The 72,089-nt window shown below is 33.2% G+C and overlaps 2 protein-coding genes across 4 annotated transcripts; both read right to left on the reverse strand.

The window, feature by feature from the left end:
* Nucleotides 1-1,715: 1,715 nt before the first annotated feature.
* On the reverse strand, nucleotides 1,716-28,332 carry LOC127716411 (fatty acid hydroxylase domain-containing protein 2-like). Of its 2 annotated transcripts, none has more exons than XM_052222611.1 (7): nucleotides 28,267-28,332; nucleotides 18,674-18,822; nucleotides 15,736-15,839; nucleotides 13,304-13,425; nucleotides 9,721-9,926; nucleotides 7,327-7,599; nucleotides 1,716-4,777 (listed from the first exon to the last, which is right to left on the reverse strand). In XM_052222611.1, the coding sequence occupies exons 2-7, from the start codon at nucleotides 18,817-18,819 to the stop codon at nucleotides 4,591-4,593; spliced, it is 1,038 nt and encodes a 345-aa protein (XP_052078571.1). In that variant the 5' UTR covers nucleotides 18,820-18,822; nucleotides 28,267-28,332; the 3' UTR covers nucleotides 1,716-4,590. The 2 variants fall into 2 exon arrangements, with proteins under 2 accessions (XP_052078571.1, XP_052078570.1); XM_052222610.1 differs by having other exon boundaries at nucleotides 28,248-28,326.
* Nucleotides 28,333-37,613: 9,281 nt separating this feature from the next.
* LOC127716412 (procollagen C-endopeptidase enhancer 1-like) lies at nucleotides 37,614-57,259 on the reverse strand. 2 transcript variants are annotated; one of them, XM_052222612.1, is made up of 6 exons: nucleotides 57,057-57,252; nucleotides 51,225-51,305; nucleotides 45,938-46,034; nucleotides 43,830-43,954; nucleotides 42,479-42,634; nucleotides 37,614-40,531 (listed from the first exon to the last, which is right to left on the reverse strand). In XM_052222612.1, the coding sequence occupies exons 2-6, from the start codon at nucleotides 51,298-51,300 to the stop codon at nucleotides 40,014-40,016; spliced, it is 972 nt and encodes a 323-aa protein (XP_052078572.1). In that variant the 5' UTR covers nucleotides 51,301-51,305; nucleotides 57,057-57,252; the 3' UTR covers nucleotides 37,614-40,013. The 2 variants fall into 2 exon arrangements, with proteins under 2 accessions (XP_052078572.1, XP_052078573.1); XM_052222613.1 differs by lacking the exon at nucleotides 37,614-40,531 and adding an exon at nucleotides 40,623-40,701 and having other exon boundaries at nucleotides 57,057-57,259.
* Nucleotides 57,260-72,089: the final 14,830 nt, after the last annotated feature.

A 72,089-nucleotide genomic window follows, 5' to 3' on the forward strand; every position in this document is an offset into this window, starting at 1 on the left:
ATGCTTCAGATGGGGGGAGGCATTGAAAAATATGTACAAGATTTGGGAAGTTTTGTATTTCAAACATGCAAATTTATAGCTAATTTAATGAATAAGTTTTGGCTTCAAACTTCATTTCAATGTTTTATTCGTGTGAGTCATGACCATCTTTTGTTTTGTTTGTTGGACATGAAGAATGACAATTATAGGAAATAATAGTTTTGAGGTTTTTTGCATATAATAAATACACTGATGATAATAATAATTATATCCTTACATGAATCGTAAAACTCGTGATTGAGCATATATTTCAATGGTTAAAGATGATATCTAGGAGTCAAGTGTTGAATTTTTGATATGTCTATATATGAATAATTTTCCATTTAATATGACCTTTAGATGTTGAGTCAGATGCCCCACACCCAATGCTTCCTCTTACAGGAAATTTTTTTTAAGGCACGAAAGACATCGATTTTTGTTTTGCCTCGTTCTGCTCCGCTAAATTGTTTAGATAAAAATCCTAAGTTTCAACATGTTCTTCCAGTAACTTATCAATTAGACAACACAATTCAAGTGGACAATATTGATTCAATGCTATGAATATTTGGTGATATTGCTATAAGTACAAATCTGGAAATTGAGCGAAGGTGTAATAAATGTCAATGAAACCATAACAGGCGTATCTATTAAAACAAACATTCTATATGTGCCTGTCCCAAGTCAGGAGCCTGTAATTGAGTGATTGTCATTTATTGCTGTTTCTCATATTTGTGTATTTTGTTTATTGTTTTGAATAGTTTGTTCTTGTGTTGTGCCGTTGCACCATAGTCCCAGGTCAAGAGATGGTTGGCGCCTTCAACCATGTTTAACTCCACCACTTTCTTTATGTGCCTGTCCCAAGTTAGAAGCTTGTATTTCAGTGGTTGTTGTTGGTTCATGTCTGTCATATTCGTTTTTCGTTATTTGTTTTGTTATAGAATATGCTGTTAGTTTTCTCAATTGAATAGTTTCACATTTTTCATGTCGACCATTTATAGAAGACTTTATGGTATGGGTTTTTCTCATTGTTTAGGCCGTATGGTTGACTATAATTGCTTACATCCACTTCATTTGAACTTTGGTGGATAGTTTTCTCATTGACAATCATACCACATCTCCTTATTTTTACATATCTAAATAAAGTTCCCTGAAGTCACAAACAACTTCCCAACTTGAAGCTATGTTTCCACTACTGATACTGTAAATTCAGAAATTATTGCGAGGTTTTTATTAATGCGAATAATGCGATTGCATGAGTATCGCAATAATAAGACCTCGCATTCTGATATCTAATACATATACATGTATTTCTATTCACTTTTTCCTGAAATCACAATAATTAATCTCGTATTTTTTCCAATTTTTAAAAAATCGCAATAATAAACGCATGCAATAATTTCTGAATTTACAGTACACTATTTTATTGAAAAATAATAAAAATATGCTGGAAAGGGGGGGGGGAGTTGAAATGTTCATGTCTTTGTGGTCTTGGATTTATTTTCCTTCATCAAGAAAGGGACTTGTAAAAATATAAGAGAAATTCAGATGTTTCCTCCCTTTGATTCGAGCGTCACTGATAAGTCTTTTGTAAATGAAACTTGTGTCTGGCAGCGTACAAAGTTTTAAATGTGCTATCTATGATGAGTTTAAACTCTTTTGACATTGAAATCCACGGTTTAACAAAATAAATTAAAAAATTTTCAGCAAAAAATAATATTTTATTTACATTGACAAATATCACAAAAAGAAAACTGCATTGATTGTTGCATTGAAAATAGCAAAACCAAGAATGTTACTAAAGTTATAATGAAATATTATTATTATTATATAATGTACTGTTGTTTTTTAAATGCAACAAAAGTTAATACAAAAATTACAATCTGGTATTTTTTTTACCAGGAAAAGCACAACAGTGATTAAGTGACATACTGTTGACCAACTTATAAATGGGAGTGATTTCATTTTAAGACTTCAGCAAGTAAAAAAAAAACCCAAATACAATGATGTCAAACTTGAAACATATGAGTATTAATCCAAGAACAAAAGAAATAGTGCAACTAAGTCAGCAAGAAATCTACTAGAAAGAGGTAAGCAAGAAAATAAGTTGGTTAACAGTATTTTATCTAAATGTTTAAACTAGATAGCATATTGTATTCTGGTTACACAGTTTAACAGTTTTCAAATGTTCAATGTTTTTTATCCCCACTCGTCAGACCCATAGTTCACAACATGTTTATCTTAAAAATTTGCAATTTCTTCATTTCTATTACATATTTGTGACAGGTAATCCATGTTCAAAACTACTATATACTAGAATTTACAGTCGTCACATAATGGGATAATTTGCTTGTGGATTAACTGTGGCGAGAGAAAAAAATCAAACATCATTGCAAGTGAAAAATCAAGAACAGTATTTTGTGATTTATCTGAAACTAATTATTACTGAACTTTTAACTGAAATTAATCAATATTTAAAAAGAGCCATAAGTACAACCATTTTGCCTGTTTTACACTCAAAAATATTTAATTCAACACCCTAAGGTTGATTGTGAGTGAGTATTGCGCCTTTGATTTCCAAAGATAGTTTTGAAATATTATAGACAGACGACAGTCACAATCACAACAACTATGTTGACAATGGAGGGAGACTTAAAGACAACAGACTATTAACAGTACAACTACTAGTGTATAACAGAACAAATATCAGAAAAAGGTATTGCAAATACAACATGGCAAGACTTGCAGATCTATGAAAGCATTGAAATGCAAGAAAAAACTAAATAATTATAACACAATCCAAATTATGCTAAAATATGTTAAAATGCCATCAGCTGCTTAACTTAACTCATAGCATCCTCTAGTCTTAATTGCATCACTTTTAAATCCTTATAAATAGTATAACAATTTCTGTACAAATTATATGACATTCAAAAATGTAGCACATAAAGACAAACAAACACAGGTGTTACTATTTCTGTGTTTGTGTCCATCAGTGTACCCTTCTTAGTTTTTACCTGTATTTTCACAGGTAACCAAATTAATAGTTTCTTGAATCCTCTGATAATGTAAATATAACTAATAAAAGTACTAACCATTATTTTTTGCATGGTAATTAAATATATGTAAAACATAAAACAGAATTTGCAGTCTACATGGTCTAGGCAGCAATTCCTTATACAATTTGTAAGTTACATTTTTAACTTACAAGGTACATTTATCCTTTAAGTACAATGTATCTTAACATTAGTGACCTATTTAGTCCAATATTCAATTTACTTTATTCAAAGGCATAATTAATAAAAGTAAATATAATTTCTATATATAACAAGAGGCAGAATATACCAACAGGACAATCAATAATTATAAGTCAAAGCAAAACATACACCATGAGCTAGCAATAAAAACTGCCTTGATATAGCTAAATGTGCCAAATATAGTGTGAAGCACCATCCATCATTCAATCAATGGATCTATTTATATAAGTTTATCTTATATTGAATGACAGTTTCTGCTCTAGTCATTTCTAAACTGATATAAACATATATTGAATATTTATTATTATAATACATTCTGGAAGTTAAGGATGTTCGCTCTTGTTTTTGAATTTTTGCCAGATATTTGGAATCCTCTGGTTTTATCCATGTAGTGCCATTACAAATGTTGCTTGCAAACCCATACTTTTCTTTTCATAATTTTATTACATATAGTTTAAAGGCCATATATTATGAAAATCTTATAAAATCCTTGTTATTTTTTTTATAGTTTATGAAAGAAAAAAGGTGCCAATGTTAAATGTATGAAAAATCTAGAGAGAATCAATTCCCATCAAATTTTCAATGGCTTATATCTCGAAAACAAACACACGAACCCTTTTTTCTGCTTGTTTAGTTCCTTTATTCTTATACTTTCAATTTATAAGAGTCTTTTAAAAAGCTTGTTATTTTGAAACAGAGTAGCAAACATCCTTAACTAATAAATTATACTGGGTGTCATTAATCTGTAAAAATAACCAAATTTAAAACAAGTGTGGAAACAGTAGACTGTCTCACCTAATGCATTATTTGATTTAAACTAAATGTAAATGAGCTCTGAGACTGAGATTAATTTTATATGAAACCTGTCAGATACAATAGCATCAAACACAAGGTATATCCATAAACAACTTCAATCAATACAGTAGAAACAAATGTATAAGATATAAAAGTCATTGAAACCTTAAGGCTGCCCTAAAAAGTAATACCAAAGTCTTAATTCTGAAATATTAGTATTAAGTTTGACATCGCAACAAATAATTATACTGACTCAAATTGACTAGCCGAATAATAACATATGGACATAAAAAAATAACAGCAAAGCTGTAAAACAGATCAAATAACTTTCACACATCAGATCACAACAGCAAATCTGGTCTAACAACCTATAATATATCTTTCAATGGCTACAGGTTAAAAGTCAGTCAATATGCTCTTCATTAACACAAGGGTAACAAAAAAATTGTTGACATAAAATAATCAAATATTAAACATTGTAAAATAGGTTGTTTCCCACAATTGTGTGTGGTATTAAAACCTTTTAATCACGTTTGTAATCAGATGTTTTCTCCAAACATTGTTTTGGTGGTGTATCTGGATACTGTTGAGACAGGGGTGTCAGACTTAGTAACATGATGTGTCTCTCATAGGCTTTACTGGACCTGAAGTTGTTGTCTGTTCCATGGAGACGATCCAGTACACCAAGAACTCCAAAACAGTTGGTAAACCTATAAAACAATCAAATCATCAGATACAGTATGCAATATATGTGTGTGTACTTTTGTGTATTAAGGTTCAAGCAAAAAAAAAAAGCAAAGTATGTCAGTTTAATGACATTTGTTTTGTGATTTGCTAGGGAGATTGAAAATCATTGAAATATTGAAAATGTCATGTTTATCTGAATCTACCTAGTTCTAGTTTTACATAATTTTAATTGGTTTTGTACCATTTGCATTAGTGAAATTGGGAAACCGATTTTAGTTTTCAGTGTTTTAGTAATTTCTATTGGGACAAGTATGCTTTCCTTAAAAAGAATTACTTAGCAAGCCTTAAGCCGCTGAGCTAGGGAAGTATTTCTTTAGCTCAGACTGTTAAGAGTACTGACTTCAAACACAGAGGTTCTGGGTTTGAGTCCTGGAGGTAACATTGTCATTTTCTAGTTAAAATCAAGCTCTTCCATTACAGAATCATAAATTTTGACAATGGAAGTCAGCAGTTATATTAATTTAAGACTGCATGAAATATTTATGGTAACTGTAGGAGCTAACTACCAAAAAGATAAGTAAATAAATGGAGAATGTATATATGGGCCACAGATGCCCCACTTGAAGAATATGCATGAGCCAACTTCCACATACAGATGCAGGATTTACATAGTTAACACTGTTTTGTGATTATAAGCATTGTGTATAAGTTTTATAACATTTGGTTGAGGCAAACTAAAGTTAGAGAACGTAAATGACAGATTTAGCAATTTTCCATTTATAAAGGGGCATAACGACACCACCCAATTTCAAACTTGATCTGTGCATTGTGTATAATTTTCATAACATTTGGTTGAGGCAAACTCCGTGTTGAAGGCAGTACTTTGACCTATTAATATAACGGCTGACTTCCATGGTCAAAATTTATGATTATATAACGGAAGAGCATGATTTTCACTAGTAAATGACATAAGTGTTTCTTGTTTTTTATATAGATACGACCGTTGGTGTTCCTGTTTGAATTGTTTTACACTAGTCATTTTGGGGCCCTTTATAGCTTGCTGTTCGGTGTGAGCCAAGGCTCTATGTTGAAGGCCGTACCTTGACCTATAATTGTTAACTTTTTACACATTGTGACTTTGATGGAGAGTTGTCTCATTGGCAATCATACCACATCTTCTTATTTCTATATAAAGTAGAGAACAGACATGCCAGATTTAGCAATTTTTCCATTTATAAAGGGGCATAACTCATAATTTTAATTGATTTTGTGCCATTTCCATTAGTCAAATTGGGAAACTGATTTTAGTTTTCAGTGTTATAGTAAATTCTATTGGGACAGGTATGCTTTCCTTAAAAAGTATTACTTAGCAAGCCTTAAGCTGCTGAGCTAGGGAAGTACTTCTTAACTCAGTCTGTTAAGAGTACTGACTTCAAACACAGAGGTCCTGGGTTTGAGTCCTGGAGGTAACAATGGGATTTTCTAGTTAAAATCATGCTCTTCCGTTACAGCATCATAAATTTTGACAATGGAAGTCAGCTGTTAACATTAATTTAAGACAGCATGAAATGTTTATGGAAACTGTAGGAGATAACTAATAAAAAGATGAGTAAAAAAAAATACAAAATCCAATTTTTTGCCTTTCACTATTTACCACAATCTATATCAGTTTGTTCAGCTCACAACACAACCAAAGACTAATCTCAAATTATCAACAATTGTTTTGGCCATTCTAACCCTAGTCTTGACCAAAATTAATATAAACTGTTTTATTTATTCTAACTTAAATAAAAAATATAAAAATAAGGAGATGTGGTATGATTGCCAATGAGAAAGACTGGATAGAAGGTAATACAGATTGTCTTGGCTATTCTTTCCTCCAGCTAGACCAACAGAAATATCAAATGATTTGGCTATTCTAACCCAAGGCTAGAATAAAAATAGTATAGATTCTTAAAAGTCATTCTTAAGATATTTTGTAAAACTATATATATAACATCTGATTATGACTGTGTGTGATTACACTGAGTTCACATATGACTTACTTCTGATGTGATTACACTGAGTTCACATATGACTTACTTCTGACTGTGATTACACTGAGTTCATATATGACTTAACTTCTGACTGTGATTACACTGAGTTCACATATGACTTACTTTTGATGTGATTTCACTGAGTTCACATATGACTTACTTCTGACTGTGATTACACTGAGTTCACATATGACTTACTTCTGATGTGATTCCACTGAGTTCACATATGACTTACTTCTGACTGTGATTACACTGAGTTCACATATGACTTACTTCTGACTGTGATTACACTGAGTTCACAAATGACTTACTTCTGACTGTGATTACACTGAGTTCACATATGACTTACTTCTGACTGTGATTACACTGAGTTCACATATGACTTACTTTTGATGTAATTTCACTGAGTTCACATATGACTTACTTTTGATGTGATTCCACTGAGTTCACATATGACTTACTTCTGACTGTGATTACACTGAGTTCACATATGACTTACTTTTGATGTGATTACACTGAGTTCACATATAACTTACTTCTGATGGTGGAAATCATGTGCCTCTGGTGATGGGAGGAACGGGAAATGATAACCACTGTGGGATATAGTCGTGGAAACCAGAGCAGCGAAGAACCACATCCAACCTGTAGCTAAGTGTGACCCCATTATTATTGGTCCCATCATGATGGGCATCAAGTTACTGATACAGTGCTCTAAGGGATGAGCATAGATACATATAATCCCTATTGGAGCTGTCCATTCATGGTGTAGCTTATGGAAGTGCTTATAAAGTCTGGGATGGTGCATCAGTCTGTAATATAAAACATAGATACATATAATCCCTATTGGAGCTGTCCATTCATGGTGTAGCTTATGGAAGTGCTTATAAAGTCTGGGATGGTGCATCAGTCTGTAATATAAAACATAGATACATATAATCCCTATTGGAGCTGTCCATTCATGGTGTAGCTTATGGAAGTGCTTATAAAGTCTGGGATGGTGCATCAGTCTGTAATATAAAACATAGATACATATAATCCCTATTGGAGCTGTCCATTCATGGTGTAGCTTATGGAAGTGCTTATAAAGTCTGGGATGGTGCATCAGTCTGTAATATAAAACATAGATACATATAATCCCTATTGGAGCTGTCCATTCATGGTGTAGCTTATGGAAGTGCTTATAAAGTCTGGGATGGTGCATCAGTCTGTAATATAAAACATAGATACATATAATCCCTATTGGAGCTGTCCATTCATGGTGTAGCTTATGGAAGTGCTTATAAAGTCTGGGATGGTGCATCAGTCTGTAATATAAAACATAGATACATATAATCCCTATTGGAGCTGTCCATTCATGGTGTAGCTTATGGAAGTGCTTATAAAGTCTGGGATGGTGCATCAGTCTGTAATATAAAACATAGATACATATAATCCCTATTGGAGCTGTCCATTCATGGTGTAGCTTATGGAAGTGCTTATAAAGTCTGGGATGGTGCATCAGTCTGTAATATAAAACATAGATACATATAATCCCTATTGGAGCCGTCCATTCATGGTGTAGCTTATGGAAGTGCTTATAAAGTCTGGGATGGTGCATCAGTCTGTAATATAAAACATAGATACATATAATCTCTATTGGAGCTGTCCATTCATGGTGTAGCTTATGGAAGTGCTTATAAAGTCTGGGATGGTGCATCAGTCTGTAATATAAAACATAGATACATATAATCCCTATTGGAGCTGTCCATTCATGGTGTAGCTTATGGAAGTGCTTATAAAGTCTGGGATGGTGCATCAGTCTGTAATATAAAACATAGATACATATAATCCCTATTGGAGCTGTCCATTCATGGTGTAGCTTATGGAAGTGCTTATAAAGTATGGGATGGTGCATCAGTCTGTAATATAAAACATAGATACATATAATCCCTATCGGAGCTGTCCATTCATGGTGTAGCTTATGGAAGTGCTTATAAAGTCTGGGATGGTGCATCAGTCTGTAATATAAAACATAGATACATATAATCCCTATTGGAGCTGTCCATTTGTGGTGTATCTTATGAAAGTACTTATAAAGTCTCGGATGATGCATCAGTCTGTAATATAAAAAAACATCAAATCTGAGGCTGTGTTTTAGTTTTAAATACCCGGTATACACAAAAATACAAATTCAGTTGTAAATTTATATAAATCAAATTTAAAGTCAAGGGCAGTGCAAAAGTTTGAAATATAAAAAAAATATGTTTAATGCTTCAGTCTGTGTTATAAAATAATCATGTAATTTCTGGGAAGGTGCTTGAGTCTGAATTATAAAAAGTTTAGTCTCAAATACTCCATTACTCTGAAATATAAACTTAAAATGAAGACAGTGCGTCAGTCTGAGACTCCAAGAAACCTGAAATACTTGTATTGGTTTACAAGTCTATTTAATGTATGCATAATTACTTTAAGAATGTATGTTGGTTGTGGGTTTGGTAATTTCTTTCCTTCCCAACCACCTCCATTTTACGTGTATATTTTATTTTCTTCCAAAATCTCATTCAATGTCAGTACCTTTTCGGTTACAATTTATGTTTTATAGTGACTGAGAAGGGTGAAATCCTTACGTTATTATTTCTGTATTGGTCTTGTATTTGGTCCCTGGCCATCAAGCCTCTAACCAATAAAAAGGCCAATACAGAAATAATCCTGTAATAATATCATATCATAACTGTGAGATATTTCCTGTATGGTGTATTATATATACCTGTGAGATATTTCCTGTATAATGTATTATACCTGTGAGATGTTCCCTGTATTGTGTATTATACCTGTGAGATGTTCCCTGTATTGTGTATTATACCTTTAGGATGTTCCCAGGATCTACAGAGCTTATATTACTTGTAATTTATGTGTATCAACTTTAAATAACTTGTCTATGTTTATTGTACCTGTGAGAGTAGTAAAATCCAATTTCTTCCACCAAACTAAACACAGTTAGCTCTAACAGAACCCAGGCAAATGAAGGCATCTCACCACTAATGGCACAGCCACGCCATTTCATCAAATAAAATCCAAACAATGTCATGGGAAAGGAAACAACAAATCCATTAAACAAAACAATTTTCACAGCCTTCTTTAACTTCTTTCTATCAACCTGTTTAATAAAAAGATCAAATATTTCTAAATGTGTAACATAAGACAAGAAAAGTTTCACAGTCTTCTACATTAATACATGTACAGTACAGCCTGGGACATACTCTGATAAATGGTGGCCCAAAAATTAATGCCCACTATGATGGTCCTTTCTGTCCACCATAAGACCACCTGCTATTTGATTAAAATACAAGGTATTACTATTAATCAAATCACCAGTTAATCACAATAATGGTAACAGGAACTACTGATTGCATTTTATTTAAACCATTTCTCTGTCAGAAGTCAGTTTATTGTTCTAACTGTAAATTATTTTTAAGAATCCATTATATATTGTCAGCTGAAATTAACTTTGATTCTACAATTGACTTACAAACTTTTTACCTCTCAAACACATACAACACATTCGGGGTTCGAAGTTGTCAGTGTTTTCTTCAATAATCACCCTTTGGTCCATGCATAAACAATTCTAGTACATGTATGACGTTCTTCAAACACTTGGAATACACACCCAACGGCCATGGTAAAATACTACCAAACATGCAAGAACTTTCTAGAGAGTCTATTAATAACTAAGAAATCTGCTACCAATAAGTTCTGGTAGAAAAAAAACTCAAAGAAACCAACAAAATAATATAACTTGATTTATAAAAAGGTTTGTTTACTGATACAGGTACCTGTGGCACCAAAAAGTTAAAAAACAAATGAAGTTCTTAGTTATTGGACAAGATAGTGAATACATCATTAAACCTCCTCATGACTTATAATTCATCATGAATAGATGTTTGAGGTTTTTTTTAAATCCAAATAAAGTTCAAAGCTATAAAATCATAATTTTGAATATGTCAGACAAAAGCAAAAGTTCTACATTTTTCTTGGTAAGAAAAATCATTAATGGTAATTAATGATCTTATCTTACAAAAATGGGAAATATGTAGTTTTACTATCAAAGTGAACATCAAAAACATCAATAAAATGTCAATTAAAAATCTCTAGATATGCAGCTAAAACTCCAGATGAAAATTTTCAAATCTCCAGTTATGACTTGGCAATTCAGTCACATGTCTGGAATTTAGGGGAAGATTAATTAACACATCAAAATATGGATAAAAGGAGATGTTCTGCAATTCAATGGCAAACATAACCAAAATATATCTAAAGAGTAACAAACAGTTTAAACAACAGATAGGTGTCTACACTGTTAAGCTCTAAAAGTTCTGAGTCTATAAGAGTCAACTTAAAAGTGATATGGGTGTATAATTAGAATGGTCAGATTTTAAAAGTTTTCTATACTGATGTGTGCATCCAGTTTGATTGTTATCCTCTACAAATAAAAGTATTCATTTCTTTTATTTTCTGAAATATTACTGATTGAATTCTTTCAAAATAGGTGAAAACTTGTATAGAATTGACTGCTTCGCTGAGCGCAGCTAGATACGCCCGCAGAGGTCCAACCCTGAACAGTTGGGGCAAAAATGGACATAATATTCAAGCTTGATTCAGGTCTGAATTGTAATTAAATATTTGACATATTATAGGTTTCTGAATAAATGTAGTCAAAGAACTTGAAATTGGTTATATGAATTGAATTTATATTCAATTAAACATTTCTTGCTGATGTGCAATACTTAATAAATCTGTTGTCAGACTATAAACAAATAAAGTTCAATTAATTCTCAATGTCATATTAGAAATTTATGAAAATAAAAAGGGAGCTTACATCAATAGATATAAACAATTCACCAAAGTTTCATGAGAATTGGTGACAGCATTTTTGAGTTAATGTCCGAAAACTGGAAAATCACCCCTTTTTTTAATAAATAAAACCCCACAACTCAGAAATGTAAAATGTAAAATTTATAAAATTCTAAAGGGAGTTTACATCAATACATACAAACAATTCACCAAAGTTTCATAAGAATTGCTGAAAGCATTTTTGAGTTTTTGTCTGAAAACTGGAGAATCCCCCCTTTTTTATGAATAAAACCCTGTAACTCGGAAACGTAAAATCTAAAATTTATAAAAATCGAAAGGGAGCTCATGTCAAGAGATATAATCAATTCACCACAATTTCTTGCAAGTTGGTGAAAGCATTCTTGACTTATTGTCAGAAAACTGGAAAATCCCCCTTTTTTTAATGAATAAAACCCCATAACTCGGAAACGTAAAATCTAAATTTTAAAAAAAACGAAAGGGAGCTCACGTCAATAGATATAACAATTCACCAAAGTTTTATGCAAATTGGTTAAAGCATTTTTGAGTTAATGTCCGACATGTTGATGACGGACAGACGGACAACGGTATACCATAAATGGGCATATAAAAATACATAAAATCGGCAAAAAACATTCTTACATTTGTCTTAAAAATCATCAAATCTCCAATTTCAAATCCATAGATTTATCTTAAATAAGTAAAGTTGTTAAATTATAAATTTCCATTTTAATGATATAAAATAATCATATGGTCACCGACAACATTTTTGGTGTATTAACCATTCTGTTATCTTGTTGGTAGTGAAAAACGTCGAAAATCAACGTTTAACGGCCTACAACGCAATGATGTAATGATTATTTCAACATTTTGTGGTATTTTTTCACCTAGAACAGCACTTAGAATGATGCATACTGTTAAAATGAAGTCACTGATCATATGTTATAATTTACATGATTAAAACGGAAATTTTAGTACCAACAATATAGTCTTTCAAGGAAAATCTACGGATTTGAAATTTGATGATTTAAGACAAATTTAAGAATTTTTTCACTGATTTTATGTGCTTTCTACACAAATGTTCACATATTTTGAAAGAAGTCAATCAGTTATATTTTAGAAAATAAACCAGATAAATGCATTATTATTTTGATTTTCAGTTCAAGTTCAACGAGCCAAATTAAAGTTGTATGCAAAATGGTAAGAAAATCTGTGACATAACCCATTAACTGTCAAATGACTGTTAACTTGACCTTAAATGAACATTAAGGCGGTACCAAACACCTTGACTAAAATTAATTTGGCTTGTTTACTTTTCATAAAATTTTGTCAAAATATCTTCTCTGACCCTTTGACAAAAATATAAAAATTTCAAAAAACTTGAACCACACACTATATCGGAAAAATTTCATTCAATATATACCAGTTTGACAAACACTAATTTTGATCATTGAGAAGCTTGATATCTCCTTAACAATAGAACGTGATTAAAACGTTCAGCTGATTTTTATAGAGTTATCTCCCTGTAGTGTTTTGTACCACCTTAACTGAATTCTTCCATATCACATGATTATAAACGTGTTACCCAATAGAATTGTTTATCACTTATGTAAGTTATAATAACAATAATTAATTGTTGTCAATGCATGAGTATTTACAACTTACTGGTACATTTTTGTCTTCTTGAACTTTATACTTTAGCAGAAAACCAGGTTTTCCTGTGGCATCTAAGATCAGTAATAAAGCATTGGCACCCCATATTACACCATTAGTGAATAGAATTGTTCCTGTAATGATAAATCACATGTAGTAACACTGAGGCTGATTTGTTCAGCAACTGCCACCACTTTGGCTGTTTTCTGCTCTTTGGTAGGGTTGTTGTCTCTTTGACACATTCTGCATTTCTATTCTCAATTTTATGTCATATTAGTTGTTTACTATGCCAAAGGCATATTTTTTGCATCATTTATTTTTGTTCACCAATCTTTTTTGGGTAACATATACGTAAAACGTTAAGTGTAAGGCACTTATTGCATGGGTTTAAATACATGCAAAATCGTTTGTTGGTGTGGTTCATAAGTGTTTCTTGTTTTTTTATATAGATTAGACCATTGGTTTTCCTGTTTGAATTGTTTTACACTTGTTAGTCGTTATTGGGCCCTATATAGCTTGCTGTTTCGGTGTGAGCCATGGCGCCTTGTTGAAAGTCGTACCTTTAACTTTAATTGTTTACTTTTTATACATTGTGGCTTGGATGGAGTGTTGTCTAATTGGCACTCATACCACATCTTCTTATTTATAAAAACATATTTATAAAATGTGTTATTTCATTTACTTTTTTAGCATTTCAGAACAACTGTTATGTTTAACACCCCTTTAAATTCACAAGTTTTGGGCAGTCAAAAGAGACCTTAACCAAATTTTTCTGGTTTGCTAATTATTTTTCAATTAGAGTTCAACCTTTCTTCTCAAAAACTAAACAAAGAAATCAAGTGTGCACAGTTCTAAAGTAAATGTGCAAGGCCTTCAAAAATTGCTCCCTGGAGGCTTGTAAATGTGCAGTATTTTGAAGATAACAGATAAAAGAGAGATTTTTATTGTCCATGAAATTATGCTTTTATGAATAATAAAGACAACTTTTAATTGCAGACAATAAAACACTCTATTAGAGCAATGAAGTCAAAAGAAAAGAAATTCAAAAAAAAGAAGAAAATAAGACTTTTTTACCTACCGGTATATAAGTAAAAAAAAAAATCTGAATGTCTAAGGGATATAACTCTACCTCCAACACAATTTAACTGTATCAGTAAATAAAAAACACTAGTATTACCCCTGACTGTAGGTGGGGAGGGTAGAGGGCATATGCCCCCTATGATTGAAAAAATATTTTAAGCTAACAAGTTAAAAGCCAAAAAAATCTATTTTTACCATTATTTTAAATTATGCTTCTACCCCTATCCTTGAACCCTAAATCCACCCCAGGGAACATTAACTCTTATGTGATGTCTATTTCTTATATATATGCCCTGCAAAAAAATCTGATGGGGCACAGTGAGAGATCTAATTCTAATAAAAGAACAGAGTTCTAATGTCCCCGTGCATTGCACATATTTGATCTATCCAACTTCCAAAGTACAAGGGCAATAACTAAAAAATACACTTTTCTTTGTTCTTTAAAACTGTTCATAAATATCTTAGAGAAATGAATGCTTCAGAGTAAATTCAATGTGATTTCCAATATAATTAATATTTCCAAGGGGCATAACTTGTTAAAAATATTTGATCAGCACTTATTTTCGAAGGTGTCAAAGATATTGTTTATATAAACCTATGATATAATTTTCATAAAATTCTGGCAAGAATTGTACCCATGAGAGCGCTAACAATGCAATTTTACATACAATTAATATTTCCAAGGGGCCTAACTCTTTTAAAAATAATTGATCGTCAATGATTTTCGAACTTGTCCGAGACATTGCTGATATAAACCTACAATGTATGATATAAGTTTGTTAAAAATCTGTCTAGAATTGTACATGTGAGAGCGCTAACAAGACCGAACAGACGGACGCCCGGTATTTCTATGTCCTCCTGCAACGCGTTGCGCGGGGGACAATAAGATTGGAAAATTCACTAGCAAGGTGATTTGTAACTGAAACACTGTGTGGGTACTGTACATGTAAATACATGTAATTCACAGATACAAATGTACAATTCTCTTCACCAAATACCCCTAAATATAAATCACAGGTACAAATGTACAATTCTCTTCACCAAATACCCCCAAAATATAAATCACAGGTACAAATGTACAATTCTCTTCACCAAATACCCCAAAAATATACAAACAGGTACAAATGTACAATTCTCTTCATCAAATTCCCCAAAATATAAAAATACATTGAATGTAACCTTTTCAACCAGGATTTGCTTTCTGAACAGTTAGACCTTACCTATAACTCCTACTGCCAGATCATTCCTTCCAAACAGTTAGACCTTACCTATAACTCCTACTGCCAGATCATTCCTTCCAAACAGTTAGACCTTACCTATAACTCCTACTGCCAGATCATTCCTTCCAAACAGTTAGACCTTACCTATAACTCCTACTGCCAGATCATTCCTTCCAAACAAGTCATACACACTGTCCCATAAATTCTGCCAGAAATTCCCAGATGCTCCCCAGAATTGTTGTAGATGCCTAAATATAGTAACATATTGACAGTTAAACAGTACAGAGGTCACAATATTCATACTTCTTTTCCACCAGTAACGTTTTATAAATTTATCATATAGTAGAAGAAGTATCAGTTTGAATCTCCATGTTGTGATGTCTACACAGCTGTAGCGTTCATACAGAGACATCTATTGAAATGAATATAACCTTTTGTTTAAGGTCAAAGCCGTTGAAAATGTTCAAAGAAATCTACGTTAAAATTTCAATATAAAAATTGTTCAAGATGATATGAACTCCGTTAAAAATTTCACTATTATAAAATCTTAGCTTAAAATGTTCAATATGATATATTCTCCAATGAAATATTCAATATGAAATACATGATATAATCTCCAATGAAATGTTCAATATGATATAATCTCCAATGAAATATTCAAAATGATATAATCTCCAATAAAATGTTCAAAATGATAAAATCTTGGTAGATCCATCCATTACAGAAATCTCATGTCATCATCTGATATAACATGTATTTGAGGCTCTTAATGAGAAAATGTACATAAAAAATAATTTATTAAGCTTTTTCTTTTAATAACTGGACCTCTCTCTGAGTTGTTCTACCTATCCTTATATTCGCTATAGTTGAAAGATTAGGCACATATATTTACTATATCAATAGATGTTAAGACATTGTTTTTTAACAGGCTAAAGTTATAAATGATTCCATGTATAACCCTGGTAGTCTGAAGACTTATTATTACTTACATATTAACATATATCTTCAGGTTATACATCTAAAAACTAAAGTACATTGCAGGAACTATCTAGTTCATTTAAAAATAAAATGCTTCGCTGAGTGCAGCCTGATACGACCGCAGAGGTCAAACCCTGAACAGTTGGTACAAATTTGGAAACAATATTCAAGCTTGATACTGTCTGAATTTGGATTGTGATCAAATTTTTGACATAATATAGATTTCTGACACAAAATAAATGTGGTCAAAGATCTTACAAATATATTGCGCAATACTGTGCAATTGAAGATTTCTTCTTGAAACTTTTCAAAAAATCTAAATTTGAAAATTTTGAAAAAAAAAATATGAATCCTCTGAAAAAATTGGAAAAAAAAATCCCCCGTCCCCCAACTTTTTTGAAACCCCCCTTGGAGCAATAACCCCAAAACTCGATCCTAGCCTTTCCTTTGTAGTAAGGAACCTTGTAGTACAATTTCAGAGAGATCCATACACGTAAACACAAGTTATTGTCTGGAAACTAGAAAAATGCTTGTTTTTGGCCCCTATTTCCTACATATTTGGGCAATTAACCCCAAACTCAATCCTAGCCTTCCCTTTGTGATATGGAACCTTGTGGTACAATGTCAGAATGATCCATACACTTACACACAAGTTATTGTCTGGAAACTAGAAAAATGCTTGTTTTTGGCCCTTAATTCCTATAAACTGTTGGCCCCATCACCCCTAAAATAAATCCCAACCTTCCACTTGTGGTATTAAACATTGTCTTACAATTTCAGAGCAATCGAAATACTTATACACAAGTTATTATCCTGAAACTAGAAAAATGCTTGTTTTGGGCCCTTTTTGGGCCCCTAATTCCTAAACGGTTGGGACCATCATCCCCATAATCAATCCAAAACTTCCTTTTGTGGTATTGAACCTTCTTAATACATTTCATAGAGATCCATTCACTTAAACTAAAGTTATTGTCCGGAAACCAATGTGTCTTCGGACGACGACATCATACCATTATACGATCCCAAAAAATGTTTTGCGGTCGTATAAAAATGGGGAATGTGTCCATCAGACACAGATGATGCCCCCGCTTGCATATCATATGAAGTTATAAAGGGACATAACTGAAGAACGGTAAAAGTGACGCTACCCAAATTTGTTCTTGATCTGAGTTTTGTGGTAATAAGTATTGTGTATAAGTCTCATAACATGAGGTTGAGGCTAACTTAAGTTAAAGAACAGAAACGAAAAATTCAGCAATTTTTCCATTTGTAAACTGGCATAACTCTAGAACAGTAAAAGTAATACAACCAATATTCAAATTTGATCTGTATTTTGTGGTAATAAGCATTGTGTATAAGTTTCATAACATTTGGTTAGGGCAAACTAAAGTTAGAGAACAGAATTGAAAAATTCAACAATTTTTATGTTTATAAAGGGGCATAACCCAAGAACGGTAAAAGTGACGCTACCCAATTACAAACTTGATCTGTATTATGTGGTAATAAGCATTGTGTATAAGTTTCATAACATTTGGTTGAGGCAAACTAAAGTTGGAGAATGGAAACGAAAAATTCAGCAATTTTTCAATTTGTAAAGGGGCATAACTCTAGAACTGTTATAGTGACGACACTAATTTTCAAACTTGATCTGTGTTTTGTGGTAATAAGCATTGTGGATAAGTTTCATAACTTTTGGTTGTGGCAAACTAAAGTTAGAAAACGGAAACCAACTTTGGGACGTAAATACGGACGGATGTACAAGGGTAAAACTTAATGCCCCCTCTGCTACGGCGGGGGCATAACTATCTAATTCTAATATCTGTAAAGGGAGCTTCTTTAGTTTTCACAAGATACGAAAATATTACATTTTATTGCTTCCTACAGTTTGTGGGTTTTTGGGGTTTTTTTTGGTGGGGGGAGGGCGTCCTTTATAGGTAAATGCTAAATTTATTCCCATATATATATCATTAGTAAGTGATTTAGAGTCAATAATATTCCATAAACTTGTCAACTGTTGAAGTCTACTTATTGACTGACAATTCTTGATATTACTGTCATGACTGTTGTCCCATAGTCTACAACTATGTTGCTACAAAATACTCACCATACAACAGAATTTCTGAATGCTATAAATATCAAAAGTGGTGATCCTATAACAAACAAGGCTTTCTTTACAGAGTCAACAAGCTGAACTCTTCTGTTTTGATCTGTAACCATGTTAACTGGTGGTGAAGGTTGTACTTCAGCCATCCTCTGTAAAAATAAACAAAAATAAACAATGAATCCATCAACTGTTTACATAAACATGAAACAGTGTTGACTCCAAAGAACTTTTGTATGGTGCCTTGATTAGTGTGTGATATTCAACTGATTCATCTTTTGTGTTATGAATTTGTGTTATGCTAGCTTGTAATGCAATGCTGGTTAACTTACTTTAAAACATATAACCTTTTAAATGTGTCAGTAAGACAAGTGTCAAGCCCCTGTCGCATCCTTATTGTTGCCTAATTGCTAAATGAACATTTTTCAGACTTCCTTTAAGTTAAAATGGTTAAGGGGGACATAGACTGGTAACACTTGTCTGATTTGATGGATTTATAGTGTGGCTATCAACACCGATAAATACATAATGTAGTATTTTGTACATGTATTTGTTGTATGGGGAGAGTCAGTCATGAAATTGTTCTAGCCAAATAGGTACATACTAGATCTATACTTAATTCTGTGAAAAGTTGGTCAACATGCCATGGAACGAAAAACAAACTCCATCTATAGGCCATCATCATACATTAAGGTACACATACCAAAAATCATATTTATATCTATACGCAGGTTTAGGGGGAGTTTAGATTCTGTGAAAGTTTCATAAAATTCTTTCAAATGGTTTAGGATCCCTGAGCAGTTGCTGATACATAAGTGGGACTTTTTATATAAAATATGTTACCGGGTAATTGCACACACACTTGTATGATAATCAAGTCCCAGAAGGTTGATACATGTACCCCTATGGAAAAACTTGGTTCATGCTGATTTGGTGAATTACTTATTGACCCTCAGACTGATCATTTGCTGATGAGATGCTTGAAGGTATAGTTTGTTGTGTCCTGCACAGAGAGTGGTCTTTAGGAAGCATCTTCATTCTACGGTACTTATACTACTATTACTCATAGTAAGGCCTTTTCATTGAAAAAAGGTTAAAATTCTGATTTTTTTTTTTTATGATTTATGACTTTAAAACACAATGGCAGGCCAAAAACTGAAAATACAACTCATGATCTAATAGCAATGAATATTTGGACCTGCATAGTCAAATTATGTTTTATAAAAATTAATTTACAATTTTGACTTGCCTATAAACTACACGTATTTAATGAAAATTTAATAAAGACTTGTTTATGTTTTATAAAATGGGATGAAAACACTTTATTTGATTTCTTAAGTAGATCTATATGGGGTCTTGAAGACTTTTTAAAAAAAATTCTCATATCATATGAAAGCTGCTGTCACTTTATATAATTCTACAATTGTTTGTGTTATTGTTTGTATTTGATCATCAGGTCATCATGTGATCATGTGATCATGCCGTAACCATTTTATGTTAACATGTTTGTGCAATTAATATTGTCTATTAATGTCTCAAATTTTGGTAACATATTAACTGCAACATTTTGATACAGGTCAAATATTTTTTGCTTAACATTAGTTGACTTGTTGAAGTCATGTTTTGTTTTCAGGTAGCTGCAGTGTCTAAATGTTCGACGATAAGATTTTTCTTAAACTTCTGTAAAAGACTTCTGGGTCAATGTGCTTTCAAATTTCAATATAAAAAGTGGGGGTCACAGACCTTGTTTCTTTGTTGAAATACATTGAAATGAACAAAATCACAGTTATTCATAAGGTTATATAGAAAAAATCTAATTATTCCTTATTGAGGAAAAATTAAACAATAGAATTAGTTAAAATTCAATGAGAGAATTGCTTTTCCTAATTCCTTCCGAAATACAAAATAATAAAATGCTCCACTGGGCGCAGCTTGATACGACCTCAGAGGTCGAACCCTGAACAGTTGGGGCAAGTATGGACACAACATTCAAGCTTGATACAGCTCTGAATTTGGATGGTGATTAAATATTTGACACAGCATAGGTTTCTGACACAGAATGAATGTGGTCTAAGAACTTATATTTTTTTAATTTACCTATTATGGTCCAATATCCAAAATCTAAATACATGGTTAGATTCAGCATATCAAAGAATCCAAAGAATTCAATTTTTGATGAAATCAAACAAAGTTTAATTTTGGACCCTTTTGACCTCAATGTGGACCAATTTGATAACGGGGCCCAAAAATCAAAATACATGGTTAGATTCAGAATATTAAAGAACCACATATATTCAATTTTTGTTGAAATCAAACAAAGTTTAATTTTGGACCCCAACTTGGACCAACTTGAAAACTGGGCCCATAATCAAAAATCTAAACACATGTTTAGATTCAGCATATCAAAGAACCCCAAGAATTCAATTTTTGTTAAAATCAAACTAAGTTTAATTTTGGACCCTTTGGACCTTAATGTAGACCAATTTAAAAAAGGGAACCCAAAATTAAAAATCTAAATAAACGGTTAGATTTGGCATATCAAAGAACCCCAATAATTCAATTTTTGATGAAATAAAACGTTTAATTTTGGACCCTTTTGACCTCAATATGAACCAATTTGATAGCGGGGCCCACAAATAAAAAATCTAAATACATGGTTAGTTTCAGCATATCAAAGAACCCCATATATTCAATTTTTGTTAAAATCAAACAAAGTTTAATTTTGGACCCCAATTTGGACCAACTTAAAAACTGGGCCCAAAATCAAAAATCTAAATACATGTTTAGATTCAGCATATCAAAGAACCCCATATATTCAATTTTTGTTAAAATCAAACTAAGTTTAATTTTGGACCCTTTGGACCTTAATGTAGACCAATTTTAAAAAGGGGACCCAAAATTAAAAATCTAAATAAACGGTTAGATTTGGCATATCAAAGAACCCAAATAATTCAATTTTTGATGAAATAAAACGTTTAATTTTGGACCCTTTTGACCTCAATATGAACCAATTTGATAGCGGGGCCCACAAATAAAAAATCTAAATACATGGTTAGATTCAGCATATCAAAGAACCCAATATATTCAATTTTTGTTAAAATCAAACTAAGTTTAATTTTGGACCCTTTTGACCTCAATGTGGACCAATTTGATAACGGGGCCCAAAAATCAAAATACATGGTTAGATTCAGAATATTAAAGAACCACATATATTCAATTTTTGTTGAAATCAAACAAAGTTTAATTTTGGACCCCAACTTGGACCAACTTGAAAACTGGGCCCATAATCAAAAATCTAAACACATGTTTAGATTCAGCATATCAAAGAACCCCAAGAATTCAATTTTTGTTAAAATCAAACTAAGTTTAATTTTGGACCCTTTGGACCTTAATGTAGACCAATTTAAAAAAGGGGACCCAAAATTAAAAATCTAAATAAACGGTTAGATTTGGCATATCAAAGAACCCCAATAATTCAATTTTTGATGAAATAAAACGTTTAATTTTGGACCCTTTTGACCTCAATATGAACCAATTTGATAGCGGGGCCCACAAATAAAAAATCTAAATACATGGTTAGTTTCAGCATATCAAAGAACCCCATATATTCAATTTTTGTTAAAATCAAACAAAGTTTAATTTTGGACCCCAATTTGGACCAACTTAAAAACTGGGCCCAAAATCAAAAATCTAAATACATGTTTAGATTCAGCATATCAAAGAACCCCATATATTCAATTTTTGTTAAAATCAAACTAAGTTTAATTTTGGACCCTTTGGACCTTAATGTAGACCAATTTTAAAAAGGGGACCCAAAATTAAAAATCTAAATAAACGGTTAGATTTGGCATATCAAAGAACCCAAATAATTCAATTTTTGATGAAATAAAACGTTTAATTTTGGACCCTTTTGACCTCAATATGAACCAATTTGATAGCGGGGCCCACAAATAAAAAATCTAAATACATGGTTAGATTCAGCATATCAAAGAACCCAATATATTCAATTTTTGTTAAAATCAAACTAAGTTTAATTTTGGACCCTTTGGACCTTAATGTAGACCAATTTGAAAACTGGACCCAAAATTGAAAATCTAAATACACGGTTAGATTTTGCATATCAAAGAACCCCAATAATTCAATTTTTTATGAAATAAAACAAAGTTTAATTTTGGACCCTTTTGACCTCAATATGAACCAATTTGATAGTGGGGCCCACAAATAAAAAATCTAAATACATGGTTAGATTCAGCATATCAAAGAACCCCATATATTCAATTTTTGTTGAAATCAAACAAAGTTTATTTTTGGACCCCAATTTGGACCAACTTGAAAACTGGGCCCAAAATAAAAAATCTAAATACATGTTTAGATTCAGCATATCAAAGAACCCCATATATTCAATTTTTGTCAACATCAAACTAAGTTTAATTTTGGACCCTTTGGACCTTAAAGTAGACCAATTTGAAAACTGGACCCAAAATTAAAAATCTAAATACACAGTCAGATTTGGCATAACAAATAAATAAATGTGGTCAAAGATTTTACAAATCTAATGCGCTATACTGTGCAATTAAAGATTACTTCTTGAAATTTTTCAATATTTGAAATTTGAAAAAAAAATAATATTTGAAGAATAATTGTTTTTAATTTCTGAAATCTGAAATGAGAAAAAATTGACCCCCCCACAATTTCTTTTTACCCCCCCCCCCCCCCCCTTTTCCCCCAAAAAATTCTTTCCCTCAAGATATGGTCATAATCTCAATTCAAATTACCAATGTGCTAACTTAATCTTTAAAATATGGTGTCAAATCTTTCATATGGATTTTTTTGTAAAAAAAAAAAAGATGCAACATTTGCAGATATTTTTACTGGTCTTCCCTTCCTTTATAAATATGCATTTCTTTAAACATAATTTAAAAGCAGTGTAAGGGAAGTAATCAAAACGTATTTGGATTACCTCCCTTACACTGTTTTAAATTGTCTTAATTGTTCATTAACCATTACTTTATACATAATTTAAAAGCAGTGTAAGGGAGGTATTTCAAATGATGTATTTGATTTATCTCCCTTACACTGCTTTAAATTATGTTTTGTACTAAAGTATTTGTCCATTAACAAGGACAACCTTTTTTTCCCCTTTTTTGCCCCTAATTCCTAAATGGTTTGAGCCATAACCCCCAAAATCAATCCCAGCATTCCCTTTGTGATATGGAACCTTGTGGTACAATGTCAGAGAGATCCATACACTAACACACAAGTTATGTCTGGAAGTTACAAAAATGCTTATTTTTGGCCCCTAATTCCTTAACTGTTGGTACCATAACCCCCAAAATCAATCCCAACCTTCCTTTTGTGGTATTGAACCTTATGGTAAAATTTCATAGAGATCCATTCACTCAAAATAAAGATAGAGTGCGAAAACCAATGTGTCTTCGGACGACAACGACGACGACGACGACTAAGCCAACGTCATACCAATATACCTCACAAATTTTTTTGCGGTCGTATAAAAATAGGGGGTCACAGGCTTTATTTTCTTGAAAAATGAAAAAAAATTTAATTGTCCTATCAAATTCAGTATAATTATCTGCCCTTGATATTAAAAGATTTTTTTCTGAAATTTTTCAATACACTTAACGACACTTAATATTTTGATAGTATAATCTTAAAATTTAAAGTTTTAGATGTTTTTGTTGTATATTGAATGATACATGGTAAAAAAAAATTAATCCACAAAAGTATTTTTGCATTGCAACATGCCCAGAATTGATGCTCAGAAAAAGACACCTGATGCATGATCTACCTTAAACTAAAAGTTTAACCCTTGAAACATACAAAATTAACATAGGACATAGGCAAAATCTATTTGTAGATCATATATTTTTAAACAATTTGGCAACTTTATCTACCGTAGTAGACATTTGTGCTTTGTAATTTTATTAGCTGCCAGTATTTTGTAACTGTACATGCATATGAATTCAGATTTAAATACAGAATATATATTTAAAGATTTTGTTTTCTGTTCAGACACATAAATTGCTTTGTATATATATACAAAACATTATTAGTGTAATCTCAAATAATCAGTTCATAGTATTGCGCATCATTTATTTTATAACCCATACTAAATTTTTCAATGTTAGAATAATTAATATTAATTGATATTCAGTTTTTCAAGGTATTTAAAAAAAATTTGATTTTATTATATCAATAAAATCTTTGACTTTATCTGTTTATTTATGTATAAATATAAAAATAAACAGATGAGTTATGATTGCCAATAAGACAACTATCCACCAAAGTTCAAATGAAGAGGATGTAAGCAATTAAATGCAACCATACGGCCTTCAACAATGAGAATAAATTGCTTCGCCGAGCGCAGCTGGATACGACCGCAGAGGTCCAACCCTGAACAGTTGGGGCAAAAATGGACACAATATTCGCGCTTGATACAGGTCTGAATTTGAATTGTAATTCAATATTTGATATATAATAGGTTTCTGACACAGAATAACTGTAGTCAATAACCAAAAATTCAGGCTACCAAACTACCCTTACTAGGAATGTATATCAATATTGAATTAACACATTTTTAATTTTAGTTTATTTGGCCTAATTATTTTTTTCTCTCCATTTAATACTAGTATATATATATTTTTGTTTGTTTGCTTGGAAGCAGATTCTTGTTCATTTTTATACATAGGACTACAGAGTTGGCATACGTGGGTTCGATTTCCACCATTGGTACATGTAGATGTACATGATGTATTGATATATATATATATCGGCTGGTGCAAAGAGGGTAAATTGGCCAAGTGGCCTCATGTCACATCTGTTGTTCCTGTGTCTAAAAATTCAATCAGCCACATCTAAGTCCCCTGTGATTGCTTTCTTCTTTCTTAGTTTTTTCTTCGAAGTTCAGATATAACAAAACTATGGTAATAATTGTGAAAATCATTATGGTTTTAAATCTCGTTTATTGAGATTTATACTCTGGCTGCATTCCCATATGCTCCATTATACAGTTATAGCATTTGTATAGGTTAAAATTAGTTATACAAGCCAGAGACATATATATACATTTGTATATGAATGTCTCTGTACAAGCTAAGGTTAAACATATTAAATTAGTTAGCTTTCATGTCGATCCGGCCCCAAGTCGATCTGTCCCAAGTCGTTCCATCCCAAGTCAATCCTGCCACATATTTAAAGTCGATCCGTCCCAAGTCAATCCGGTCCCATATTTAAAGTCGATCTGGCCCAAATATAAAAAATATTTATCAGGAATATGGATAAAGATATATATGAATTCACTTTTCAGTGTAAATCATAAATGTTTATGAATTTTATAATATTACAAAAGGTACACATGTAGATGGTAAAAATGTTGGCCTTTGACGAATACTTGAACATTAAATTTTCATAAGATGAGACATTTATTTGAATATGTTTTTTAAATTTATATTAAGAATTCATATAAAAATATATCAATATTTTTATATAAAATATTTGAATTCAAATCAATTTATCACCTTTAATGAATACGGATGATTATGCAGTATGTTGATTATGTTTTTATATTACAAATTTTCAAGACTATTGAGTATGCATAATTATAATCATAACATATATAACAGAATTTAGTACCATCAACATTAATCGGCAGTAATTAGCATTTTTCAATTGACAAGTCTTTCAACTGGTGTAATAACAAATTGTTACATACACAACTGTACAAGCCGATCCCCAAGCTGATGTATACAAACTTTGTTTTTGTTTAAAGTTATAAAAACTTCTCAAATTGAGAAATGTTGTTTGATTTGCCAAATCCTTTCTATAAAAGAAGAGACATGATGGGTTTTTCTTTTAGTATATCACAATTCGATGGTACAAAAAATAAAAAAAAGAACACAGAGAAGACAGTGGTGAAAAGAAATAATAGTACATTTCTTCTTCATGTTACCTGATAAAATATAACAATTAATTATTAGAACTTCAAATAAAAGACCTTGATGCTTAAGTAAATTTTATCAATCATGATTTTAATTGAATTAAGTGATTACGACTGGAGTTAATTTGGTTCACGATCATCAGACAATTGTTGAATAAACAAACCAATTATATACATGTAGACTATTGATTTGATTTAAAAAAGTCATTATGATGATTACATAATTATATGTTCTATTGGATTGTAAATATCTATTTATCTCTTCTATGTGTGAATTAAATAAAAAAAAATTTCCCAATGATATTCCAAGTTATCTGATGCTGCCTCACAAACAGTACCAATCATGATACTCATTTCGTATCGATTTAAAATAATTCATCTGAATGTTAGTATTGTTACTCAAATATTAGGCATACTTCACTTACCTGCTGTCATTAAGCATCGATACTTTTTATAAATTCCGTTTATCCTGATTTAAACAGGTTGGGAACAAACCCTCTACATGGTGTTTTTACCTGTATAGAGGGATAATCCTTCTATAGAAGGATAAAATTATCCCTCTATAAAGGGGTATTTTTGTTTAGACTGGATTTAAAGCAAAATAGGGCAGATTGGCATTTTCTAGTTATATTGGCTATAATCTATAGCATTGAATGCATCAATAAATGCGCTTTATTAAAAATTGGGATGCCCAGTTTTTTGCTAAAGTGACAGAACTTGAAATCTATTGTATAGCTATCTGAACACCTGATCAACAACAAAAGGGACAGTTGACCTTTAAATTTTATGTTAAATCTAACAATACAAATTCTGTTCAGTGAGGCATAACTGAGTAGAATTTACCTGATCATCACAGCTTTCAATTATGATGAACAATAGATTGTATATTCAGTCAGTTTAGCAGTAAACTGGGCATGTACAAATTAAATTAAGTACATCAATTGATGCATACAATGCTATAGATTATAGCCAATATGACAAGAAAATGCCAATCTGCCCTATTTTGCTTTAAATCCAGTATAAACAAAAAAACCGATCTGTAGAGGGATAATTTTATCCCTCTATAGAAGGATTATCACTCTATACAGGTAAAAACACCATGTAGCGGGTTTGTTCCCAACCTGTTAAATATGTCAACAAATCCTTCAAATTTAACATAAATTAGTCATTAATTTATTATGGGGCCAGATCGATGTAGGCTGGATCGACTTGGGCAGGTTAGGTTTGGGGCCGGAACGACCTGATACCAATTAGTTATACAAGCTAAGGTTAAGCATGTTAAAATTAGTTATCAAATACAATGTTGTATAACTCATTAACTGGAGATATAATTATAAAGCTAGTCTAAATTGTTGAGTTAGGGAAGACTTTCCTTGGCTAAATCGGTTAGAACGCTTCCTTTAGATTAAGGGTTCGAATCCCGCTGGTACCATCGATATATTTTCACAATAACAATAACAATGTATGTAAGGGGTCCAAAGTTCACCTTGACAATAATATACTCATTACTTGCATTTGGGTGTGCACATATTTGTGACAGTTTATACCATGCTATGAATATTTATTTAAGGAATAATATTATTTATCCAGCAAGTATTCTTTTTTAAGAACAAATATACATACTGTCATTTCTCCTACTTACGTGTAGAACTGTACCACTGCAAACACACTCGTGGTTACAAAAAGTTGTTTATTTATAAACGGAAACTGATCTTTGACATGCGCACTTATATACGAAAACAAACAAGAGGCTCATAGTTTACAAATAAAAAATAACATTTGTTAGCGGTCAGTAATTATATATTTAACAAAAGTTATTTCTATTATACCTATGTAAATCTAACGCAGGAAAGCACGAAAATAATCGAAATTAAACTAAAACAAAAACAAAAATAACGGATTTCTTGGGGGAAAAGGGGAGGGCAAAATAATGGGCGTGTCCCCAAGTACCTAGGTTGAAAATGTATGGAAATACATACTGTCCAAAGGAAAAGATGCACTAATGAATGATTAACGTAAGGGCTTTCCCCTTAATTATTATTATCAGTAGGCGTATACGAAATTTGTGTGTTCCAAGTTGAATCCATATTCGGCTGGTTTTTATGTTTTTATTCACCAGTATTTATATTTTATGAAATTCTTTTCTTTTCTTTTATAAATGTATATATGTTAATTGTTTTAATCAACCTAATCTTTGAAATCATTTCGAGTATAGTATGTTTTTTATTGAAGTTATAATTAAACTGTAATTATTCTGCCCTAATACGGGCAGTGTGATAAAATTACTTGTATTTGTATTTGAATAGCGCGCTTCAACAGAATATAAAACATTCTAGAGCCACTATGACTCGTTCAAGTGTTATTTAGTTGTGATAGGTACACATAACGTTAATGTGTTATACAATTTGTATTGATATAAAATATTGAACTGAGGTCTTTGAGCCAATAATTAAGCATTCGTGTGTGAAATATGAAAATGCGTAAATTAAGATGTTTTATTTCTAAATTCCGAATTCATTTGTATTACAGTTGCAGTTTGACCTGTAATTAAATATATATAAAAATGCAATCCTTCATGTTTTTTTTTTTCTTTTTTATATATGTTGGAACTCACTTTTTGTAAAGGTGTGAAGATATCTAGAAATGAATCTCGCGAGGGTTTAACTTTTGATTGGTTGGTCAATTCGCAACATCACTCAAAAATGTGGTGGTTATCTGTTGTATGATAGGAAAACCAATCAGAACTATTGAAATACTCCCATGGGTTATGTGGAGATATATACCCTCATATTTTTACAATTATAGAAAGTTGAAGGAATTACGGTACATGTCCATATACCATACGTCAAACTCTAAATCACATCGAGTACAAACAAGTCTCCGTACCATATGTCAGGCTCTATATCGCCCCGAAAACAGAAAAGTTTCCATACCATACATCAAGCTCTAAATTGCCCCGAGTGTAGACAAGAGTCCATAATATATATCACGCTATAAATCTTACCGAGTTGAAAAAATTCTCCATACCATACCGGTATGTCAAGTTTGAATCGCAGAGAGTGCAGAAATGTCTCTTTAATATACATCAAGCTCTGAATCGCCCCGAGTGTATACAGGAGTCCATACTATATATCACGCAAATATGTCAAGCTCAAAATCGCACCGAATACAAACGATTCTCCATACCATCTATCAAGCTCAAAATCGCACCGAGTAAAAATAAATCTTCTAACCATTTTTCATGCTCTAGATCGCCCCGAGAACAGACAACTCTCCATATCATATGTCAGGCTCTAAATCATAACGAGTACAGACAAGTCTCCATACCACATATCAGGCTCCCAATTATAACGAGTACAGACAAGTCTCCATCCCATATATCAGGTTCCCAATCACAACGAGTACAGACAAGTCTCCATACCATGTGTCAAGCTATCAATCATAACGAGTACAGACAAGTCTCCATACCATATGTCAAGCTCTCAATCATAACGAGTACAGACAAGTCTCTATGTCAAGGTCTCAATCATAACGAGAACAGACAAGTCTCCATACCATATGTCAAGCTCTCAATAATAACGAGTACAGACAAGTCTTCATACCATATGTCAAGATCTCAATCATAACGAGTACAGACAAGTCTCCATACCATATGTCAAGCTGTTAATCATACCGAGTACAGACAAGTCTCCATACCAGATGCCAGGCTCTCAATCACAACGCGTACAGACAAGTCTCCATACCATATGTCAAGCTCTCAATCATAACGAGTACAGACAAGTCTCCATACCATATGTCAAGCTCTCAATCATAACGAGTACAGACAAGTCTCTATGTCAAGCTCTCAATCATAACGAGTACAGACAAGTCTCCATACCATATGCCAGGCTCTCAATCACAATTAACGCGTACAGACAAGTCTCCATACCATATGTCAAGCTCTCAATCATAACGAGTACAGACAAGTCTCCATACCATATGTCAAGCTCTAAATCATAACGAGTACAGACAAGTTTCCATATCATATGTCAGGCTCCCAATCATAACGCGTGCAGACAAGTCTCCATACCACATATCAGGCTCCCAATCATAACGAGTACAGACAAGTCTCCATAACACATATCAGGCTCTCAATCATAACGAGTACAGATAAGTCTCCATACCATATGTCAAGCTCTAATTCATAACAAGTACAGACAAGTCTCCATACCATATGTCAAACTCTCAATCATAACGAGTACAGACAAGTCTCCATACAATATGTCAGGCTCCCAATCATAACGAGTACAGACAAGTCTCTATACCACATGTCAAGCCCTAAATCATAACGAGAACAGACAAGTCTCTATACCATATGTCAGGCTCCCAATCATAACGACTACAGACAAGGCTCCAGACCATATGTCAGGCTCCCAATCATAACGAGTACAGACAAGTCTCCACACCATATGTCAGGCTCTAAATCATAACGACTACAGACAAGTCTCCATACCATATGTCAAGCTCTAAATCAATACGACTACAGACAAGTCTCCATACCATATGTCAGGCTCCCAATCATAACGAGTACAGACAAGTCTCCATACCATATGTCAAGCTCTGAATCATAACGACTACAGACAAGTCTCCATACCATATGTCAGGCTCCCAATCATAACGAGTACAGACTAGTCTCCATACAATGTGTCAAGCTCTCAGTCATAACGAGTACAGATAAGTTTCCATACAAATGTCATGCTCTAAATCGCATCGAGTAAAAATAAGTCGTCATACCATACGTCAGGCTAAATCTTAACGAGTACAAACAAGTCTCCGTACCATATGCCGAGCTCTAAATTGCACAGAGTACAAACAAGTCTCTATATCTTTTCAATCTATAAATCGCCCCAGAAAACTAAAAATTCTCCATATCATGTATCAAGCTCTGAATCGCAGCTAGTGCAGAAATGTCTCCATATTATACATCAAGCTATAAATCGCATGCAAGTGCAGACAAGTCTCCATACCATATAAAAATAAGGAATTTTGATATGATTGCCAATGAGACAACTATCCACCAAAGTTCAAATGAAGTGGATGTAAGCAATTATAGGCAACCGTACGACCTTCAACAATGAGAAAAGCCCATACCGTATGGTCGGCTATTAAAGGCCCTACATGAAAAATATGAAACAATTCAAATGAGAAAACTAACGGCCTAATTTATAACAAAACAATTTACGAAAAACAAATATGACAGACATGAACCAACCACAACCACTGAACTACAGGCTCCTGACTTGAGACAAGCACATAAAGAATGAGGCGGGGTTAAACATGTTTGTGAGCACTCAACCCTCCCCTAACCTGGGACAGTGTTGTAACAGTACAACATAAGAACAAACTATAAAAATCAGCTGAAAAAGGCTTAACTCATCAGATGGATACAAATAGAAATACATCTAACAAAAACACAGAGTGGACGTGGACGAGTACTTATACATCCCCACAACAAAAAGACATTTAGTACAGATCAGAGAGTACTCACAGTTACTGACAGCTAGTTCAAAGCCAATAACAACTAATAAAGATTTTCATGTATCTAAGACTAAAATATCAATCAGTATACATCCAACATCAAATGGATTTAGTGTAAAGATGCCATTAACAGTCAGAGAAAAACATGACATTGAGCAATGCCAAACTATAAGTATCGACAGATTGTAGTACCGTGAGAGTACATATGTGCAATATTTAGTATGGTTTTAATTTACTGATAACAAAATCAATATTTATACCAATAAAAACAATATTCAAAGATTTAATTACAGTGTTGAAAAGGTAACCTTTTATAATAAGTTTATTTAAAGAATTGATATGTTTACACGGATCGCATCTAAATTTCCGGGCTCGGTTTACAACATCACCGTAAAATTTAGGATGTGCTATTCCGTTTGAAATAAGTTTTCTACAGGCACAGCCAATTTTGCAGACCAAATCTTTGTATCTATTGGAGAATTTTAGTAAAGGTTTTAAGTAATTTGTGGTAACGAAATCCCTGACTTAATAATTTACAAGAAATACATAGATTACGCTCATTGAAATCCAAAACGTCACTACAGACACGAGCATAGCGAACGAGTTGGGATATATAAACACCGTTAGACGGTGCCAAAGGAACATCACCGTCCAAAAAGGGAAAATTAACAATAAGGAAAGAAAAATCATCCCTTTTGTTGTGAATTTTTGTGTAGCGTTTCTGGTGTAATACTGAAATATCTAAATCTAGGAAAGGACAGTTATTGCTGTTAATATTTGATTTATTTAAAGTAAGTTCCTTTGTGTAATTTTCAGCAGTATATTTAGAGAATTCTTGATTATTTAACGAAATACATCATCAAGATAACGGTAAGTGTTGTTGAATTTATCAATTAAATTGAATTTAGACGGTTCTTTACTGAGTTTGGCCATGAAACTGTGATTCAGTAAAGGAACAAGTCTGCTATTAAAGGGGCACAATTGGTGCCCATAGGAATACCTACAACCTGTCGATAAACTTTATTACCGAAACGTACATAAATGTTGTCAAGGAGAAAATTTAGTGCTTTAATCATCTCATCACACCTCCAGTAAGTATATCTAGCATATTTACCTTTCATATGCCATTCTCTAAATCGCCTCGAGTACAAACAAGTCTCCATACCGGTATGTCAAGCTCTAAATCGCCCCGAGTACAAACAAGTTTCCATACCATATGTCAAGCTCTATATCGCACCGAGTACAAACAAGTTTCCATACCATATGTCAACTCTATATCACACCGAGTACAAACAAGTTTCCAAACCATATTTCAAGCTCTAACTCGCCCCGAGTACAAACAAGTTTCCATACCATATGTCAACTCTACATCACACCGAGTACAAACAAGTTTCCATACCATATGTCATGTTCTAAATCGCACCGAGTACGAACAAGTTTCCATACCATATGTCAAGCTCTAAATCGCACCGAGTACAAACAAGTTTCCATACCATATGTCAACTCTAAATCACACCGAGTACAAACAAGTTTCCATACCATATGTCAAGCTCTAAATCACACCGAGTACAAACAAGTTTCCATACCATATGTCAACTCTAAATCACACCGAGTACAAACAAGTTTCCATTCCATTTATCAAGCTCTAAATCGTCCCGAGTACAAACAAGTTTCCATACCATTCATCAAGCTCTAAATCGCATCGAGCACAGACAAGTCTCTATACCATATATCATGCTCTAAATCGCACCGAGTGCAGACAAGTCTTCATACCATACGTCAAGCTCTAAATTGTCCCGAGTGCCGACATGTCGACACCTGACAAAGATCATGACTTTGGACATACAAGAAGTGACAGAGGCAATACATGCATTAAAAAATGGTAAATCTACTGGATTAGATTGCATTTCAAACGAAATGCTCAAATGTAGTGAGTTAATTTTGCTTCCATGTTATGTAAAACTATTTAATATTATATCATGCACTGGTTTTTATCCAAAACATTGGAAAACAGGGTATATTATACCAATATTTAAATCAGGTTCAAAATATGACCCTTCTGATTATACAGGTATTGCTATTATAAGTTGTATTGGAAAGTTGTTTAATTCCATTCTTAATAATAGATTTGATAGTTATTTGACTAAGTTTAATGTAATTTCTGAATCACAGATTGGTTTTCAGAAAAAATCAAGAACAGTAGATCATATGTTTATTTTGAGGACCCTAATTGAAAAGTGTATAGCAAACAAAACTTACTTATACACATGTTTTGTAGATTTTAGGAAAGCTTTTGATTCTGTAGTTCATGAAGCCTTGTTGTTAAAACTCCAAAACATTGGGATAGGGGGTTATTTTTATAATATTATTAAGAACATGTATAATAATAATTGTTTACAAGTAAGATTAAATGATAAATTAACAGATAAACTTAAAGCTAACATTGGAGTTAGACAAGGGGATAATCTAAGTCCCAATCTTTTCAAGATATTTGTCAATGATTTGCCGTGTATTTTTGATGATTACTGTGTACCAGCTGAAATAGGAAGTACAAAACTTAATTGTTTAATGTATGCCGATGATGTTGTGATTCTTTCTACTAGTCAAACAGGTTTGAGTAGATGTTTAAATAAATTAGAAGAATATTGTAAAAGTTGGTGTATTCAGATTAATCTTAAGAAAACAAAAAATGTAATTTTTAACAAAGGTGGTAAAATGATTAAAAGTAACTTTTATTTTAATGGTGAACCAATTGAGAATGTTAGAAATTATAAATATCTAGGTGTTATTTTTTCTGCTTCTGGAAGTTTTTCTACGGCTAGATATGATTTGTATCAAAGGGGATTAAAAGCTTTTTTCAAGTTAAAAAGTACTTTCGGTGAAAACATCCCAAAAATTGATAGTTGTTTACATATCTTTGACCATACAATAAAGCCAATTTTAACATATGGCTCAGAAATTTGGGGAACTTGTAATTTTAATTTTTCAAAATGTCAAACAAACAGCCCCTTTGAAATTGAGAAAAAATTTAGTAAGTTTGATTGCGAGAACTTAAGTTTAAAGTTCTACAAATACATTCTCGGGGTAAATAAAAAGTCATGTAATTTAGCTGTTATGGGAGAGTTAGGTCGTACTCCATTGCATATTGAAATCATTTGTTCTATTCTTAAATTTTTACAAAGAATTAATAGTTTAGAAAAGGATCATTTGTTAAAACAAGCCCTATTCACAAGTATTGACACTCACAAATGTAATAAGTCATCTTGGTATTCTAATATTGTATATATTTTAAGATGTATTGATGTTGATATGGAAAGTTTTGACATTGAAAAAGTTAAAAATATTTTGATTAGTAGATATAGGATTTACTGGAAAAATACTATAGAAGATAATGCAAATGTTAAAAAAGGAAAATTGCGTACTTATTTTAAATTTAAAAACATCTTCAAAAGGGAAGCATATTTATGTCAAGTTAATAAATTTCAGTATCGAAAAAGCTTAACTCAATTTAGAATCAGTGCTCATCAGTTAGCTATTGAGAAAGGAAGATATAAAAAAATCGATAAAGATAAAAGATTTTGTGGGCAGTGTAAAATATGCAGGTTGAAGACGAGTTTCATTTTTTAATGGAATGCACTGCTTATGAAAAGGAACGGAATTGTATTCTTAATGAAGTATGCATTCAATGTAAAAACTTCCCTTTTATTTCAAAGTATGAACAATTTATTTGGTTAATGTCATGTGAGTCTGAAAATGTTAATATGTCAGTGTCAAGATTTATAAGTACTTGTTTTGAAATAAGAGAAAATTTGCATTCCGGTAACTAACTAAATATACATGTAGTAGTGCTGTTACAGTAGTTTATTTATTTTTATGTATTAGAGAGGGTTAATATTCTATTTTATTTATTTTCAAACACCATCTGGTATGGAGTATAGTTATTTAATCATTTATTTTTAATGTAATATATCTAAAAAATTACTGTATAATTAATACTATATATATATGTATATGCTCGGAAACGGGCCCTTTAATTGGATTCAATAAATATTCTTATTCTTATTCTTATTTAACATTTTACAGGATCAGATTACTAGTGGTTTCGTTGTCATGTATTGACAGTTCCTTTATGATATTAGAAGAAATATTACAGTTCCCGACGAGATAAAGGGTATAGAATATGTGTTCCAACAGGAACAGATATTTTCGAATTGTTAATAACAAAGTTTTCGAAGGAATTTCTGTTGGGAGGAACACATATACGTTGACATATTACCGTATCAAGCAGTGCTCTGAGTTAATCATGCATTCATATGGAGTATATATCTACCAGTTGATACGATACTCCAGGGCTTGTATTTCCTATCATGACTTCCTTGATAGTGGGTTGCTGCTAACAAGGAAGCTATATCAATCCAAGAGTTCCAAGTGGTAAAGTTGAAATTAACCCTTTGTAAATTTTACGGACGCCATCACGAGTTGGTTGACCGTTATTGAATATCTGTTTCACAGATGAAGACGAATATGTTCCAATTGCCGTAATCACAATCCCGTCCTTTTCCACGAATGTGACTAATCACAAGGTTTGCACTTACATGATCTACATGTAGAGCAGGATCTGCCTAGTTCCGGATCACCTGAGATCACCCCCGGTTTTGATGGGGTTCGGGTTGCTCTTTAGTTTTCTATGTTGTGTTTTTGTGTACTGTTGTTTGTCTTTTGGTCTTTTTCTTTTTTGTCATGGCGTCCCTTTGGTATCTTTCGCATCTCTCTTACATTCAAATATTGGCTGCTGTACTTCTTATAAGGTATTAAACAGCATTGTCATGAGCGGTTAAAACATCATGACCTCGTGCAATAACTATAGAAAAATATTAGCAGAGTATGAAAAAAATAATAATGCGTTGTTATTTACTTAAAGATATAAGTCAGCGTACAATTTTAACCCAATGAAATACAAGAAGCAAGAATCTTACATCCAAGGTATAATTGTACATCAATAAGTCTGTTAAACCAAAGAGAAAGATCAGAAGGACTAATGTATAATATCGATCATTGGAAACTATTCTTTTGAATTATAAATTTTTATTTAGTCTCACAATTATTTTTCATAGTTTGTGTCGCGAATTCCCGACAATCAAACGTATGTATGCATTTGTAAATGAAAATAATGGTAATTATAGTCAATGAGCCAGTAAGTCTACAACCGAATGTGCATAGGCGGATCCAAGGGGGGCGCCCCCCCCCCCTTTGTGGAAAAAATTTGGTTGATTGTATAGGGTATAGGGAATCACTGCAGCATGAGTGTAGCGGGCTCCCTCTTATGGCAGTCAGTGCCTCCCCCCCCCCCCCCCTTATAAAAAGTTCTGGATCCGCCACTGATGTGACTGAAATAACTAGTACTGTTACAAATAAAACACGAACAGATTTGACTGAAATAACTAGTACTGTTACAAATAAAACACGAACAGATTTCATGAGAGTTCTTTATAAAAGATACAAATGTAAGCTATAACAATTACTATATAGCGATTTAACAGAACACTGACCAGCAGTGTATCAACAAGATAACATTATCAAAGATTGTTCATTTAGAAGAACACTAACTACACATGTAGCAGTGTATATTTACAAAATAACATTATAAAAGAGTGCTCCTTTAGAAGAACACTGACTAGCAGTGTACTAACAAAAAAACATTATCAAAGATTGTTCCTTTAGAAGAACACTGACTAGCAGTGTACCTACAAAATAACATTATCAGAGATTGTTCCTTTAGAAGAACACTGACTAGCAGTGTATCAACAACATAACATTATCAAAGATTGTTCCTTTAGAAGAACACTGACTAGCAGTGTACCAACAACATAACATTATCAAAGATTGTTCCTTTAGAAGAACACTAACTACACATGTAGGAGTGTATATTTACAAATAACGATTTCAAAGAATGTTCCTTTAGAAAAACACTGGCTACACATGTAGCAGTGTATTAACAAAATAACATAATCTCAAAGATTATTCCTTTAGAAAAACACTGGTTACACACGTAGCAGTGTATCAACAAAATAACACTATCAAAGATTTTTCGTTTAGAGAAAATACACTGGCTACACATGTAGCAGTGATTTAACAAAATAACATGATAAAAAATTCATTTAGAAGAACACTGGCTAGCAGTGTATCAAAAAAATAACATAATAGATGGCCCATTTCAAAACTCAAAATCAAACTTGTAGTTCACAAAAATGTTTGACAAATTAAACTTCAAAAACAACTTCATGCTGATTTTCAAAGATTAAGGCGAAGTTTACGTATTTGGCCTTTAAGAGTCAACATACAGTACTTTTTGGCGCTTTTTATATACATTATGTACATTTATAATCTTTGTAATTGGCTGTATTTCTGAAAGTATAAATGATACATGATAAAGTCATGTGTTCCATACTCAGATTCAGTTCAAGAAGATCTAAATGCATACACGGACTGTTGGACAGTTGTCTCATTAACATAATACCGTATCTCCTTATTTTATATACTTAGTATACATGTATGTACCATTTCATAAAAATCTGAAATATCTCCCAATGACGTATACTTCGCCTTAATCACGAAATAAACTAACATATATTAAAGGTTTAAAATGTATTCAAACATACATATGGTCCAATTGATTTCGTTTTGATCAATTGAAAATGCATGTGGTCAATCTTCCGACAAAATATAAATAAATATTACGTTTGAAAATTATGCATAGTCAATATAATCTGGTCTTTGGTCCATTTGTTAAAGATATATGACTAATGCATTATTAAACTTGTTCCACACTTATTATAATTTTCAACATAAACATTATTTCAGTATCACATTAAAACACTCAGACATTCATTTTCTCTCTAAAGGGACGATCGGATACACATTATTTATGGCTAGTCCACTCCGAATTGAATACTTGCTCTTTCTGAACCTAACGCAATTATCATTTAATTTGTTTTTATCTAAAATGAACATTTCAGCAAGCGATACTGAGAGGAAAGCATATTTTAGATTTACTTCTACAATACTACTGTTTTCAGGAGCGAGAAATAATTTTTCAACACCCAAAAAATTGAACATTTCTGCAAATTGTGGGGCAAGCGATGACATTTTAAAAATGAAACTGCTGATTTCATTTAACTTGAAGGGCGCGGTAATTCAGAAAGTCAACAGGGAATGGCGGTAACAACAAATTAAGGTTTCCAAAGCGAGCAAGCGAATCCGAAATACACTAAATCAATTTGGAGTGGCCTTCACGTGAGTATCGGACATTTGTAATGGACAATGGAACATGGTTCAAATCCAGCTCAAATCGTTGATAGAGGCCATCTAAAACTAGCAGCGATGTGATGTAATGCTTCGTGTCAAAAGGCTCAATGTGACTTTGGGACGAAGAACAGCAATATAAGCGCTGTTCTTTTGTTTGTTTTGTGTTTTCATATGCGCGTAGTGGTTTTGTGTCATGAATTAATACATCATATCTTTTCTTTTTTTTTTTATCAATATCAACGATTTTCTTCCTGTTTCTAAAACTAAGACAAATTTATATTTTCTGGCTAGGTTTATATGATATTGTATATATCTACCTACATCATAACAGTTACAGGTGTTGTCATCTTTAGGCTGGAATAAAAATGCGTAATACGATAAAGTAAATTGTCTCCCTCGTATTAACCAATCAAAATCTGGCATTTTGACATGAAGTATAACACATATTGTTTTCGTAACATCTGATAAAAGTTAGATCATTATTAAAACAACATACAAATATCCCCTTACTTACCAGGCTATAATAATTACAACAGTCACACACACACACACACACACACACACTCATTAAAACCTTAAAGCTGCATTGTCAGGTACACAAGGCATATTTATATCACATAAACTAACAGACAGTGGGTTGGGGTCATTCGGTGAGTACGGTGGTGGAGGGGAAGACGGTAGTCTCTCAATGACGTCATGTCCGTTATATGGCGGTGGTTCTGTGGGTCCAGAGTATATCGGTAAGATAATGCTTAGCGGGATATCGGTATCTGTAGTTTCTAACTCTTGAAGAGATGGATTAGGTGGACTATCCCCGTGGCTTACTCTGTCTGTTCGAATCACATTTTGCCGCCGCCTCGCAATTTCACGTCTCCCTTCTTCTGAAGTTACATCCGGGTTAATAGTTCGACTTCCCGGTCGACAAGAACATCGTCTAGAAGACACACACAAACAAATAAGCACAACACTTCCGGTAAGCAAAACTAAACCACCTATTATTCCACCGACGATTTGTGTTGTTAGAGAATGTTTTTTTGTTTTATCGTCTTCCTTGTCTCCCTTGTCACAGGCCCAACGTAAATCATCTGAAAAAATAAGAGAAATATGACGTGTTTAATAAAAGGGACACCGAACGTTCATCTTCCTCGTCACAGGCCCCACGTAAATCATCTGAAAAAATAAGAGAAATGTGACGTGTTTAATCAAAAGGGCGCTGAACGTTTATCTCCCTTGTCACAGGCCCCACGTAAATCATCTGAAAAAAATAAGAGAAATATGACGTGTTTAATAAAAAGGGCGCCGAACATGCATCTTCCTTGCCACAGGCCTTACGTAAATAATCTGAAAAAATAATAGAAATATGATGTGTTTAATAAAAAGAGACGTTCATCTCCCTTGTCACATTCCACATGTAAATCATCAGAAAAAATATCAGAAATATGACGTGTTTAATAAAAAGGGCGCCGAACGTTCATCTTCCTTGACACAGGCCTTACGTAAATAATCTGAAAAAAATAACAGAAATATGATGTGTTTAATCAAAAGAGACGTTCATCTCCCTTACCACAGGCCTCATGTAAATAATCTGGAGAAATAACAGAAATATGAAGTGTTTAATAAAAAGGGCGCCGAACGTTCATCAGAACATAAAAAAAAATATTACTTACATGGATGAATATGAGATTATTGATGAACCAATGTAGATAATATCGGAATTTTATTTTAATTGTTATCTGTCCAAAAGAAAAATGTGTTTTTTAAGTTTATGAATTACATTAAATAATAGAAAATCACTACTTTTTTGCTGTAATTTTGCGAATTTTATTTTACGGATGTAACATTCATTTTTACCTTAAGATAGTCCTGCTTATGTTTCACTCTTGTAAACAACTATTTCCTGCATTGTCCTGCGTTTTGTTTAACATAATTTATTTTTTTATTTCCAATTATAACCAAGTGTCAGGATATTCATTTTTAGCTCACCTGGCCCAATGGGCCAAGTGAGCTTTTCTCATTACTTGGCGTCCGTCGTCCGTCGTCCGTTAACTATTACAAAAATCTTCTCCTCTGAAACTACTGGGCCAAATTTAACCAAACTTGGCCACAATCATCATACGGGTATCCAGTTTAAAAATTGTGTCCGATAACCCCGCCTGCAAACCAACATGGTTGACATGGCTATAAATAGAACACAGGGGTAAAATGCAGTTTTTGGCTTATATCTCTGAAACTAAAGCATTTAGAGCAAATCTGACATTGGTAAAATGTACATCAGGTTTAGATCTATCTGAATTGCTGCCCCTGAGTTGGTAATTTTTATGAAATTTTGCAGTTTTTGGTTATTATCTTAAATATTATTATAAATAGAGATAAACTGTAAAACAGCAATTATGTTCAGCAAAGTACGATCTACAAATACGTCAAATGACCAAAATTGTCAATTGACCCCTTAAGGAGTTATTGCCCTTTATGGTCAATTTTTAACAATTTTTTTCGTAAATTTTTGTAATCTTTTACAAAAATCTTCTCCACTTAATCTATTGGGCCAAATAGAATTAAAATTAGCCACAATTTTTAATGGGGTGTCTTGATTGAAAAATGTATCCGATGACCCTGCAATCCAACCAAAATGGCCGCCATGGCTAAAAATAGAACATAGGGATTTACTATAGAAGTCCAAGGGAAAATGGTAAAAAAAAACAATTTCAAATGGTCACAGCTTGAAAACTAATTTAAATAATGATAAAGGGTCTTCAGTAACTATTGCAAGACTAGTTATACTAGTGGGATGACCTGCTTTCAATTTAACTACTGGGCCAAATTAAACCAAACTTGGCCTCAATCATTATAAGGGTATCTGATACTATTTATTATGATTTTAACCTTATTTTACATGATTTCCAAAACCACAGTAGATACAGGTGAGCGACACAGGCTCTTGGGAGCCTCTAGTTGAAATACCTCCCCCCCCCCCCCCCCAAACCGAACTTAGTATCATATGACTATCCTCCAACAACAACAGAAACACTAACCTTTTTCTCCGGATACGTAGGTAAATGTGAAGCCTTCATATTCTACGTCTTTGTCAGAATAAAATTCAAAATATAAGACACCATCCTGACTTATGATATCGTCTGGAGCTGTAGGTCCACAGTATGTATCGATCGGTCTACTTTTATTATCCTCACCTAAAAACACAAAAGAAATCTATCCAGTGATGTGTATCTTCCTCATCAATAAACACAAAAACAATCTATAAATATATTATACTGGAAAGAAATATCTGGGTTTATCATGCAATTTGATTGGTTGCCTTGACAGGGCATATAAGGCCATATAACCTGTGAACAAAATCGAAGATCAGAACGGTATATAATATATATATATATATAATATAATATTATTAATTCGTATATTTTAACTAATTTGATTCGTTCAGGGATAGTCACATGTTAAACTATATTTTCGAAGGTAGACAGAAAACGGCGGATAGCAAAAAGCATATTGCATAGCAAAAAGCATATTGCACGGTTATTTTTAGAATATCTAAAAACCGATATACTTTGTGACGTCATGTAATAAATTTCATGATATTGTTAAAAGTTTTATTAAAAAATATCTTTGATCGATAATTTGAAGAAAAAAAATCTTCAAATACATAGGATGTTAAAAAACAAACATAAAAAAATATATGAAATAACAACTAATATGTTGTTATTGTCTAGGAGACAATATGATATCTATAAATTTCCAACAAAATCAAACGACGATTTTCATACAAATATGGTCGGAAATTAATAATATAACAATTATAGCCTATGTATGAGGTCAATACAGGATATATCGACCCAAAGAAGTATATCGACCTCGGACTTCGTCCTCAGTCAATATACTTCCTTCATGTCAATATATCCTTGTATCGACCTCATACCAAGGCTATAATTGTATAATATAATAGTTGTTCGGCCTTCACAGGGGATATGGGCTCACATTCCCTGTCAGTGCCTTATATCCACTTCAGCTGACGGATCAGGAAATATAAAACACTGACAGGGAATATGAGCCTATATCCCATGTGAAGATCCCGAATAAAATATGATGTATCTACCATGTGTGTCCTTACCTACAGGTAGCCTAAAAACTAGCATGCAATATGTTTCTGGTACTAACTTCATCAGGTATGATCAAATACAATTAACCATTGGAAACATCAGCAACAAGAGAAATAAATTTCACACCGAAAGGTAAATAATACTCATACTCAGCCTTCGGCTGTTTTCTGCTCTTTGGTCGGGTTGTTGTCTCTTTGACATATTCCCCATTTCCATTCTCAATTTTAGAAGAGAAATAAATCAAATTCCGTTTAATATATAGTATACACACCGTCGTATATAATAAGTTTGTCGTGATCACAATATTGATGAGGTTCCAACATAAAACTTTCAAAGCAAATCTTCACTTCGTTTTTTGGTTTATCAGCTCGTATCTGCCAACAATGAAAAAAGTCCCTAAAATAGAAAAAGACACTATAGATGTTATTATTATTGTACTCCTGTGTCTGCATATAAAACGTGCCTTTGATATCAACAACGATTTCATATTAAATCAAGGAGTAATTTTACTACTTTGGTTATAACATGTATTATAATCAAACAATGTACTCTTAATGGAATAAAAGAACAGAGTTCCAATGTCTCCCGCGTTGCACATATTTTATATTTCCGAGGGGCATAACTCTTTTAAAAAAAGTCGATTGTCCACCATTATAGAATTGTCCGAGATATTGCTGATATTAACCTATAGTATAAGTTTTTTAAAAATCTGGCAAGAATTGTACCAGTGAGAGCGCTAACGAGACCATTTTCCATAAATTTAATATTTCCAAGGGGCATAACTCTTTTTAAAAAAAAGTCGATCGTCCACCATTGTAGAACTTGTCCGAGATATTGCTGATTTTAACCTATAGTATAAGTTTTATAAAAATCTGGCAAGAATTGTACCCGTGAGAGCGCTAACGAGGCCATTCTCCATAAAATTAATATTTCCAAGGGTCATAACTCTTTTAAAAAAAAAGTCGATCGTCCACCATTATAGAACTTGTCCGAGATATTGCTGATACTAACCTATAGTTTAAGTTTATAAAAATCTGGCAAGAATTGTACCCGTGAGAGCGCTAACAAGACCGGACGGACGGACACACGGACGGACGGACGCCCAGTATTTCCATTCCCCCGCAATGCGTTACGCGGGGGACAAACATATCAAAAGAAAAAGATTATCAACGGCTAATTTTATGGACTATGGTCGGATATAACCATAATCCATAAACGTTTTACCAATCCGTATCATAATCGTATAACCAATAAAAAAGCGGAAAAGGGGAGACAATTATTCGCAATTTACCAATCCGTATCATAATCGTATAACCAAGGATTTGTATATTAAGACTTACTTACTTTACAAATCCTTGGTATAACCAATAAAAAAGCGGTAAAAAGGGAGACACTTATTCGTAACTCATTTGCAAAGATTTTCGAAAAGTGCCGGCCCTCACACGACTTGTAGTCACACATGAGTATAATTAACTTCCGGTAGCATTCGACATTGCGGTAGCTTTTAATTTAGCAACTCTGTAACACAAAAGATACAATGAAATATAAAATGTGTTCAAATGGGCATTAGCTACGAGATATAAAAAAAATATGATGTTTTTTGTTCAATCATTAATGAAAGTGATATAGTGAAATAATAATTCGCTTTTAGCAGCTAAGTTTGTTCAATTTTGTCAAAACAAGCTAAGAATCATCGCTGATGAATTATTCACTTGCAAGTGAACAATTCGACCTCATTGAATCCGTATTCATGTGACCTTCAATTTAACCCCTTAGCTGGAGATGTGTTACGCGTGTATTCATATATTAAAAGGAAAAGAATGTCAACATTGAAAGTGAAAAAAGGATGAACCATTTGGTTGACTGATTCGATCCACAAAAAACATTCTTATACAGGTAAAAACGATGATAAACATTCTTTTTAACATACAATGTGAAATCAAACAGACCTAGAAAAATCCAATTGCACGTGGTCGCTATATCTGTTTATATTTATATTTATGGTTTGATTTTGTTCACAGGGTATATGGGCTCATATGCCCTGTCAAGGCAACCAATCGAGGTCATCTCGATGGTTAATTAGATGACGTCTAGACAAAAAATACACACGAAATGTTGATACATATTATCGAGTCCATGCATTGTTAATTGTTTATTTTAGACTTTTTGTAATTGGATGTATGTTTTAGCATGTTATAAATCAAATATGAGAATTTGAGTCAAATCGATGAGCATGAATTTGACAGCTTATGCCCCTTTAAGAAGCTATGTTTAAGTATATATTATACTTAAGTAAAATTTGGACCTTGATCGACGTTTAGTAATGCTGTGTTTTTAAACCAATATATACATCACCATTTGTAAATACATTTAACTTACTTTGGATAAGTACTACCATGTACTTGTGGTAATGTAAAACTTGTGGCATATGGTTTGGCTATATAATATTCACACTTCTGCTTTTTCCAACACATGGCTATATATTAAAGAAAAATAATACATCACATTACATGAGCATAAAAATTTATAAAACCTAGTTTATTATATAGAGGTTTTTAAAGCCAGTTGAAAAATATATCAGGCATATGAAGTACAATAAAATGTAATACATTAAAGCGAGGATTGACACAACAAATTTATTTGAGATATCACATATTTTATTTTTGGCAAAGAAAAGCTATAAAGTGTGAGCTTTGTCCAGTATATGAATTTAAAGCTAGGGATTCTATTGGTGCGATTTGAAGAAGCACCAAATTGGATTATAAAGGTTTCTACTGTATAATTCTTTAAAAATGAGGTGATTGGCTACCATGGCAATGCTAATAACTGTATTTTTTATATGGACCATTATGTTTCTACATGACTGAGCATTCATTTTGCAAAGTTTCATGAAAATCTATTGCCACAGGTTTCCATAAAATTTTGATACTTACATACATGTAGAATGGCTCGTAAATACATTTAAACAATTCTATTAAAACAGATCAACAATGGATTCCTCCGTAGACATAACTATGACAACAACCAACTCACCAATGGATTCCTTCGTATACATTACTATGACAGCATATCACCATTGGACCCCGTAGACATTACTATAACAGCATATCACCATTGGACCCCGTAGACATTACTTTGACAATAAGTCACTAATGAAGCATCTTTTCATGCATTGCTATGAGAACCTATCACTATTAGACCCCTTTGTAGACATAACTAAGATAATTGTTCCCCAATTGACCCCTCGTAGACATTACACAAATAGACCCCTAGCTCCGTAGACATTACTTTGACATCAGATCACCAAATGGTCCCATTTACATAGTGATTTTTTTTACGTGATAAAATGTACCGTAATGTATTTATCTTTCCAACATGTGCCTTACATTTATTTACCCTGTATTCAATCAGACCTTTTCTGAACACGTGTCTTACATTTACACTGTATGCAATCAGAAATAATCCCAACACGTTCCATTCATTGACCCCGTATTTAATCATACTGGATCCCAATACTTGCTTTTCCTTACCCTATATTCAATCAGACTGCCTTACATTAACTTTGTATTCGATCAGACTTGTTCCCAACAACTGCCTTACTTTTACCCAGTATACTATTCAAACGGACTTGTTCCGAACATGTGCCTTACATTTACCCTGTATTTTATCATACTTGTTCCGAACATATGCCTTACATTTACCCTGTATTCAAACAGACTTGTTCCGAACATATGCCTTACATTTACCTTGTATTCAAACAGACTTGTTCCGAACATGTGCCTTACATTTACCTTGTATTTTATCATACTTGTTCCGAACATATGCCTTACATTTACCCTGTATTCAAACAGACTTGTTCCGAACATGTGCCTTACATTTACACTGAGTGTATTCAAACAGACTTGTTCCGTGCATGTCCAAAGTGTCTTATGTTTACCCTGTATTCAAACAGACTTGTTCCGTGCATGTCCAAAGTGTCTTATGTTTACCCTGTATTTTATCAGACTTGTTCCGAACATGTGCCTTACCTTCACCTTGTATTGAATCATACTTGTTCTGAACATATGTCTTACGTTTATCCTGTATTCAATCAGACTTGTTCCGAACATGTGCCTTACCTTCACCTTGTATTCAATCAGACTTGTTCTGAGCATATGTCTTACGTTTATCCTGTATTCAATCAGACTTGTTCTGAGCATATGTCTTACGTTTATCCTGTATTCAATCAGACTTGTTCTGAACATATGTCTTACGTTTATCCTGTATTCAATCAGACTTGTTCTGAGCATATGTCTTACGTTTATCCTGTATTCAATCAGACTTGTTCTGAACATATGTCTTACGTTTATCCTGTATTCAATCAGACTTGTTCTGAGCATATGTCTTACGTTTATCCTGTATTCAATCATACTTGTTCTGAGCATATGTCTTACGTTTATCCTGTATTCAATCATACTTGTTCTGAGCATATGTCTTACTTTTATCCTGTATTCAATCATACTTGTTCTGAGCATATGTCTTACGTTTATCCTGTATTCAATCAGAAATAATCCTTATACGTGCCATTCATTGACCCAGTATTTAATCATACTGGATTCCAATACTTGCTTTTTCTTACCCTGTATTCAACCAGAATGGATTCCAACTCGTGCCATTCATTGACCGTGTATTTAATCATACAGGATCCCAACACGTTCTTTACATTTACGAATATGCGTTTACTTTTCTACATTGGCTAGAGGTATAGGGGGAGGGTTGAGATCTCATAAACATGTTTAACCCCGCCGCATTTTTGCGCCTGTCCCAAGTCAGGAGCCTCTAGCCTTTGTTAGTCTTGTATTATTTTTAATTTTAGTTTCTTGTGTACAATTTGGAGTTTAGTATGGCGTTCATTATCACTGAACTAGTATATATATTTGTTTAGGGGCCAGCTGAAGGACGCCTCCGGGTGCGGGAATTTCTCGCTGCATTGAAGACCTGTTGGTGGCCTTCTGCTGTTGTCTGTTCTGTGGTCGGGTTGTTGTCTCTTTGACACATTCCCCATTTCCATTCTCAATTTTACTATAGGCAAAAATACAACGTTTGACCTATTTGTTTTCGTAGACCATCTGAAATGTTTGCCCTATTCATACGTAAATTCAGACCAAGATATCTATTATATAAACTGGTGTATTGTTTTTGTATCACTACAAACCAGTAAAAGTCTGAAATGGCCTATATCTGTACTCGACTGTACTGATTTTTACTCGACCAGTCTGAATTGGTCTGAATTTTACTGGACATTACTCGACCCCAGTCTTAACCATACTCGACTGTACTGATTTGTACTTGACGCTTATCTTTGCCATTGAAAATAGTCTGAACTATTACTCGACCAGTCTGAAACAGTCTTAATCCATTCTCGACCTGTACTCGACCTATTTTTTCAGTCTAAACCATACTCGACCAAAGGTCTGAACAATACTCGACCAGTCTGAACCATACTTGACCAAATAACCTCTACTTTTTTTAAAAATTTTAACAGTTAAAATAAATTTCTTTTTAACTGACATGAAAACAGCCACAATAAAATAAAGATATGTATAAAAACAGATTTTTACATCCTTACATGATTCTCAGATTTATCAAATAGAGATAGTTAAATCAAATTATCTTATATAATAATTTAATTATATTAATTTCAAAGTTTTAGAGTTTTGTTAAAAAAAGATTTTCTTTTACCTAAAAGTCACACCTATACTGAGGGTAATTAAACCTTATTAAGGTGCTTCTTGTTTGGCATATTTTTTTTTTTTTTTTTTTAAACTTAATTTTCCTAAATTCCTAAATAAAAACTACATAGGTTTCATGGTTACATACAATAGTTATATAATTATTTTTTTAATGAGGTAACAACAGACAACAAAATCACTGAAATTGTTTAACCTTAATATATTTGAAATATATCTATTATTATAATTTGGGATATTATATTATATATAATATATATATAAAAGGGATAAAAAATTAAAGAAATTAATAAAATTGTTCTTCTGATTAGTGGTGAAGTATAAAGTAATACCTCCTGCTTGGGGCAAACTCATTAAAAAGGTCACAACCTTGTCAGAGAGTATTAAATTCTAAATAACATTCATTCAAAATTGCAACATCCTGTTTAACTAAAATCGCAAGGCCTTTTGAATTCACTAGATAAGTAATACACGAGTTTAAGAAAAATAGGGTTTTCTTTTTACCTGTAAAACACACATGTACTGAGGTAATTAAACCTTATTAAAGTGCTTCTTGTATGTCATGTCTTTAATTTTGACAAAAATTATTTAATTTAATTGAAATAAATTTTTACTGTAACTATGGAACACATTTCCTTTTAAAAAGGTTATCAAGGATTGCTATGGAAGTTCTATTATCATGATTATATTAAATTCTTGATTTAACAAAACAAAGGTGTCATTTTTAAAATTTTTAAAATTTATTAAGTTGCTTTATATACTTTTTTATATATATTTTAATAAAAAAAATGTTCACTGCATTATTAACTAAACTCAACTGACACCATAAATCTATACTAGGCTTAAGTTAATGGTGAAAATTGTCCAGTAACCATAAAATATAACTGACCATTCAAAAAATTTTGAATAACATTGAAAATATTAGTCACAATTCAGTTTTGAGATTATTTGATCAGCTTGTTTTATTTTTATTTTAAAGTTGATATATATATATATATATGCAAGTGTTGATGAATATGCTGTTGAAGTTCTATTATGTTTATTGTGAAATTTTGGTTTCAATGCCATATTGAATACATTTTTAATTTCAAATTTTTGTTCAAATTTCTAGCCAGGGGAAATAGCTGTTGTAAAAAACTGTTCCTAAATTGATGAAATACAATAGATAGATACCAAAAAATAGGTCTATGTTGGTTTAGACTTGGTCGAGTATGGTTCAGACTAGGTCGAGTATGGTTCAGACTAGGTCGAGCATGGTTCAGACTAGGTCGAGCATGGTTCAGACGCGTATAAAATGCCGGTTAAGTACAGGTCAAGTAAAGGTCGAGTACAAGTTCAGACTGTTAAGTAGGTTCAGACTACAGTCGAGTATTATCAAGTAAATTTCAGACCAATTCAGACTGGTCGAGTAAAAATCAGTACAGTCGAGTACAGATATAGGCCATTTCAGACTTTAACTGGTTTGTAGTGTATGTTACAGAAATATATTCGGGCTAGTTATGACAGTATTAGTTAGATTTTTGTGTAAGAGATAATAATGTGTCAATGTGTTCTACAATAGCGTGATACACCTTTGCAGTATGGTCAGAGTATTTCCTTCATGTTGACGTCTTCATTGTGACTTTGAGATGCAGAACCGTAATAAAAGCACTGTTCCTTTGCTTTGTTTTTTTTTATGTGCTCGTGGTTATTTCATGTCAAAGATGATTACATCAGATTCTTTCTTTTCCATTACCACAAGGACAAGAATCTCGACTGATGTCAAAGTACTGGCAGTGACTAAAAGCTAGTTCTAAGACCAATTGAGACTAATGTTTATTTTACTATTCTCTTGTCAGTTTGACATTTGATCATTAATAGATTTTCTTAGGAATATTCCAAAATTTTCTTTTAGTCTCATCATTTTTCAATGTATATCTATTAATATGCGCACTCACCTTGCATTGTATAAACAGACAATATTACCAAAACCGCAATAACAATCCTCTTTATGTCGTATCCATCTTTGGCCATACCATCTGTAATAAATACACTCTATCATGTAAACTGTCCATCTATATCACGTTGACATGCATTTGATTGATTGGGAGGGCAGCACGTTTACTGTGTTTTATTGCTTAAAGCTAACAGTAATATGACAAACAATATGCAATAGTTTTTGCAGAACTAGCAACTGCTGAACTATGTTAAGGAATACTAGCCGATCTTAGATATACAGGCCGAGCTTAGGAACGCTGGCCGATCTTAGTAATTTTTGTCGATCTTACGAATGCTGGCCGATATCAAGAATGCTCATTTGACAGAATTTTCTCCATTTCCAATTTGACCAGGTTTGCACGATCACACATTGCTAATTGAATACATACATTGTATAACTAAAGGCAGATTGTTAGGATCTTATTCCTCTTCTTTATTCACACTAGATAAGTGATGCTCGCCATTCTTTATTCACACTAGATAAGTGATGCTCGCCATTCTTTATTCACACTAGATAAGTGATATTCGTCATTCTTTATTCACACTAGATAAGTGATGCTCGCCAATCTTTATTCACACTAGATAAGTGGTGCTCGTCATTCTTTATTCACACTAGATAAGTGGTTTCACACTAGATAAGTGGTGCTCGTTATTCTTTATTCACACTAGATAAGTGATGCTCGCCAATGAACAAAACTGTCCATGTTTGTAGCTGTCTTTCAAAAGGGTCCTGACACCTTTGTCGTTAAGACACAGGATTCGTTAACATAGTTTTATTAGATTGTGTCATTATTTTTACCTTACCATTGTGACTTGTTCCTTGTCTTTATAATTCGTGAATAAAATTCTGCTTTGTTTTAATTACATGTATATATGCACTACGTGTATAACATGTATAAATACACTACTTAAACAAGTACCTAGACATTTTATATTTATCGGTAATATATCAAACAAACAGTTTAAAAATTGGGCTTTAAATCTCTGTAGGTATATAAGGTTGGATTAACATATATCGTGACAGAATGATCTATATATATATATATAATTCAATATTTGATATTGCCAGCCGTTCTAAATTATTATAGTTGTACTAGACCGTAAACATTTGACCTTCACGTAGCTTACTACTGATATGTTCTATTTTTTAATAAAATATTTACACTCTGAAAAAAAAAACACAATGACAAACAGCTTAACGTGGTTTATCCAATGGTGAACAGGTTACCATGGTAGTATTGTATTTGTGGGATTCGAGTTACTCAATCTTTGATAGTATCCTTTGTTGTGGTTTGTGGATTGGTGTTAGTCTGTTCGATTTTTAGGGTTGTTTTTTTGTTGTCGTGATGTTCTGTCTTATAATAAGTGATAGGAATAAGCCGCTGGATGTCTTGTACTGAGAGGTAGGAATGAGCCGCTGGATGTCTTGTACTGAGTGGTAGGAATGGGCCGCTGGATGTCTTGTACTGAGTGATAGGAATGAGCCACTGTAATATGGCACTATTTCAAGTTCATAATACATGTATATAATAAGGGCGAGAAATGACAAGGTTCACTTTTGCCAAAAAATGGCCTTGAATTTCAACTTTATAATTAATTATCAGAAAGGTCACAATTTTCTTCTTGAATGGGACAATTTTAACCCTTTGTTAACCTTCTCCTTTGGATAAATAAATCAACCTTATAAATTTCCACAATAGATCTTATGGATGTTTGCTCTTCATCACTTCATTAAACTATTAAATTTCAATGGATTCGGTTGGTTTCTATTATAACTTCGCAATAGCTTATACTCGGATGTCATCATCAAAAACAGAACATGCAAAAATATAATGAAATTTATGTCTGGTGTCTCACGAGTTACAAAGTAAACATTTTCTATTATTATACTTCATGTCAAAATGCCAGATTTTGATTGGTTAATACGAGGGAGACAATTTACTTTATCCTATGGCAAATATATTGCCCGTCACGGAGACGCTTGCTCAAGTGTGAGCTTTAATAAATACGGTTGATTGTTATGTACAAGACGTCACAGTTTATTACTTTGAATTTGAAATATAATATACAGTAATAACAGAACATTAAGTGTAATAAATTAAATAACACATATCTGAGAGGGTGATAGAGCAGATTGTTACCCCTCGAAAAAAACATTGTAAACCTTGGCTTCGCCTCAATTGACAATGCTTTCTCGGGGTAACAATCTGCTCTTATCACCCTCTCTGCTATGTGTTATTTATATATTGTCTCTTGCAATATTTTACCATCTAATAAGCAATTTATGACTTCCCGTTCTAAACTTACATAAAATATAATACATGTATTGGTAACCATGAGGGTCTTGATGTTTACAGGTTAGAGAATAATGGCCAACATTATTAGGAATATAGAAAAATTAGCAACAATAAATAAAGAATACAGAATAATGGTTTGCAAAGATATAAAGAATAACTTTGTAAAATAAACGAAAAACGAATCAAGTAATACAGTTATGAATACAGAAATGAACAATAAATGTAATAAGGAAATTTTATGATTACAGAAAAGGACGATAAATGTAATAAGGAAATTTTATGATTACAGAAATGAACGATAAATGTAAAAAGGAAATTTTATGATTACAGAAATGAACGATAAATGTAATAAGGAAATTTTATGATTACAGAAATGAACGATAAATGTAATAAGGAAATTTTATGATTACAGATAAATCTTATAGTAAAATCATTTTGATGAGAATTTTACAGTATAAGCGTTATTTCTAAAGATAAAGAAAAATGACCTAAAAATTAGAGAATACAGAATTGATGGACTTCCCATCCAGACCCTAAACCATGGTATTCAGTTTTGAACAGGCTACTATAGTATTCAATTATAAAAGAACAGCGTTCCAAATTCCAATGTCCGCCGCGTTGTACATATTCTATCTACCCAAGCGCAATAACTAAAGTATTTTTTTTTTATATAAATATCTTACAAGAAATTCAGCCATGAGATCGCTAACAATGTTATTTTCCATATATATATATATATATATTTTCCAAGAGACACACTCCTGTATAATAGATTGTCGGCACTTTCGAGACCTTGTTGATATCAACCTTTGATATAAACTTCATAAAAACTCGAGACAAGATATGTAAGTGGTATGGTGCTTACAATGCAATGTTCAATCTTTAAAGAAACATAACTCCTGTAAAAAAATAGATCGGCTCTTGTTTTCATTCTCACCATGACATTGTTGATATAAACCTATGATATAAATTTCCTAACAATAATACAAGATGTAGGTGTGAAAATGCTTACAACGCACAAGATGTAGGTGTGAAAGTGCTTACAACACACAAGATGTAAGTGTGAAATTGCTTACAACACACAAGATGTAGGTGTGAAAGTGCTTACAACACGCAAGATGTGAAAGTGCTTACAACACACAAGATGTAGGTGTGAAATTGCTTACAATACACACAATGTTCTATGTAAATAATATTTCCAAGAGGTATAACTCTTTCTGAAAAAGTTGATCGGAACTGTTTTTCAAAGTTGTCCGAGACATTGCTGATATAAACCTTTGATATAAATTTCATAAATATCTGGCAAGAATTGTACACTTAAGAGCGCTTACAATGAAATTTTCTATGGAGTTTACATACCTAAGGGACATAATTCCTGTATAAAAAATTGATCAGCGTTGATTTTCGAAATTGTCGGAAACATTGCTGATATAAAACTTTGGTATCAATTTCATAACTAAGAATTGTACACTTTAGAGCGCTTAAGAATTACATAGGAATATAACTCCTATTAATTGATTGATTAGATACACGCGACTTCATTTTTTACAAATTTGGAAAACATTTGTCATTTTTGGTTTCCTTTTTTTTTTGAGAAGTCAAAAATGAAATTTCGGAAAATCATCATTTCACAAATGATCTTGTTTATGACTCCAGAAATGTTGTCTCGAAATTTTGCTAAAATACATGTAATAAATTGTAAGAGCAGACACATAGGAAACTTATAGAAATTCACCAATAAGAATGAATAAAAGTAACTGTAGCTGTGGGACAGCAACCCAACAATACAAATAATCCGACATCTAGAGGTAAACATGGAATCTTAAACTGTCTAACTCCAGCCCCCCTCCCAAATAATCCGACATCTAGAGGTAAACATAGAATCTTAAACTGTCTAACTCCAGCCCCCCGATAGCTAGAGATAAACATAGAATCTTAAACTGTCTAACTCCAGCCCCCTCTCAAATAATCCGAAATATAGAGTCAAACATAGAATCTTAAACTGTTTAACTACACCCCCCCCCCCCCCCGACATCAAGAGTTAAACATAGAATCTTAAACTGTCTAACTCCAGCCTCCTCCCCCCCAATAATCCGACATCTAGAGTCAAACATAGAATCTTAAACTGTCTAACTCCAGCCCTCCCACCCTTCCCCAATAATCCGACATCTAGAGGTAAACATAGAATCTTAAACTGTCTAACTCCAGCCCCCCCCCCCCCCCCCCCCAATAATCCGAAATCTGGAGGTAAACATAGAATCTTAAACTGTCGAACTCCAGCCCCCCCCCCCCCCCCCCCCCCGAAATCTAGAGATAAACATAGAATCTTAAACTGTCTAACTCCAGTCCCCCCTTCCCGAAATTTAGAGATAAACGTAGAATCTTAAACTGTCTAACTCCAAACCCCCCTTCCCGAAATTTAGAGATAAACATAGAATCTTAAACTGTCTAACTCCAGTCCCCCCTTCCCGAAATCTAGAGATAAACATAGAATCTTAAACTGTCTAACTCCAGTCCCCCCTTCCCGAAATCTAGAGATAAACATAGAATCTTAAACTGCGATGTTAAGGTGTCTATTCAATATGTCGGGCTCTGAGTCGTCATTTGGTAAAAAAATGAAGTTGTTAATAAATTCAACCCATCTGAATGAAAGGAGATTGGGAATACGTCACAAAAGAGAGGCGAAAGATACAAAAGGGACATTCAAAATCACAAGTCGAAAATAAACTGACAACATCATAGCTAAAAAAGAAAAGACCAACAGACAAACAGCAGTACACTAAACACAACATAGAAAACTAAAGACTGAGCAACACGAACCCCACCAAAAACTAGGGGTGATATCGGGTGCTCCGGAAGGGTAAGCAGATCCTGCTCCACATGTGGGAACCGTCGTGTTGCTCATGTTAGTACAAACCCGGAAAATAAGTTTAATTCGGTAAGTCACATTCGGGGAAAAGGGGACGGGATTGTAGTTACGACAGTTGGGACATTTCCGCTATCATCTGTGAAACGGATATTCCAAAACGGTCAACCAACTCGTGATGGTGTCCGTAAAATTTACAAAGGGATGATTTCAACTTCATCACTTGGAACTCTTGGTTTAACAGCTTCCTTGTGAGGAGAAACCCTCTATCAAGGAAATCATGATAGGAAATACAGTCACAATTAACCAAATACATCTTATAAATATCTGCCATCAACACCCAATTCTCAAAACAGAAATTTTACGATTTGACAAAAGACTACGGACGCGGTCATGACTTGAGACACATGTAATAGATATAGACCCATAATAGATATTGAAATGATACGACCTTTATTTTTGACCTACTCTGTATGTATTTTCAACTTTCCGATGTAATGACCTCCATGTAGAATGCGGAAGTTCTATTTCATTCATTTTGTAATTTGCGACTTTAAAACATTTATTGTAAAGAATAATGATTGTCAAAATTACTAAATAACCGGATGTTGTTCACCTGTACAACTTACCTGAACCATCTTTGCTTCCTATATATTGATCTCCATCGTAATGATCCTTTGATCGTAGCAACGAATAAATAAACAATCACATGCACATATTGTCAACTGTAATTGACATAATTAATAAAAACCATGACATCATCCCGTCATGAAGGTTTGTATGGAGAGAATTTAAAGATCAAATTTCTTCACGGGTGAATTGTGGCATTAAAGGGTTTTTATTCAATTTTGAAATATTTAAACACAGAGGCACGTTTTGGGGAGTTTTGTCCAATATATAAAACTGTCTATATATAGATATCGTTCACTCCCCCCTCCCCCCACACTATTTGAAAACACCATAAGATATGAACATGTTGAATGATTAATTACACAAATAGTGTACGACATATATGTTGATGGTTTATATTGTTCGTTGAACTGTGCGGTATTTTTTGCGATTCCCGTTATACATTTTATGTATGACTGTCCAAGTCTGCAACCTTGTCAGTTACTTTCGTATGTCATTTCTTAATGTTTTTCGCTATTTGGAGGATTGAGTTTTATTAGTAAATATTCGATTGTTTCTGTTTATTCACATCTTTTAACCCCAAGGATGACTGGGGAATAGAAATATGGTCACTATTGGTCTTTCTCCGACCGGCAGCAAAACCCTTGCAAAGTGGGGACGTCCGGGTTAGAATTGGGACGTTAAATCATATGCCTCTTGTAGAGAGAGAGAGTGCCACGCTCTCTCCACGTTAAGAACCCTTACAACAACTCTTTAAAAGGTCCGTATGTGACCTGTTACAAGGCAAACTTTCTATCCCTATCCAATATACCCTCATTTTCCAGTGGCAGTCCAAATTTCCCGACCTTCATCCCGGACGGCCCATATTACAGGACCTACCTATTGTATTTATTGTTAATTTGTTCTCGTCCTGAACATGCATGAAATATTTGACACTGGACCGACGTTAAGCAACGAACAATCAATTAATCAATCACAACTTTTATAGACTCGGAAAGATTTAGAGTTAGTCATAGTGTGCAAATACCTGCATGTCTATTGTTGAAGAAGGTATGTTTGCCATTTTGGTGAGTTTTTGTTATTTGTGTCGTTAGGTTGCTGTCTAACTCACGTATACCAAACATCTATTTTTTTTCGTCTGTCTGCTGTCAATTAAACAATTTTTATGTCTAGTCATTATACCATACCTACTTGTCAATTATACTATGATTGGGATACTGGTCTATTTGTAGTCAATAATACCATACTTGGTACTGGTCTATTTGTTGTCAGTTATACCATACTTGGAACTCGTCTATTTGTAGTCGATAATACCATACTTGGTACTGGTCTATTTGTAGTCAATTATACCATTCTAGGTGCTCGTCTATTTGTCAATTGAAAAATACTAGGCACTGGTCCAATAGTTATCAATTACACGGGTAGTAAGGTTGTCATATCGAGGAGCGTTTAGTACAGTGATTTTGTCATAGTTTGGTTAAGTTGGTCATGGATAAGTTATGTTACTTCCCAAAACGATTGCCTCAGTTCTTTTCAAATGAGCAAATACAAAGCAAATTACATGTTTGAATCTATATTGTAAGTCAAACGATCTTAATTGAAATTGTTGTTTTTTAGAAATTTACGCAGGATAACCAAAATATCGAAATTGGTATGGTTTGGTTAAGCGATTGACATGGTTCAGTTAAGAGTCTAGAAATTCGTCATGGTTTTGATTACATTTGTCATGGTTTAGATCCAAATAAATACATATTTGTGGCACCTTAATATTGATAGTTTGTTTGAAGTCGATTGTGAAAAATTAAAGTAATACAAATAACTAATTGACTACAGAGAAAAAAAAGCCTTTTGACAAAATTTGGTGGGCGTAAACGGCAAATGGTACATTGATATATTTTTGAACCCGCGTAACGCATTGCGAGGTCAATTGAAATATCGGGCGTTTGTCTTTCCGTCTGTCCGTACGTCTGAGCGTTCGTACGTCCGGTCTCTCGTGTACAATTCTTGCCAGACTTTTTTATGAAACGTATATCCTACGTTTTTTTAGCAATAACTTGGGCTAGTTCGAAATTCAGTGCTGATCATTTATTTTAAAAGAGTTATGGCCCTTGGATACATTAGTTATATTAAAAATTGCATTGTTAGCACTCTCATATGTACAATTCTTGCAAGAGTTTTATGAAACTTACATCGGAGGTTTATATTAGCTATGTCTTGGACGAGTTCAAAAATAAAAGCCGATCAATTAATTTTAGAAGAGTTATGCCCTTGAAAATATAATTATATAGAGGACTGCATTGTAAGCGCTCTCATATATTCAATTCATGCCCGAATTTATGAAACTTAAATCATAGGTTGATATGTTTAAGACTGATTTGAAAATTAATACCGATCAATTATTTTAAAACGAGTTATGCCCCTTGGGAATAGTAATTATTTGGAGAATTGTCATATGAGCGCTCTAAGTACACCTATTGTTCGATTTTTATCATCAATGTACTTGAAGAGTTCAAAAATCTGTACCGATCAATAAAGAGTTATGCACTTGAAAATATTGATTATATAAAAAAAAATACAATGTTATCGCTCTTGTGTGTTAAATTCTTGTCATAATTTTATGAATCTTATATCGATTACGAAGGTTTATATCAGCAATGTATTTGCACTTTCGAAAATAAATTCTGATCAAATATTGTTAATGAGTTATGTCCCTTGAAAATATAAATTATAATGGAATTCACATTTCTGTAAAGATATTATCAAAAATAAAAGAACAGAACGGACTTTTGTTAAGTTATTGCCCTTGTACCTTAAATAAATAAGATATGTGCAACCGGGAGGAAATTAGAACTCTGTTCTTTTGTTCTTTTTGGTGTGTTCCTAACATATAGATATGATATATATAACCACTGCTTTTATCAACTGGCTTTCGATATAAAAAATTACCAAATCCGAAAGCGTTGATTCTGTTTCACCTAGACTCTTTTCTCCATATGACCATGATGGACTGTGCCGGGGATAATTATCGTGAGAATTGATTAATGACGTCTACTTAAAGTTGAAAATAATCTTTGTTTTACATATTTTTTGTACCAAATTATACATCGATTGTTTAAATTTGAAATAGATTATGTCTACGATTAATAAAAGAAGGTTTTTTTTGGGGGGGGGGGGGGGGGGGTTGTTATCCGTCGATGATACAGTAACCTTTATATATACTATAAAATTAAACTAACGATATCGAGAGGACACCATATAGTCTTCAAACCTCCATGGAACAAAATGTGTTAACATAGACAACAGTTTAAACTTATTTATTTAGTGAAATCAGTATGAAAATAACTTTCAAAGTGTCGAATTTAAATATATGAAAGATAACAATTTCGAATAAGAGATAGGTCCATAATGTATGTCATAAAGTTCCGATAATAACAGAAAATAATAGTATGCAAAAATGTACAATATTAAATGTGATCGAAAAACATAATTGAAAAATTCCAAGATACACGTATTATTGTGCTAAGTACAAGTACATTTAAACTGTGCATGGCCTCATTTTTAACCCCACAAGACGAGAAATCGAAGACAATAAGATGAATATTGGTAGCAGTATTCCATTCTGAAATAAAAAAAAAAAACTTTTTGTTTTAGATTTATGATTTTTTATTAGTTGTTTTTGGCTTGGAATATACTAACAGATCAGTTCTTTCTTCGGTGTTTTTGTTACTTGATTACTTTGCTTTGTATCGATCTGATTGTATAGTTTGTTTTGCTGTTACATGTATGCCCAGGTTAAGACAAGGGGGTGGTTGGGAGCCCGCAATAATTTAAACCACGCCATATTCTGTCTGACATTGTAGAAAGTCCACAGTCTGTAATTCAGTGGTTGTCGTTTGTTCCTGTATGTCATAATTGTTTTTTTTTTGCTTATTGTTTTGAACCTAAGTCAGGCTGTTAGTTTTCTTATTTGAATTGTTTTACCTTTAATTTTGTGGGAACCTTTAATTACTTGATAAGAGGTATGAGTTTTGTTAATTGTCGAAGGCCGTACGATGACCTAACATTTACGTCATTTGGTGAAGGGTGGATAGTTGTCTCATTGGAAGTCATACTGCATTTACTAATTGTATATTACCATGTGCTTTCTTAGGTCATATCTAGGACTATTATAGTATAATAGTGAAACCTGCTCAAAAGACCACCTGTATTAAGCAATCACCTCTGTTAAGAGACCACTATTCATAGATCCCCTAGTAGTGCATTTCATTTAAATTGAACCTGTATTAAAAGACCACCTGTGTTATGAGACCACTTATTTGCTCTCCCTTAGGTGGTCTCTTAATACAGGTTTCACTGTACTTTTAAAGAAAATTGCTATAATTAAAATGCATTTATATATTCTCTAATGATCTCTGTATACGTGCTTGTTGTATATTTATGATAACTATAATGATAATATCTAAAAATTTGTAGCGACTTATTTTCTCGAGCGATATTTTTTTGCGAGTTGAATTATAATGATCTGCACGCAGAAGTTGCCGAGCGTAGCGAGGCAAAAAAAATCGCCGAGCGGAGCGAGGCGAAAAAACATTTTGGCCCTTTTATTTACAGAAAACGAATCTTTTTTCGATCTAAAATGGTTAATTTTGAAGTGAAGTATGCACAGTTGAGTGTTTTGCTATACTAGTATATCAAATCAAAGACCTAAAACTGACTAAAAAATTCTAAAAACTTTGCAATGCTCGCCAATTTATTATGCTTCAAAGAAAGAAAGGGCTAGAGAACTGGATCCTCTCATGACATATATGTTAACATACGAAAACAAAGCAATTCAAACAATCAATGTTTAATTTGGTGATATATGAATGTGACGTTCGTATGTAAGACCGCATGTAAGACTGTTAACAACCGAGGTCCTTTAGGAGAGTAACATTTTCATTTGCCTAGCATTGTTTAACGTGTCAATAACTTCTTTGGTGTCAATGTCAAAATCAGAATGAACGTGCAGCAGTGCAAGTGAAGAAAGTCTTTCTTGTCCCATGGTCGATCTCAGATACGTTTTTACGCGTTTCAGAGCGCTGAAAGAGCGTTCAGCAGTAGAGGTTGAGGGTGGCATGGTGAGAAGTATTTACAGAATACAGAATATATTTGGGCAAAGTTCTTTCGGCGTCATCTTCAATGTTGCACAGAGATGGTCTGGTTTCTTAGATGGATAAATATCCATCGCGCAACCCACCTTTTAATTTTGAGAAGAAACTGATCTTCTGATTGAAGATCGGACTCGTAGGCGCGAAATATGCGAATTTGATGGTCCCGATTCAAACTTTTCAGATTGTTTGAAAGAAGCATCTGGACAAGAAAACGTTCTTCCGAATTGACAAGACGATCTCGTAGTTCGTTTTGAATTAGTAGATGGTCTAAAAATTGTATATACCGATGTACGCACAACAAAACTGAACTGATAGAAACACGGAAACCTTTCTGACACCTATATATACAAAATGACAGTCAATCGCACTCTTTCTTTTTTTGACTGCTATGATTTTTTAATTATGATTTTTTTGAGGCCATTTCGTATGTGCACGCAAGTGCGTCGTTGCGTCAATGGTAGCTACGCCACTGGGAACAAAACAACAACATAAGAAAATAGCGATCCAATATTGCCTCAAAATAGGATAGAATGGGTTAAAAACGAAAAAAAGTATCAGCGAAAATATTGTTTAACAGTATTTTAATAGTTGTACATAATGTCTGTTTATTTTGATCGTAACATTTCCATCATTTACGCCAGGAATCACATAACTGAACCATGTCGAACATGAACTAAACCATGACACTAATGAACCAAACCATGACACCAAATTTTCTGTAATCTTAAATTGTGTGCAAATGTTGTTTTTTTAGGAATAATAAACGGCAGATTTATACCATAACGAAATGTGTGATGTAACAAACAGTAAAGAAATCACTGTACTTTATTCATTAGAAACGAACAACTTATAAATTTTGACATACGCAAGCAGTATTCTGTGTCAAATTATAACTATATGATTAAAACTTTAATGTACTAACACATTAGCCATAAACAAAGATACTTACAAGCTTGAATTTATATTCAGATGTTCCTTTAACGAAAAATCCGAATGTTTATATTGTGTCATTGTTTGTCAATAAAAAACACATAACACAACCATGTCTAACTTAACCAAATTATGACAAAATCACTGTACTAAACGCTTCTCGATATGACGACCTTACTACCCGTGAATTATAAGATATACTAGTTAGTCGTTTGCTTGTTGTCAATTATACCGACTAGATGGGGATGTATAACTACCCTGCCACGTCCTGTCTGTGTTTTTTTGTTAGATGTTTTTTTTTGCTTTGTATCGATCTGATGAGTTAATATAAAGAAGAAGATGTGGTATGAGTGCCAATGAGACAACTATCCATTTTAAGCCCTTTTCAACTGATTTTTATAGTTTGATATTATGCTGTACTGTTACACCACTGTCCCGGTTTAGGGGCCGGGAGGGTTTGGCACCAACAAACTATTTAACCTCATCACATTCTATATTTGCCTGTCCCAAGTCAGGAGCCTGTAATTGAGTGGTTGCCGTGTATTGCTATTTCTCATATTTGTTTTTCGTTTTGCATAGTTTGTTCTTGCGTTGTGCCGTTACACCACGTCCCAGGTTAGGGGAGGGTTGGTGCTTTCAAACAAGTTTAACCCCGCCACATTATGTTTGTGCCTGTCCCTAGTTAGGAGTCTGTGATTCAGTGGTTGTCGTTTTCTGCTATATATCATATTTGTTTTTCGTTCATCGTTTTGTACATAAGTCAGTTCGTTAGTTTTCTCGTTTGAATTGTTTCACATTTGTTATTTCGGGGACTTTTATAGCTGACTATGCAGTACGGGTTTTGCTCATTGTTGAAGACCGGACGTAGACCTATAGTTGTAAACTTCTATGTCATTTGGTCTCTGGTAGAGAGTTGTCTCATTGGTAATCATACCACATCTTATGTTTTATAGATACCCGTCTGATTGTTGTCAGTTAATTTCCAATAAAGAATGCAGAATACTTGTGTTTTTCCTATCCATTATCCCAACATGCAAGTAATACTCGTCTGTACAACAGAAAAACAAACGGTACAAATCAGTTGGAAAGGACTTGATGCATCATATTGGCACGATGCAAAATAAAACTTAACAAAATATCACAGTACCGAGATAATACCCGTCCAGTGTGTCAACGACTGTATCCATGGACAATCTCCTTCCAGTATATCAACGACTGTATCCATGGACAATTTCCTTCCAGTGTGTCAATGACTGTATCCATAGACAATCTCCTTCCAGTGTGTCAACGACTGTGTCCATGGGCAATATACTTCCAAAGTATTATCGACTGTATCCATGGACAATATCTTTTCATAGTGTCAACGACTGTATCCATGGACAATCTCCTTCAAGTGTGTCAACGACTGTATCCATGGACAATCTCCTTCCAGTGTGTCAACGACTGTATCTATGGACAATCTCCTAATTCCAGTGTGTCAACAACAGTATCCATGGGCAATCTCCTTCCAGTGTGTCAACGACTGTATCCATGGACAATTCTTCTTCCAGTGTGTCAATGACTGTATCCATAAACAATCTCCTTCCAGTGTGTCAACGACTGTGTCCATGGGCAATATACTTCCAAAGTATTATCGACTGTATCCATGGACAATGTCTTTTCATAGTGTCAGCGACTGTATCCATAGGCAATATCCTTCCATATTGTCATCGACATTTCAATGGGAATCATATAATTCAGTTTTTAAAGGGGCATTAGATGTCAAATTCATGTTCACCGATTTGACTCAAATTCTCATGTTTGATTTATAACATACTAAAACGTATATCCACATTACAAAAAGTCTAAAATAAACAATTAACAATGTATGGACTCGATAATATGTATCAACATTTCATGTGTATTTTTGTCTAGACGTCATCTAATTAACCATCGAGATGACCTCCGAAAACTGCCGACGGTCATATAACTCGATATAAATATAAATATAAAAGATAGCGACCACGTGCAATTGGAATTTTCTAGGTCTGTTTGATTTCATATTGTAGATTAAAAAGTATGTTTGCCGTCGTTTTTACCTGTATAAGAATGAATTTTTGGTGGATCGAATGTTTCACTTTCAATGTTGACATTATTTTCCTTTTGATAGCTGAATACATGCGTAACCCATCTCCAGCTAAGGGATTAAATTAAAAGTCACATGAATACGATTCAATGAGGTCAAATTATTCACTTACAAGTGAATAATTTATCAGCGAGGTTTCTTAGCTTATTTTGACCAATTTGAACCAAATGGGCTGTTAAAAGCGAATTATTTCACTATTTCACTTTCATTAATGATTGAAAAAAACAAATCATATTTTATTATTTTTTTGTATCTCGAAGCTAATGCACATTTAAAGGATAATTGTCTCATTGGCAATCATACCACACCTCCTTATACATGTTATATGTATTTTAATTATATCTTCATACAACAACTAGTAATAAATCTTTTACGGTAATAAGCAACTGGTTTAATCTTGTTTGGGTCGAATTATTCTGTTTATAACGAGAGTTTGTTGATTTGCTAAAGTTTTGGTGTTTAAACAAACCATTAACAAGTTACTAGAGGCTCTAAAGAGCCTGTGTCGCTCACTTTGGTATATGTGCATATTAAACAAAGGACACAGATGGATTCATGACAAAATTGTGTTTTGGTGATGGTGATGTGTTTGTAGATCTTACTTTACTGAACATTCTTGCTGCTTACAACAGAAAAACAAACGGTACAAATCAGTTGGAAAGGACTTGATGCATCATATTGGCACGATGCAAAATAAAACTTAACAAAATATCGCAGTACCGAGATAATACCCGTCCAGTGTGTCAACGACTGTATTCATGGACAATCTCCTTCCAGTATATCAACGACTGTATCCATGGACAATTTCCTTCCAGTGTGTCAATGACTGTATCCAATTATCTCTATCTATAATGAACTTGGCCCAGTAGTTACAGTGGAATTTATGAAAATTGTAAAAAATTGACTATAAAGGGCAATAACTCCTTAAGGGGTCAATTGACAATTTTGGTCATGTTGACTTATTTGTAGATCTTACTTTGCTGTACATTATTGCTGTTTACAGTTTATCTCTATCTATAATAATATTCAAGATAATAACCAAAAGCTGCAAAAATTTCTTAAAATTATCAATTCAGGGGCAGCAATTCAGATAGATCTAAACCTGATGTACATTTTTACCAATGTCAGATTTGCTCTAAATGCTTTGGTTTCAGAGATATGAGCCAAAAACTGCATTTTACCCTATGTACTATTTTTTAGCCATGTCGGTTATCTTGGTTCGCGGGCGGGGTCATCGGACACATTTTTTAAACTAGATACCCTAATGATGATTGTGGACAAGTTTGGTTAAATTTGTCTCAGTAGATTCAGAGGAGAAGATTTTTGTAAAAGATTACAAAAATTTACGAAAAATGGTTAAAAATTGACTATAAAGGGCAATAACTCCTTAAGGGGTCAACTGACCATTTTGGTCAAGTTAACTTAATTGTAGATCTTACTTTGCTGAACATTATTGCTGTTTACAGTTTATCTCTATCTATAACAATATTCAAGATAATAACCAAAAACGGCAACATTTCCTTAAAATTCCCAATTCAGGGACAGCAACCCAACAACGTGTTGCCTGATTGGTCTAAAAATTTCAGGGCAGATAGATCTTGACTTGATAAACAATTTTACCCCATGTCAGATTTGCTCTAAATGCTTTGGTTTCAGAGATATGAGCCAAAAACTGCATTTTACCCTATGTACTATTTTTTAGCCATGTCGGCCATCTTGGTTCGTGGGCGGGGTCATCGGACACATTTTTTAAACTAGATACCCTAATGATGATTGTGGACAAGTTTGGTTAAATTTGTCTTAGTAGTTTCATCAGAGAATATTTTTGTAAAAGATTACAAAAAATTACGAAAAATGGTTAAAAATTGACTATAAAGGGCAATAACTCCTTAAGGGGTCAACTGACCATTTTGGTCAAGTTGACTTAATTGTAGATCTTACTTTGCTGAACATTATTGCTGTTTACAGTTTATCTCTATCTATAATAATATTCAAGATAATAACCAAAAACGGCAAAACTTCCTTAAAATTACCAATTCCGGGGCAGCAACCCAACAACGGGTTGTCAGATTCATCTGAAAATTTCAGGGCAGATAGATCTTGACCTGATAAACAATTTTACCCAATGTCAGATTTGCTCTAAATGCTTTGGTTTCAGAGATATAAGCCAAAATCTACATTTTACCCCTATGTTCTATTTTTAGCCATGGCGGCCATCTTGGTTGGTTGGCCGGGTCACAGGACACATTTTTTAAACTAGATACCCCAATGATGATTGTGGCCAAGTAGTTTCAGAGGAGAAGATTTTTGTAAAAGTTAACGACGACGGACGACGACGGAGACGACGACGACGACGACGACGGACGACGGACGCCAAGTGATGAGAAAAGCTCACTTGGCCCTTTGGGCCAGGTGAGCTAAAAATAAAAGTGAGTTATTGATAATAATATGTCTATGCAAAGATGAAGATCTGTGTACCAAGTTCCGGATCGAGCTGCACCTGAGATCACCCCCAGTTTTTGGTGGCGTTCCTGTTACTCAATCGTTAGTTTTCTACGTGTATTGATTTGTGAACTTGTTTCTCTTTTCATCTTCTTTCGTTTTTTGCCATGACATTGTCAGTTTCTCTCAACTTATCAGTTTTGAATATTCTCTTGTTTTTGTTCTCGGAACATTTAATTTATTAATCGAGATTACATTAACTGTATTCGAGTTGTCTTTCTTCTATCTATGAAAGATTGAAAATCACTTCTATGATGAATGTTGACAATGTTAACATGTAAAATTATTCAATTTATTATATTTTCTGGTGTATATCCTTCAAAGAGGAGAGAACATTAAAATTATTAAACCCATATTCAAAGGAGGATGTTTTGATAACCTTTCAAACTACAGATGTATAGCCCATATAGGTGTGTAGGAAAACATTCTCCAGAGTTATATATTTATATAACCGTTTAGAAAAATAATCAACATTTTAAAATCGTTGCTTTCAAAAAGTTTCCACCAAATTAAAACAAAGTGGCAAAAAATCTCTAAAAATACTTCTTCGTGTCACAATAAATCTTTCTGTTCACTCAACACCTGCACTCAAAAAGAAAAGTAACATTTTATGTTAACGCATTTTGAAGATGATACTCGGACCTTCACAAGAATAAGAATTGGTCTGTTTGTGTCAAATGAATCGTTTAAAGCAAAAAAGTTAGAATAACAAATGTGAACACAGTTTAAATGAAATGTAAGAAATATAAGATCTAAGGTTACAGTAGCTGCTCAGTTAAAGAGAAATTATCATGGCATCGCTTAGAATTTGAAAGTTTTGTATTAAAACAAGTTTCTATATGAGTGAGAGGTAAGAGTTGACAATAAAACGTTCAAATTTTGAAATCTTTTTAGGAAAGGATTCTTGCAAATTTAGAAATTAACAAGAAACTAAGGTTTCAACTCACTCTGACAAAGTTGACCCCAGATGAATTTGTCTAATTTTTTTAGGTACGTTTTGGTCATATAGATCTTTAACTGTTACGGTTCTTATACATCTTCGACTTTGGGCGTTCTTAGTTGAGGAAAATTCTGAAAAGCGGTTCGGACGCATGACATTTATAAAGTGTTGTTTCCATTTTTTTTTGCAAAGCTCATTGAGAAAAAAACACGTGTACAGTATCATAACAGAACGATATCTAGATCTCAGTGATCTAGGTACAGTATCATAACAGGAAGATATCTAGATCTCAGTGATCTAGGTACAGGTTCATAACAGGAAGATATCTAGATCTCAGTGATCTAGGTACAGTATCATAACAGGAAGATATCTAGATCTCAGTGATCTAGGTACAGTATCATAACAGGAAGATATCTAGATCTCAGTGATCTAGGTACAGATTCATAACAGGAAGATATCTAGATCTCAGTGATCTAGGTACAGATTCATAACAGAAAGATATCTAGATCTCGGTGATCTTAGATACAGATTCATAACAGGAAGATATCTAGATCTCAGTGATCTAAATACAGATTCATAATAACAGAACTATATCTAGATCTCAGTGATCTTAGGTACAGTATCATAACAGATAAAATATCTAGATCTCAGTGATCTAGGTACAGATTCATAACAGGAAGATATCTAGATCTCAGTGATCTAGGTACAGATTCATAACAGGAAGATATCTAGATCTGAGTGATCTTAGGTACAGATTCATAACAGGAAGATATCTAGATCTCAGTGATCTAAGTACAGATTCATAACAGAAAGATATCTAGATCTCAGTGATCTTAGGTACAGATTCATAATAACAGAAAGATATCTAGATCTCAGTGATCTAGGTACTGATTCATAACAGGAAGATATCTAGATCTCAGTGATCTTAGGTACAGATTCATAACAGGAAGATATATAGATCTCAGTGATCTAAGTACAGATTCATAACAAGAAGATACATAGGTCATAGTGATCGAATATGTATCTACCATGGGAATAAAAAAATACACTTACAATCTACTGTCAAACAGTGAACCATGATCCTAGGAAGATTTGAGCAGCTTAATTAAAACATTAATGATATCTTATGCAGTGACGTGTGATTAGACTAAAAAGTCGGGGGTGAAAAGCAAAATCAACTTTTCTATAGTCTAATAGTCTAGAAGTCATTCAGTGTCCTCTTTCATTTTTATTTTCTATTTTCAATAATATATTTTGCAAAAAAGTCGGGGGACCAACCCCCCCTTTCCCCCCGACTCCTTTGCAGTCTGCTTATTATACATGTTCTTTAATGTTCTTTAAAGAAAGAAAGCTGTCTATACCATATGCGTATTTGGCCTTATTGAAGGGAAGGACCCCCAGAAACTCCATTAGAAGTATTAAATTTAGTATTGCCATACATATCGCTTTCTATAAGAGTGTAAAAGATCACAATCTACCCACGGATATGTTATGATACCTTGTATGCAGCATTGACAAGTTGTGTTAATTTCATTGTGGTGTCCCAAGGTATCACAACATATCCGTGGGTAGATGATTCACCCGTGAGACAACCACATATAAACAGAGTTATTTTCTCCATTGCTTTTGACATTTATCATTTTCAATGTCACTATCAGTCAATCAACCTCTGTGCACGTGTCTTCCAAGTAACGAAATGTGCACGTTATGTAAACTTATTGAGGGAGATCAAAAGTTAACGATTGGATTATGTTATACCCTAAGCCCTCTTTAGTTGATAAAGACGCATAAATATCACGTTACAGTTTAATTTGATCGCTCTGCTTGAGATGAGTATGGAATTTGTTTAAAAAATTTAAATCGCCATATACTTGAATCTTCGTGAACTATGTAAGACAGTATAACGAGCTTAGGAAACAGATATAAAGAATGGTTTGTCGAGTTTTTCTCCAGTTCCAGACACATACAAGCAAATTGTATTGAACTTAAAGGTAGACGGCAAAATGTATTCTCGATACAACAGAGGATGTATGAGACGCATACAAACTCCTTGTCAATACTTAATTACATGCCTTTTAAGACTGCAAATTTGCAGATCTGACATTTAGCTTAATTTCAGACAAACTATATTTATATTTAGCTTCTTTATTTCGTTGTGATATCTTTGAAATGGTATTAACTGTCTCTATTGTGAGTCGTTTAAATATTATACAAAGGACATTTTTCATTTTAACGATTTTTACATAACGCACTGTAATATTTAACACCTGTACATGTCTGTGAAATATGAGATCTTATATCTCCACGATCTTAAAGAAATAAGTCATTGATAAAATTACACATAGTGTTTAAGATTTTCAGGTGAGCATTATCTATGATGAAAATATAATTATATGCTGACCTGTCTGAAAAGTTGTCGCTTTACATAATATTAATCTATTTGTCTAGATCTTGAGAAGTAAAAGTCAATAAAACCAAAAATTTGTATACCGTTATACATCCTGATATTTATATTTTCGGCATAGGTGCCACATTACCACTAGGTGCCACATTATCCTAGATGCCGCACTACTATATAGGTGCCACATTACCCTAGATGCCGCACTACGATAGGTGCCACATCAATCTCGATGCTGCACTACTATATATGCCACATTACCCTAAATTCTCCACTATCATAGGTGCCACATTACCAATCGGTGCCATATTACCCTAGATGCCACACTACCATAGGTGTCATATTACCCAACTCGGTACCACATTACTCTAGACGACGCACCACCACATATGTCGCATTACCAAATCAAATCAAATTAAATCAAATATGTTATTATTCATCATGGTCCCACAGGGGTATTTACAATTAACAATTATGATTAGATATGACAATGTAAGCAACAAACATGAGATATTGTACAGCATATATTTGTGACTGAGAATTATAATAGACATATGAAAATAACATTAATAATAAAAATACATTATAAGTACACTTGGATATTTTTTCCCTTTCCACATTACCACTTGGTGCCACATCACCCTAGATGCCACACTGCCATATGTGCTGCATTACCACTAGGTACCTATCACCGTAGATGCCGCATCCCGGGCCATAGGTGCCACAATAACACTCGGTGCCACATTACTCTAGATGCAGCACTACCATAGATGCCGCACTACCATAGGTGCCACATTACCACTAGGTGCCACATTACTCTAGATGCCGCGCTACCATAGGTGCTGCATTACCATATGTATATTTATATATAGGTATCAGACTTGGTGCTTACGATGTTTGATCTCTGGGTCTTACTCCTTGCTCTCTAAGTTTGAACTTGTTAGTTAGTTCGACATCTAGGTTCGGTTATGTACTCTATTTGAAACA

Source organism: Mytilus californianus, unplaced genomic scaffold (genome assembly GCF_021869535.1).
Source record: "Mytilus californianus isolate M0D057914Y unplaced genomic scaffold, xbMytCali1.0.p SCAF_9, whole genome shotgun sequence".
Lineage (NCBI taxonomy): Eukaryota > Metazoa > Mollusca > Bivalvia > Mytilida > Mytilidae > Mytilus > Mytilus californianus.

Excerpts from the sequence above, each read along its gene's own strand:
- LOC127716411 (XM_052222610.1), bottom strand. Across the intron at positions 15,840-18,673 it reads TTCAGAAATTCTGTTGTATG|GCATCTACAACAATTCTGGG; the intron begins GTGAGTATTTTG and ends TACTATATTTAG. Across the intron at positions 7,600-9,720 it reads GGATTTTACTACTCTCACAG|ACTGATGCACCATCCCAGAC; the intron begins GTACAATAAACA and ends TTTATATTACAG.
- LOC127716412 (XM_052222612.1), bottom strand. The coding sequence starts at position 51,300 with ATGGCCAAAGATGGATACGACATAAAGAGGATTGTTATTGCGGTTTTG. Across the intron at positions 43,955-45,937 it reads CATGGTAGTACTTATCCAAA|GGACTTTTTTCATTGTTGGC; the intron begins GTAAGTTAAATG and ends TTTCTATTTTAG. Across the intron at positions 40,532-42,478 it reads CTACGTATCCGGAGAAAAAG|ATGATTTACGTTGGGCCTGT; the intron begins GTTAGTGTTTCT and ends TTATTTTTTCAG.